The 72,089-nt window shown below is 40.2% G+C and overlaps 1 protein-coding gene across 1 annotated transcript; it reads left to right on the top strand.

The window, feature by feature from the left end:
- Window positions 1-3,692: 3,692 nt before the first annotated feature.
- LOC124790660 (single-strand selective monofunctional uracil DNA glycosylase) lies at window positions 3,693-56,668 on the top strand. Its single transcript, XM_047257800.1, has 4 exons — window positions 3,693-4,292; window positions 4,430-4,693; window positions 46,611-46,763; window positions 56,534-56,668. The coding sequence occupies exons 1-4, from the start codon at window positions 3,966-3,968 to the stop codon at window positions 56,645-56,647; spliced, it is 858 nt and encodes a 285-aa protein (XP_047113756.1). The 5' UTR covers window positions 3,693-3,965; the 3' UTR covers window positions 56,648-56,668.
- The last annotated feature ends 15,421 nt before the right edge of the window (window positions 56,669-72,089 follow it).

Below are 72,089 nucleotides of genomic sequence, written 5' to 3' on the forward strand. Positions count from 1 at the left end.
TAATGCACAAAATAAAAAAGTTTTTTTATTTATTTATAAGGTAATAAAAGTGTAATACAACTACTATAATACTTATTTACAATGAACACATTACTGCACTGAAATGGTTCAGAAGTTTGATTATACTTACACACGCACACACACACGCATATTTACTATGAACACATTACTGCACTGAAATTGTGCAGAAGTTATAATATCACACACACAAATCAGTTAGCTCTACTGAGAAATTCATCAATGGAGGGAAGGAGGTAGCCACCAATAAATCCTTTAGGCTTCTCTTAAAATGAATTTCATCGGTTGTTAAGCGTTTTATGGCTGCTGGCAAGTTATTGAAAATGTGTGTTCCTGAATAATGCACACATCTTTGTACAAGACTAAGTAACTTTAAATCCTTGTGAAGATTATTCTTATTTCTAGTATTGATTCCATGAATTTAGCTGTTGGTTTGAAAAAGTGATATATTTTTAATGACAAATTTCATTAAGGAATAAATATATTGGGAAGCAGTAGTTAGTATCCCTAGTTCCCTAAACAGGCTTCTGCAGGATGTTATCGAGTTCACACAACATACAACTCTTACTGCACGTTTTTGTGGATGGAAAACTTTAACTTGGCTTGATGAATTACCCCAAAAAATAATCCCATATGACATTATAGAATGAAAGTAAGCATAGTATGCCAGCATTTTCATTTTTATATCCCCTATGTCTGACACAATTTGCATTACTAATAGAGATTTGTTAAGATGCTTCAGCAGTTCTGTGGTGTACTCCTCCCAGTTGAGTTTATTATCAAGCTGTAATCCCAAGAATTTAGCACTGTCCTCTTCTTCTATCTGCGTATCATCATATGTTAGGCACATACTCGTGGGACACCCTTTACAAGTTCTGAACTGCATGTAGTGTGTTTTTTTTTAAAAGTTCAATGACAGAGAATTGCCTAGGAACCAGTGATTAATGTCCACAAATATTTTATTAGCTGATATTTCTAAGACTAGACTGGATTTGCTATTTATTGCAATGTTTTTATCATTGGCAAACAAAACGAACTTGTCATCTGGTAATGTTACTGATGAAAGGTCATTGATATACACAAGAAAAATGGAACCTTGTGGGACCCCACATGTAATTAGTTCCCAGTTGGATGATGCCTGATAGCTTGATACATGTCTATTTCCTAATAACACCCTTTGTTTCCTGCCAGAGATATAAGATTTGAACCATTTTGTAGCATTTCCTGTAACACCGTAATATTCTAATTTACTTAAAAGGATATTGTGAATTACACAGTAAAATGCCTTTGGCAGATCACAAAATATACCAGATGCTTGCAATTTTTTGTCTAATGAATTAAGTACATTTTCACATTAAGTGTAGATAGCCTTCTCAGTATCAGAACCCTTTAGAAATCCAAAGTGTGACTTTTACAGTATGTTATTTGAAATAAGATGGTTATAAAGCCGATTGTACATTACTTTTTCTAAAATTTTTGAGAATGCTATTTCTTTATCTCCCTTCTTAAACAGTGGCTTATATTCAGCATATTTCAACCATTCAGGAAATATTCCACTGATAAATGACTAGCTACACTGATAGCTTAATATGTTACTTAGCTCAGAATCACATTTTTAATTAACTTTGTTGATATTTCATCATACACACTAGTATTTCTGTTGGGGTAGTGAGGGTCAAATTCATATTATGGAAGTTACTTGAAATGTCTGGTCTGAGGTATTCCATAGCAGCATCTACCGAACCTGACAACCCCATCTTTTCAGTAACAATTATAAAATGTTTGTTAAAAAGTTGTGCAACACTATACACATCTGTCACCAATGTATCATTTACTCTTAATGCTATTTGTTCCTCTTCATGTCTGGTTCTACCGTCTCCTCCTTCACTATATCCTATATTGTCTTTATTTTGTTATCTGATATGACTATCTTTTCCTTGTAATATATTTGCTTTGATGTCTGTATTACAGTCTTTAATATTTTGCAGTCTTTCTTGTAATGTGCTGTAGCATCAACATTGGAACTGTTTCAGATTGACAGATACAGTTTTCTTTTTGTTTTACAAGATACCCCTATTCCTTAAGTAATCCATGACTTCTTTGTAGGCTTTGCTCTAACCTTGGTAAGTTTTGGGGGAAAACAGCGTTCGAATATGGTAAGCACTTTATTAGCAAAAGTGTTATATTTTTCATTCATGCCATGAGCACTGTAAACATCAGTCCAGTGAATGTCTCTGAGGAGTGTCCTAAAATAATCAATTTTTGGCTTATTGATTACGCTCTTGAGCTCAGATTTAACAGATTTAATATCCTGTTCAGTATTAACATTTAACAGAAGGAACTGCATGTCATGGTGTGAGAGGCCATTGACTATTGGTTTTGTAATATAATTTTGTTCATTGAACTTTTCTATAAAGATATTATCAATGGCTGTTTGTGAGCAATTTGCTACCCTAGTGGGGAACTTCCTCATAATCCAGACTGTATATAATTTAAATGAATTTCTAGGGCAATAAGATTTGCATAAGATCTTTTTTATTATAAATGTTTTAATTTGTATGACAGTGTGTGTAATAATGTATAACTTGTATATGTACTGTCTGCAGTACTGTTGTTTTTCTTGAAACCTTGAATTTAATATTGTTTATCTTGTATTTATATTGTTTACAATACTGTTTTTCTTCTTTTTGCCTGTATACTATTGTATTCATCTGAGTTGTTCTACGTTAAGTACAGATTTGTATAGAATGTGATTTAAGAGGACCAAATAAAAATCACATCAAATAAAATAAAATAAAATACTTTACAGTAATATTTAAAAGATTTTTCCAGATGTTCCAAATATTTTTGCTGTTTCTTAATTGTTTTTTGTTAAGAGATGTTATAGAATCAGTCGTGTAAGCAAGATTTGTTGAATGTATTAAGCATTCTTTTAGAGCTCCCACTTGTCTTTAGTCTGTCAGTATCGGTAGATGAAGTATTTGGGAATCTTAGTGCGCTCTGAAAGAGACTCCTGTAGCTGCTGGATAAGTGAAAAATAGTATCATGCTCTCGACAGACTTTTAATTCACATTAATACAATAATAACAAGGAGATTACCAATTTTCATAATATTACTTAGCAGTAATTTTAAAGTGGAGAAAGACTAATGGACTAATAAGATCTACAAAACAGTCAACGCTGTATGATCAGCAACTTCCATAAGATTTAGTGATCTGTGACTTTAACGTAGTTCCTAAATTACATTATAAATTATCTTAAAAATAAAAACTAATGTTGATTGGCGGTATTTCTCAAACACACGTTCGCTCACAATAAGTACTGCCCATTCACAATATGTACTGCATCACTGATTCAGGGCATTTTTCCAGACAAATTAAAGTATGTTTTGCTAAAGCTTTTTGGAACATATGAAGAGATGTGAACAATGACCGACGTGTTTCATTGTTGACACCCTTTTCTAAATCCTTTGAGGAAGTAATATCCGATCTGTGTACTAACAAAAATAATATTGAATGCAAATCATATTTTATAATTTCAAAAAGGCGACGAGTAATGTTATTTATATATTCACTAACCAATTTCAAACACTTTACCGGTAGTAAAAGTCGGTAATCTTTATGGTTGTGGGAAACGACAACCAAAGATTACTTGCTGTCAGCAATATCTTTGTATTTTCCCGATTAGCGCTGTCAATTGCAGTGTTTGTTTTCGAGGTGGTGCAGATGGTTTCACCGAAGTGGATTCAATGTTAAACAGTAGTGACGGTGCTTTCGTGGTTTTAAGAGAAAGTTTGAGGACGTAAATGTTTCCGCGGTACTTTCGTGAGCTAGACATTGAACGGTTGGCTGAATAAGTCTAACAAGAATTGGGCTTTATACAGATTCCTATACTCTGTTAATTCGCAAAAGATTTTCTGCCGCTCGCTGCCTCTACGTATCCTTGACATGCACGACTGCGGCAGGTCAAGAGCGGAGACCGAAAATTTGTTTTTATCAGTAATTCACGAAAAACTCGAGTTTCAACAAACGGCGAAGAATAATGAACTTATCCATTCATACAGCACAGTACCAGAGAAGTTACTGAGTATACACCAGGAATTAGCTAATAGGCTATCAGAATTACCATTCTCGGCACCAATCGAATACATTTATAATCCTGTGGACTACGCTTTTGATGTCCATGCTGAATTTGTAAATAAATTCTGCCAATCAGAAAAGCAAATTTTATTTCTTGGTATGAATCCTGGACCATGGGGTATGTCGCAAACTGGGGTGAGTCGTTCGACCCACCCCCTTTCCCCATCGCTCCTCTTAATGGGAGAGATGACACTTTTCAAGTACTGGAGACGTTCTATTTATAAAGTGTTACATTGAACATTAAGATTAGTTCATTTCGTTTAACTTTTCAGGTACCATTTGGTGAAGTGACGATAGTGAGAGACTGGTTAGGTATTAGTGGGGAAGTTAGATGCCCGTCTAAACAATGCCCTAAAAGACCTGTGCTGGGTTTCAGCTGTAAGAGAAGAGAACTTAGTGGTTGGAAGTTCTGGAACTTCTTCAAAAGCATATGTTTGAATCCACACAGGTTCTTCAGACATGCTTTTGTTTGTAATTACTGTCCATTGGCATTTATGACAGCAACAGGAAAGAATGTAACGCCAGCAGAAATGAAGGTTTGTTCTACCATTTCTATCTTCAACAAAGCAAGTGTTTATGTAAAAATTAAATTATTTCATAGATAATTGAAACTGACAAATGTGTATTGTTTGTCATTGAATGAGACCTCGTAGATTAGTAGAGCTCTTTGAAAAGTACATGTTTTTTCCATTTACAAGCAGATGCAGACAGCCATTCTGCAAGGTTGTAGATAAGCTAATCTAAAGTAGATTAAATTCCTACCTGTTTTGTATATAAAGCTGTCATCAATCCAAAGAATGGTTTAAGTGCTACAGTGTTTTACTCAGCTTGGTCCTATTACAAATGGCATTCCCCTGCTTTCTTTCATACCGACTGAGGTGGCACACTGCTTACTGCAGCGGACTCACATTTTGGAGGATGACAGTTCAAATCCACCTCTGGCCATTAAGCTTTAGGTTTTCCGTGATTTCCCTAAATCCTCCAGGTAAATTTTGGAATGGTTCTTTCAAAGGGCACAGCTGATTTCCTTCACCATCCTTAACACAATCCGATCTTGTGCTCAGTCTCTAATGGCCCTGATGTTGGTGGAACATTAAAAATCAATCTTCCTTTGCTTTCTTTCAGTCTTTGAATTTCCTGGGAAGTACTGGAGTCCCTGTAACACGGTGTCAGAATGGTCCCTTTCTGGTATTTAGTAAGGGCTGTATGAGGAAACATCAGGGGAAATAGCAAATATTTGGGGGGGAGGGGGGGACTGTTTTTCCAGTGGCCTGCAAAGATTTTCTTCTTCCTTTTCTGTCCACACCAAAAACAAACCCATGTTACATAGCAGTTACTAAAGCCAAAGTACTCCTCTCATGTTTAGCAACATTAAGCATGTAACTTGGCTGAATCACAATCGCTTCTATGAATGCAGAATAATTCTATGACGAATAAAATGTCTCTACTCCAGATATCAGCAGAAGGCAAAGGCTCACTCTTAGAGGTGCATGTACTTGAAAATTATCAGAATTGTCAAAAGATACTTAGCAGATTAGAACAGTGTTCATATTATAATCAAATCACATTAGCATTATGTTAAACATTTAGGAGTACTGCCATTGCTACAAATGAAACTTTGAAGTTCTCTACTTCTACTTTTATTCTGCTATATCCTATAATATCAAATTCCAGGACAGCTTTGTGTGTTTCCAAAATGTATTCTGAACTAAATAATGAGCCATCACAAAGATCTATTGTGTCAATTCATGAAAGTGACATAAGATGCATTTCAGGGGTAGAATTCTAATACTGTCTACATAACAAATCTACCTGCAGATTTGTAGTTAACAGCATTTCCCTGTTCAAAAGAAGTTGTGGCCTTAACTCATTGAACACAGGGCAGTAATGTAATAAAATGTGTGTGTGGCTAGGGCCTCCAGTTGGGTTGACCAGTCACCTCGTGCAAGTCTTTTAGAACCTGATACCAATAGCTTAAAAAAGGTGCATTTCATTTTTGAGGTTGTAATTGCGACAAGGTTTCTTGATAAATCTTTGTAATTTGTACAAGAGTTTCACACATCAGTTTCGACCATTTGCTATTATATAGTACTCAGTGTTTGAGATTTGATGTACAGTTCGTACTAAAATTCCATGACACTATGTTACGACGACATGTACATGTGGTTGGCACTGTTTTTGTTCAGTGAAGACTAGGTACTGGTTCACTGTGGTGCCAGTGGTCCCACAGAGCTAATAAGGGGGTCATTCCATGTCAATTCAACTAATCTGAGAAAATGTTCTAGCTGTTGGTCTCAGATTTGGCTGAAATGCAGCACACCAATGCTACCAAGTGTGGAACATTCATGTACACAATTCCCCTGCCAATTAGTTCCAGAATTATGGCTTGTGAAAGAAGGTGGTGTGATCCAGAAATGGCAACCCTCATCTGGCAATCTATCTTCAGACCCACTTCAGCTCTTAGTAACTTTGGAACTATTCCGCACAGTCCAGTGAAATTTTTACAACCCAGTAACATCCACTTAGAAAACACACTCTATGAATCAGAACACCAACAACATATTTCTGAGGGAAAATAAAAAATTCCAAAAAAATGTAATACGTTAAAAGGTACATATTATAGGTGCCCTCTATGCCAAATATAATTCACTCAAAAAGGGTATAATTTTTTTGTGGTACGCTTCATGTGACCTAAACCCACACAGAACTCATCTTGCCCATATCAGTCACAAAAACTGAGTTACATGCACACAAAAATACAAAAATTTGAAAAATTACCTGAAAAACATGGATTTTCTAAGTGTGGTAGTGCAAAAGGGACAAGTGATATCCAAACCAAATTTCAAACACTGCATAAGTGACCATGATATAATATATGGCAAAATTTCAACTTGTTATTGCAAGGCATTTGTGTACAATAAAAGTTGACAGAGATGTATTTGGTTACGTTTCTTTTAACACGATTTAGCAAGTAATAGTGATGATGCAGACAGCACAGAAAGTTAAACAATGGTAGTTTTCAGGGACAGAATGAGTCATTGTTAGGAAGGAACAACAAAGGAAACGAGCAACAATTACAGGTTAGTCATGTTTTTAAGATTCTAGTTCAGACTGGTCAGTACTGTTGTGGAAGTCAGTATGGAGGCAGAAGAGTGTACTATTGGTGCTTTTGTTCAAACAAGTTGCAGTATTGGTAGAGCTCAAGTGTCTGAATGTCATAAAACAACATATGGAACCAAATGTGGCATTCGCTTTGTACTATATGATCTGGATGAATCGGACCAAGATTTGTTGCTATGGAGATCTGGGATACACCCTGCGGGCACAAGAAGTACAGTTCCAGGAAACTTTAGTGTTTGTTATCATCATATGAAAGTGTTTCTGGATAAATATTCTTTCCTACTAAGAAGTTGATTTGATCCATTTTGGAATCATAAGGAGACAGTGAAGTGTAACCTCAGAGAAATTGATGTAAAATCAGTATTGAAAGTGAATAAGTTCATGGGACTTAACATGAAACCAGGACAAAAGTTATGTTCCAAGTGTGTTATACTGCTAAAAAATGAAGAATATTCTGATAATTTACATGATAGTGACGAAGAGTATCAGCCACCTACAACCACAGCAGATGAGCAATTAAATACTTCAGTGACTGCTCATGGTTTGTCTCCCATGAAGACACAAAGTTGGGAAACGAGACAGGCCCAGCTATGGTAGAAGAAAACTACAAGAAGCTCAAATGGAATTAAAACACAAAATAGCTGACACACTAATGGTGGAAGAGGAAGAACTATCTGCTCCAAAGGAACAGAAATCATGCCAGGAATGCTCTGATTTGCACAAAATTGTGCATGATTTGAAAGAAAAATGTGCCATATCCACACGCCAGAAAAAAGTAGCTATTCTTACCCTTGCACTTTCCAGCTGGTCTATTGACTACACTGCAAAGGAATTCAATGTTTCTACATATATGGTAAAGCAAGCTAGAAAAATAAAAGCAACCCAAGGAGTGCTTCCACAACTTCAGCAGGCTCAGGGTAAGCAATTGAGTTCAGAAATAAAGGTGGTAGTGTCAGAGTTTTATGAAAATAATGGCTACAGCCGAATAATGCCTGAAAAAAAAAGACTATGTAAGCTAAAATGACTGTTGCTATGAAACATATCAGAACTATATGTAGAATTCAAGAAAAAGTATCCGAATACCAAAGTAGGTTTATCATCTTTTTTTCAATCTTCGGCCAAAATGGGTTGTGCCTGTAAGTGCAAGGGGCACCCACAATGTTTGTGTATGTGAGACCCATCAAAATGCTAAGCTGATGTTTGCTGCTATAAAGGATTCTGGTCAGGATTACAAAGGTGCAATGAAGCTGCTAGTGTGTGACATCAGTTCCTACCAGTGCATGATACACAGGTGTGAAAAGTGTCCTGGTAAGGCAAATCTTGCGAAACACATGAAAAACAAACTGTATGGTGAACTCCTTATGGATGACGATGAACTTGTTTCTTATAAATAATGGACACACATGGGTCACACAAGTCTTGAAACAAAGCAAAGTACAGTGGAAGATTTTGTTGAAATGTGTTGTCAAAAAACTGACAAATTGACCACACACAGCTTCACAGCAACAGCACTATCGGCTTATCTCCAGTTTTGTAAGGATAATTTGAAACAAGATAAAATTATAGTAATACTAGACTTTTCTGAAAATTATGCATTTATAGTTCAAGATGACATCCAAGGATATCATTGGGACAACAGTCAAGCAACTCTCCAGCCATTTGCGATTTACTATAGAGGTGAATCAGGTGATGCCTGTCATGAACCTGTGCGTTTTTAGTGACTATTTAATTCATGATGCCATTGCAGTTCATGCTCACATTCACACTGTCATGGCATATGTGAAAAACAAGCTGCCTCACATACATTTTGCGAAATACCTCAGTGATGGGGCAGCTAGTCAGCACAAAAACTGTCAAAATCTCAAAAATTTATGCATGCATTACCATGATTTTCAGATTCACGCAGAATGGAATTTTTTACAAGTCATGGAAAAATGTATGTGATGGTATTGGTGCTACCATGAAGCGCATGACATCACGAGCTAGTCTGCAGCACCCTGCAGATGGTCACATTCTAACACCTCTTCAATTATTTACCTGGGTACAGAAAAATATCTCTGGCATACAATCATTCTATGTTTCAAAAGATGAGGTGAAATCAGTTGAAGAGTTGCTAAAAAGCAGACTAGAACACGTTAAAACTGTTGCAGGCACAAGGAGCCATCATCACTTCTCTCCAGTGGACTCTGACAATGTGCAGATGAGCAGATTGTCCAGTTATAACTATAGGTTCATGCACAACATCTGTCTTCACAGTGTGTCTGATTCAGGATTCAGAAACAAAAGCAGCAACATACAACCAGGTTGCTATGTTATTGCTATTTTATTTTATGATGACAAATGGTACTTAGGATGTGTTGCAGAGTGCTGTGAAGCAGAAGGTGGTGTATTTGTGAACTTCATGGGACCAGCAAGATCATTTCATTGGCCGCGTTTGGCAGACAGGTGTTGGATTCCTTTTGAACATATTCTTATGACAGTTACAGTTCCTACCACAGTGTCAGGAAGACAGTACAATTTGCCACTCAATGTACAGAGTGCAGTAGCTTAAGTGTGGGAGAACTTCTGTTCAAAGGGCAATCAACTGGTTTTTAGCAGTTAAGGTGCAGTAAACATTAATGATAGGTTGTGTTAATCTGTCTATATGTTGTTGCTTAGTGATTAAACAGTTGTGGGAGAGGATAAGAAGAGGCAGAACAATATGTTTTTACAAAATTGTGTTGTGGAACAATGGCCACATCACCAAATACATCTGTCAACTTCGATTGTACACAAATGTCTTGCAATAACATGCTGAACTTTTGAGATATATATCAGTATGGTTACTTATACAGTGTGTGAAATTTGGCTTGGATACCACTTGTCCCTTTTGTGCTACCACACTTCAAAAATCCATGTTTTTCAGGTAATTTTTCAATTTTTTGTATTTTTGTGAGCATGTAAGTCAGTTTTTGTGACTGATGTGGGCATGATGAGTTCTGTGTGTGTTTAGGCCACATTAAGCTTACCACAAAAAATTTATACCCTTTTTTAGTGAATTATATTTGGCATAGAGGGCACCTACAATATGTACCTTTTAACATATTACATTTTTTAAACAACAATTTGGATTTTTTCTTTTCTTTTCAGAAATATGTTGGTGTTTTGATTCATGGAGTGTGTTCTCTAACTGGATGTTACTGGGTTGTAGAAATTTCACTGGACTGTGTGGAATAGTTCCAAAGTTATTAAGATCTGAAGTTGGGTCTGAAGATAGATTGCCAGATGCGGGTTGCAATTTCCGCATCACGCCACCTTCTTTCACAGGTCATAATTCTGGAACTAATTGGCAGGGGAAACTAATACTTTGTACACGAGTGTGTTCCACACACGGTAGAATTAATGTACTGGATTTCAGTCAAATCTGAGACTATGAGCTGGAGCCCCTGGTTGAACTGACATGGAATGACCAAAGGGACAGTCAACTGAAAACAAGACAGACAAAATAAAGGTGAATAAACTGTTTGTTGTTTCAAAATTAATTGCCGTAACTGGTAATAGATGTATCCTACTGTGACAGTCAATGCCTTTGTGGAAAAATGTTTGCATTTGCCAATGTAATCATGATTGTATCCAGGTGTGCACCTCTTTATCTGAAGCAAATCAACGGTCACAAATATCTCTGTTCTGGGTGCCATAAAATATGGAAACCGCTTGGGAAGAGGCAGGACTGTATGGAGGATGTGCAATGGCTTGCCAGCAAAACTTCTGCACCATTCTCAAAACAGTCTTGACAACATGCAGGCCCACCCCCTGAGGCTGTGTAAGGGCTTGCCAGTGAACCATCTGCAGCATAGACAGGCCCCATGTTGCCAAGGCTGTTCAGAGTACACTGCAGAGGTTTCGCTGAGAAGACCTTACTCATCCTCCTTACAGTCCTGATCTCTCCCCATGAAGTTTCCATATTTTTGGAGACCAGAAGAAAGACATTCATGGCTGTTGAATTGCTTAGGATGAAGACATGCACTCCTGGATATAATTATGGTTGCGTAGGCAACTGCAAACATTTTTCCATGACAGCGTTCACTCTCTTGTCTCAAAATGGAATAAGTGTATTAACAGTTACGGTGATTACTTTTGAAGTATGATTCAGTTTACTTAATTTTTCCCATCTGTCTCATTTTAATTTGACTGCCCCTTATAGAAAAGGAGGGAAATGGTATATGTCGGCAGTACTGCTTACATTATGATTATGTTCATTCCTCAATTTTTATAACATTCAAGAATCTGGGAGAGAGTATAATCATTTCTTCTTGGGCTTCTAAACATGAATACAAGCTTCAAATAGAAACTCTTTCAACCCTTGTATAACAGAATTCGTTACTCAGTCTCCAATGTGACGGAAACAGTGTCAAAAGACTGCAAGCCCTTGCCACACCTCAGTTTACTAGACTCGCTCCGATTTATGGGATTCTGCAAAACTGAACATGTATTTCTCTTAGTTCTTGTGGAACATCATAGGATTTACTTTTAAAAAAGGCTATATAGACAATGTGAACCACTGGTGAAGAGTAATGCAACTGGTTCAGAGAGAGTTTTGCAACACTCACAAATTCAAATGTAATTGAAGTTCAAAATAGGAACCAATAAGTTTTTAGAATTGTATCAGAGATAAGCAAATTTGAATGTGGACAAGTAGTTGGTGCTCATGTGGTGGATGCTTCCGTAACCAAGGTAGCCAACGTGTTTGCTGTTTCAACAGGCACCGTATTGAAGATTTTTACCATGTACAGGGAAAGCAGAAAAATATCCATTAAGTCACAAAGCAGATCAAAATTATGTACTGAATGTTCATGATGATGGTCACTGAAGAGGATTGTGATGAAAAATAAAGAGGACAGCAGCTCCAAAAGTCACTGCAGAAATGACTGTCACACGCACAAAACACGCTGCGCAGGGAATGATGGGTAAGCTGGAATTCAAAAATCCGTCATCAGTTATGCAAAGGGCCTTAACAGAAAAACATGGTGCCAAAGTCCTAAAACATAACTGTGCAGATGTTCCTGTGTGTGTATGATTAAGAGTGAATGTGTTATTACTTATTACAATAAAAACTGATCACTTATCTTCGCCTACCCCCTTGTTGTAATTAAAAATAATAAATCATGTGAAACATTGATTCAAAGTTTAGCTGTTCCACTACCTTAGATTTCCTCATGGTACTTTGTAAATATTCCCCCCAGGGGGCTCACGGTTATTTCGTGAGTACGTGGGTGGCGAGCACGGGGTCCCGAGCTATTGCAGCCTTCTGTCTTTCCAGGGCTGCATTTCCGCTCCTTTCCTCTCCTAGCTCCTTCCCCTTTGCCTCACCTCTCCCTCTCTTGGTTTCCTTGTTTATGTTGGCCCCACTATCCTCCTGGTTCTGTTGGTTTTGCAATTTGGTTTTGTTGCGTAATCACATCATTCTTTTGTCATTCCCTGGTCCCCCTCTGGGGTTTGACCTCGATTACTAAATTTCTATTCTGTAGTGTGAGCCATTTAGGGAAGAGCACCTTACCTAGTGTCTCCGACGTGTGCCCTCCTAGTTCATTCCACCGTTTCTTTCACGTCGTTGTCTGATGCTAGGGTGCATAGCCAGCACAGTAGCCAGCCAGAGTGGTGGGGTCACTATGTACTCTTTTGGTTGAGACCCCAGAACACACAGGGATCACACTTCTGATACCTGACCTGTGACCACCTCATGTAAGCCTAGGAGTGGTTGCTTGTCGTCCTGGTGTATCGGAATTCCCAGCAATGGCCGCCATGCCAGACGTTCCTTTCTGTGGCTGGGTGGCACCCATGGGGAGAGCCCCTGATCGGAGTGGGTGGTATCAGGGTGGATGTTATGCAAATGAAATGCATACGGGTCCAGAACTCTGGCCATTCTTCTGCAGCCGTCTCTATGTGTGGAACTGATGCTTTTAGTGCTGCTTCTCCTGCCGCTTCGGCCTGCCCTTCCATGGCTACTCCCTGGGAGGAGGGTCAGGCTCATCGGCTAGGGGCGAAACCTTTCCCCTACTATCTGGTTTGCACCAGGACTGATGGGGATACTTTCACCAGTACCAAACCTTTATTTTTTGTGGAACACATTGAAGAAATGTTTGGCGAAGTGGACTCTCTGAGCAAGAGGCGGTCGGGTTCATTGTTGATCAAAACTGCTTCAGCTGCCCAGTCTGCAGCCCTTCGTGCCTGTAACCATCTTGGCAAAATTCCTGTGTCCATTACCCCCCCCCCCCCCCCCCCGGCCCATCAGTCTCTAAATATGGTTCAAGGTGTAATTTTTCACAGGGACCTCATCCTTCAAACTGATGAGGAACTTCGGTACAATCTCGGACGGCGGGGTGTTCACTTTGTTCGGCATGTTCAGAAGGGTCCGAAGGACAATCACATTGATACTGGTGCCTTTATCCTGGCCTTTGAAGGGGATACCCTCACTGAGAAAGTAAAGATTATGGTTTATCGATGTGATGTGAAGCCGTACATCCCACCACCTATGCGGTGTTTTAAGTGCTTGGGTTTTGGACACGTCTTCCTGCTGTTCGCAGGCCCCTCTCCGTGGTGACTGTGGACGTCCACTCCATGAGGGGAGTTCCTGTGTTCTCCCTCCTGTGTGTGTTAATTGTCATGGCAATCAATCTCCACATTCACCAGATTGCCCAGTTTATAAGGAAGAAAGGAGGTACAGGAGTATAAGTCCCTTGATCGTTTAACCTACACTGAGGCTCGTAAGAAATATGCACATCTTCACCCTGTGTCCGTGATGTCTAGTTATGCTTTAGTTACATCTTCACCCCTTCCTGACCCCAGTCCTGAACCCCTCTCCTCCCCCCCCCCCTCCCCTGCAGCTCCCACACCCTCTCCTCCGGGCGCCGCTCCCCCTCCCCAGCTGGAGAAGTGTCCCACTTCTTCAGCGTCTGCCAGTCAACAGTCAAGGGCGCCCCTCCCAGGGTACCCCTTCCAGGCCAAAGGTCTGCTGCCAAACGATGACCGCGTGAACCACAGTCTGTGGGCCCCCAGGTCGCCCGATCTCTTCCTGTTCCTGATCTTGCTGCAGCTGGCTCCTTTATGCCACACAGCTCTCCTTGATCTCAAACAGAAAAGAAGAAGAAACATAAGTCCCGGGACAAGGAACCTCTGGTGTCACCAGAGGTCCCATCCCCGCCTTCGCAACCTGATCCTGACATATTGATCAGGGATGTTGCCCCCTACTTGTCGGTGACGGGTGGTGACCCGGCGGCATGACTGGCTTTAGTCCTGAACCCCTCTCCTGCACAGAGCATAACTTAATCATAGCTAACACTTGGTTCAAGAATCATAAAAGAAGGTTGTACACATGGAAGAATCCTGGAGATACTAAAAGGTATCAGATTGGAATTGTAATGGATATTACCGTCACCTTCTGGAGTTGAAACCCCTTGTTTCGTCATACTCTGCAGCTTGTGTGTTTCTACAAGAATCTAATTTTACTGATGATCACTCACCAAACCTCTGTGGGTTCCGTGTTTTCTGTCGAAATCGGGTCACCCCCCTGTGGGCCTCTGGTGGCGTTTGTAGATAGGTCCATACGGACGTTGCTAACATGTGGATTCCTCTTCAAACTACATTGGAAGCGGCTGCTGTTAGGGTCCACCTGGACTCTGAGGTCACGATTTGCAAACTTTATCTCCCTCCTCCCCCCCATGAACCATGGACCTTGCGATTGGTGGAGAGGCTTGCGTGCCTCAGCCATACAGATGGCCGTACTGTAGGTGCAACCACAATGGAGGGGTATCTGTTGAGAGGCCAGACAAACATGTGGTTCCTGAAGAGGGGCAGTAGCCTTTTCAGTAGTTGCAGGGGCAACAGTCTGGATGATTGACTGATCTGGCCTTGTAACATTAACCAAAACGGCCTTGCTGTGCTGGTACTGCGAACGGCTGAAAGCAAGGGGAAACTACAGCCGTAATTTTTCCCGAGGACATGCAGCTTTACTGTATGGTTAAATGATGATGGCGTCCTCTTGGGTAAAATATTCCGGAGGTATAAAAGTCCCCTATTCCGATCTCCGGGCGGGGACTACTCAAGAGGACGTCGTTATCAGGAGAAAGAAAACTGGCATTCTACGGATTGGAGCGTGGAATGTCAGATCCCTTAATCGGGCAGGTAGGTTAGAAAATTTAAAAAGGGAAATGGATAGGTTAAAGTTAGATATAGTGGGAATTACTGAAGTTCGGTGGCAGGAGGAGCAAGACTTTTGGTCAGGTGATTACAGGGTTATAAATACAAAATCAAATAGGGGTAATGCAGGAGTAGGTTTAATAATGAATAAAAAAATAGGAGTGCGGGTTAGCTACTACAAACAGCATAGTGAACGCATTATTGTGGCCAAGATAGACACAAAGCCCATGCCTACTACAGTAGTACAAGTTTATATGCCAACTAGCTCTGCAGATGATGAAGAAATTGATGAAATGTATGACGAGATAAAAGAAATTATTCAGGTAGTGAAGGGAGACGAAAATTTAATAGTCATGGGTGACTGGAATTCGTCAGTAGGAAAAGGGAGAGAAGGAAACATAGTAGGTGAATATGGATTGGGGGGAAGAAATGAAAGAGGAAGCCGTCTTGTAGGATTTTGCACAGAGCATAACTTAATCATAGCTAACACTTGGTTCAAGAATCATAAAAGAAGGTTGTACACATGGAAGAATCCTGGAGATACTAAAAGGTATCAGATAGATTACATAATGGTAAGACAGAGATTTAGGAACCAGGTTTTAAATTGTAAGACATTTCCAGGGGCAGATGTGGATTCTGACCACAATCTATTGGTTATGAACTGCAGATTGAAACTGAAGAAACTGCAAAAAGGCGGGAATTTAAGGAGATGGGACCTGGATAAACTGAAAGAACCAGAGGTGGTACAGAGTTTCAGGGAGAGCATAAGGGAACAATTGACAGGAATTGGGGAAAGAAATACAGTAGAAGAAGAATGGGTAGCTCTGAGGGATGAAGTAGTGAAGGCAGCAGAGGATCAAGTAGGTAAAAAGACGAGGGCTAATAGAAATCCTTGGGTAACAGAAGAAATATTGAATTTAATTGATGAAAGGAGAAAATATAAAAATGCAGTAAATGAAGCAGGCAAAAAGGAATACAAACGTCTCAAAAATGAGATCGACAGGAAGTGCAAAATGGCTAAGCAGGGATGGCTAGAGGACAAATGTAAGGATGTAGAGGCTTGTCTCACTAGGGGTAAGATAGATACTGCCTACAGGAAAATTAAAGAGACCTTTGGAGAGAATAGAACCACTCGTATGAATATCAAGAGCTCAGATGGCAACCCAGTTCTAAGCAAAGAAGGGAAGGCAGAAAGGTGGAAGGAGTATATAGAGGGTTTATACAAGGGCGATGTACTTGAGGACAATATTCTGGAAATGGAAGAGGATGTAGATGAAGATGAAATGGGAGATAAGATACTGTGTGAAGAGTTTGACAGAGCACTGAAAGACCTGAGTCGAAACAAGGCCCCGGGAGTAGACAACATTCCATTAGAACTACTGATGGCCTTGGGAGAGCCAGTCATGACAAAACTCTACCATCTGGTGAGCAAGATGTATGAGACAGGTGAAATACCCACAGACTTCAAGAAGAATATAATAATTCCAATCCCAAAGAAAGCAGGTGTTGACAGATGTGAAAATTACCGAACTATCAGTTTAATAAGTCACAGCTGCAAAATACTAACGCAAATTCTTTACAGACGAATGAAAAAACTGGTGGAAGCGGACCTCGGGGAAGATCAGTTTGGATTCCGTAGAAATGTTGGAACACATGAGGCAATACTAACCTTACGACTTATCTTAGGAGAAAGATTAAGAAAAGGCAAACCTACGTTTTTAGCATTTGTAGACTTAGAGAAAGCTTTTGACAACGTTAACTGGAATACTCTTTCAAATTCTGAAGGTGGCAGGGGTAAACTACAGGGAGCGAAAGGCTATTTACAATTTGTACAGAAACCAGATGGCAGTTATAAGAGTCGAGGGGCATGAAAGGGAAGCAGTGGTTGGGAAAGGAGTGAGACAGGGTTGTAGCCTCTCCCTGATGTTATTCAATCTGTATATTGAGCAAGCAGTAAAGGAAACAGAAGAAAAATTCAGAGTAGGTATTAAAATCCATGGAGAAGAAATAAAAACTTTGAGGTTCGCCGATGACATTGTAATTCTGTCAGAGACAGCAAAGGACTTGGAAGAGCAGTTGAATGGAATGGACAGTGTCTTGAAGGGAGGATATAAGATGAACATCAACAAAAGCAAAACGAGGATAATGGAATGTAGTCGAATTAAGTCAGGTGATGCTGAGGGAATTAGATTAGGAAATGAGACACTTAAAGTAGTAAAGGAGTTTTGCTATTTAGGGAGTAAAATAACTGATGATGGTCGAAGTAGAGAGGATATAAAATGTAGACTGGCAATGGCAAGAAAAGCGTTTCTGAAGAAGAGAAATTTGTTAACATCGAGTATAGATTTAAGTGTCAGGAAGTCGTTTCTGAAAGTATTTGTATGGAGTATAGCCATGTATGGAAGTGAAACATGGACGACAAGCAGTTTGGACAAGAAGAGAATAGAAGCTTTCGAAATGTGGTGCTACAGAAGAATGCTGAAGATAAGGTGGGTAGATCACGTAACTAATGAGGAGGTATTGAATAGGATTGGGGAGAAGAGAAGTTTGTGGCACAACTTGACTAGAAGAAGGGATCGGTTGGTAGGACATGTTTTGAGGCATCAAGGGATCACAAATTTAGCATTGGAGGGCAGCGTGGAGGGTAAAAATCGTAGAGGGAGACCAAGAGATCAATACACTAAGCAGATTCAGAAGGATGTAGGTTGCAGTAGGTACTGGGAGATGAAGAAGCTTGCACAGGATAGAGTAGCATGGAGAGCTGCATCAAACCAGTCTCAGGACTGAAGACCACAACAACAACAACAACAATAACAATAACAACATCTCCCTCCTGACCGGACTCTTACACTTGTTGCCTTAACTGCCCTTCTTCAGCAACTTCCTCCTCCCTTCCTCCTTCTCGGGGATTTTAATGCTCATCATCCCTTGTGGGGCAGTGCATTTCCATCTAGACAAGGTCTTCTCGTAGACCAGTTTCTTGCAGACCACGACTTGTGCCTTGTTAATGATGGCTCCTCTACTCATTTCAGTGCCGGTCATGGTACCTTTTCTGCCATTGATCTTTCTGTTTCCTCTCCCTCCCTCCTCCCTTCATTACACTGGTCGCCACATGACAACCTTTGTGACAGTGACCATTTCCCATTGATTCTTGTGCTCCCTTCCCACTCCCCGATGGACAGGTTACCATGTTGGTTTTTCCAATGCGTCGATATACACTGCACAGGCCGTGTTTTCTCCCTCTTTGTCGGTTTGTATTGATGACATCCTAAGTGACGTGTCTGACGCAATTGTTCGCATTGCTAGCCTTGCTGTACCGTGCTCATCTGGACCATTTCACCGCCGGCCATTGCCATTGCCATCCGTGATTGCCATAGAGCTTTGCAACACCTTAAGAGGCACCCATCCGTTGCCAACCTTATTACCTTTAAACGCCTTCACACTAAAGCCCGTTGCTTAATCAAACAGAGCAAATGGATGTGTTGGGAAAGTTTTGTTTTTTCCCTTGGTTCTACTGTCCCTATGTCAAGGGTATGGGCTACACTTTGTTCTCTCCAAGGTTGCCATCCGCAGTCTACCCTCCCGGGCCTTCACCTCCTGGATGGCCTTTGCACGGAGCCATTGATTCTCGCGGAACATCTTGCGACCCATTTTGCAACAGCATCAGCCTCCTGTCCAGCTACTTTCCTTCACCAGAAACAGCGGGCTGAAGCTTCCGGGTGTTTTACCCCTTGCCAGTCAGAATCTTACAACGTACCATTTACTGAATGAGAATTTCTTTCCACACTTTCTTCTTCTCATGATACAGCCCCTGGCCCAGACTCCATTCATAACCAACTGCTTCAACATCTCAGTGTTCCACAACGGCAACATCTCTGGGTGTTTAACAATATTTGGCTCTAGGGTGACTTCCCTTCTCAGTGGAAGGAGAGCATCGTGGGTCCTGTCCTTAAGCCTGGTAAGAACCCCCTGTTTGTCAAAAGCTATCGGCCAATTAGTCTTACAAATATTGTTTGCAGGTTACTTGAACAGATGGTAGCCCGTCGGCTCAATTGATACCTCGAATCTCGGGATATATTGTCCCCTTACCAGTGTGTCTTCAGAGAGGGACGCTCTCCGATCGATCATTTACTTCGCTTGGCATGCGCAGTTCGGCTGGCTTTTTCCCAGCACCACCATTTGGTTGCAGTATTTTTTGAGCTTCGCAAGGCCTACGATACGGCTTGGCGCCATCACAACTTTCTTACAGTTCATGAGTGGGGTCTTCGGGTCTCACTCCAGATTTTTATCCGCCAGTTCCTGTTCCACCGGTCATTCAGGGTTCGGGTTGGTGCTGTTTTTAGTTCTCCACGGACCCAGGAGAATGGCATCCCAATAGTTCCTCTTCAATGGCCTCAGCAGAGCGGCAGCTCCAGGGAGCTATACGGCCTGCTTCTGCATGTACCCTCTCACAGGGGTTTCAATTCTCTCCTTTAAAATCGCGGGTGGTCCACTTCTGTCTCTGTACTATGATCCACCCCGATCTGGAGCTCTATCTCGATGGACAATGATTACCTGTGGTCCCACAGTTTCGTTTCCTGGGTCTTCTTTTTGACAACAAGCTCACTTGGCTGTCTCATACCAGACTTCTGAAGGTAGGATGTTTCCGTAATCTCAATGTCCTTCACTTCCTTGCCCAAACCTCTTGGTGTGCGGACTGCTCCATCCTTCTCCGCCTTTATCCGGGTTTAGTGCTGTCTCACTTAGACTATGGTTGTCAAGTTTATGGTTCGGCTGCTCCTTCTACACTGCACCTCCTGGATCTGGTCCCCCATCGTGGTGCCTTCCCTACTAGCCCTGTTGATAGTCTCCTGGTTGAAGCTGGGATCCCCCCCCCCCCTTTCTGTTCGGCAGTCCCAGCTTCTGGTTTCTTACGCAATTGCTGTCCGTTCCTCCCTCACTCATCCTTCCTATTCTATTCTGTTCACAGACCATGGACGTAACCCACCTGATTCCTGCCCTTGGGCGAGTTTACCGGTTGGACTCCGCCTTGCGTCTCTTCGCCGTGATTTTCAGCTTCCTTCTTTGTCCTGTCTCCCACGCTCCCTCCCCAATACCCCACCTTGGTTAGTTCCTCGGCCCCAAATTCGGATGGATCTCCGCCGAGGTCCAAAAGATACCATTTCCCCAATGGTGTTCCGTTGTTCCTTCCGCCGAATGTTATGGGAGTTTCGGGATGCTGTTGTTTTTTACACCGATGACTCTAAATCTGCCAATCATGTGGGATATGCCTTCACGTCCTCTGTTGGCACAGAAAATCATCTCCTGCCACCTACATGTGGGGTGTTTACTGCAGAATTGATGGCAATTTCCCAGGCCCTTACCTTTATTAAACAGTCCCAACACAACCGCATTTTGTTATGTACAGACTCAATGAGTGGCCTTCTGGCTGTTGACTGGTGTTTTTCTCGCCATCCCTTGGTCTTGGCCATCCATGACCATCTCGCTGATCTTCCCCGTGCTGCTTGTTCTGTTGACTTCCTTTGGGTCCCTGGCCATGTGGGTATCCTAGGTAATGAGCTTGCTGATCATTTGGCTGGGGGAGCAGTCACTTACCCCCCTTCTCTGTAACCCCTCCTTCAGCAGATTTACAGCTTCACATCAAATCCCACTTCGCACAATCATGGGCCAACTCTTGGGAGGCTACCTCCCTGTCTAATAAAATTCATGTGGTTAAGGTGACACCAGTCCCCTGGTGTTCTTCCTTCCGCCTCTCCCGAAAGGCCTCAACCACCGTGTGTCGTCTCCGCATCAGCCATACCAGGCTGACCCATGGTTTTCTTTTGCGCCACTCCCACTTTGTGGTTGTGGAGCCTTCCAGTCAGTAGCCCACATTTTGGTGGAATGCCCCCTTCTTTCGGCTCTGCATACTAAGTACAGACTTCCCCGCACTTTACCTTTAACGTTAGCTGACGATTCTCGGATGGTCGAACTGGTTCTCTGTTTCCTCCGTGAAAGTGGTTTTTATTCTCAGTTTTAAGGTTTTTAATCTCACTCTGGTGTTGGTGCAGGGCAGTGAGGTTTGAGGTGTCTCCCACTGTAAGCTGTGTTTGGAGGTTCCCGACTCCCCTCCTTGGCCGAGATCCTCTTTTCTTTCTCTTTTACTCTGTTTTTACCACTTTTTAGAATTCATTAGTCTCTCTTTCCCATATGCACATCTACGTTCTAGCAGTTGAACGCATTTACATAGCAAGTGGTCTTGCCTCTACTGCTTCAGAGGTGGGATATGTCCTGTCTCTAGCATAGTCTTGAGGTTGCTCTCTTGCTGACTTCTCTCATTCTGTTTTTACCATTGATGACACGACTGCACTTTTACGATTTTTAACCTTTTCCCTTTTATCGTACTGACTTTTCTGAGATGTCAAATTTTCTGATTGGGCCACATTTGAAACAAGAGACTGCTGACCTTGCTGTTTGGTACCTTCAACACCAATCAACCAACCAACTCATAATACTGTCAAGGATTATGTGACCATTTTGGGTGATTGGATACATCCCATGGTACAATGTTGGTTCCCAGTGATGATGCTGTGTTCCAAGATGTCAGGGCCACTGTTCACACAGCTTGCAGTGTCCAGCACTGGTTTTGTGAGCACAGGGATGACTTGTGGCATCTCCGCTGACTACCACAGTCACGAGATCTCTATATTATTGAGCCTTTGTGGTCTACTTTGGAGAGAGGGCTACACAATAGTTATCCACCTGCATCGTCTTCACCTGATCTTACCACTGTTTTGCAGAAAGAATGGTGTACGATTCCCTCAAAAACCATACAGGACCTGTATTTCTCCATTCAGAGGCAACTGGGTGCCGTTTTGAATGCCAGTGGTTTTCCTACCCTGTGTTGGGCATGGTAGTGTGTTCTGTTTGTGTTGTTTCCATACTTTTGTCCACTTGAAGCTTTTCTGTGGTTTTGCTAAATCACTTTAGGCAAATGCTGGAATTGTTCCTTCATCAAAGCCAATGCCAACCACCTGTCCTATGCTCATAAAAGGATACTTATGTTTTCTGTGTGTATGCATATTTTTGTGCTATTTATTTTCATTGTATTGTAATGACAAATCTTAAATCATTATAAAATGGTGCCCGGATGAATAAATAGAAAAATATTTTTGCTTAGAAAGGCATATAATTGGTTATCTGAAACAGTTTTTATATTCAGAATTGTTCAGAGGGCCTTTCTGGGAATTAAAAAATACAAAATGGAACCCTTTTATTTGGATCAACCACATCTCAAAATACTACTACTGTCCTCAGAAAGATGTGTGATGGGAAGAACTGTGCAATACTTTCAAATTTAGGAGAAGTATTTCGATGTGCAGAGATCTTGTGGATGTGAGAACATAAGAAGGATAATTATTGTGGTGCACAGTACCTTAATACAGGTAAACAGAAACCTGGAATAAAATGATATCTTTCATTCTTACCATTGACAGTCGAACTGTGGTATATCAGTTTCATAATATGAGCCTATATCCTGAATTCCATGGGCTGCTACAATTTTCAAAAGTTCAGATGCATAATAATTGTATATGGATACAAAGCAATCTATGAAAAATGTGAATCAGCAGCACAACCTGGGAATATCATGCACCATCTAGAGCAGATTGCTCATGCAACCATCCAGTGTAAAATAACTCACTCCTGTTTGCAGAGGAAAAAATAATCGTGAACCAAAGTATATTTAATGCTGAAACAACAAACACATTTAAAGCAATATGATTCCCAGTGTTTGTTACGCATTTGTCTCTATCTTCAAGTATACTACCACAGGTGCTTCACATGTAAGATAAGAAATGGGAAGATCCACTGCAGTATTGTCAGGAAAAGGGGTTTGTGAAGAACAGTGAGTAGGAGGAGGGCCATGATAATAGCACATGTGTTAAGACATCAGAAAAGTACTCCCATGGTACTACAGCGAGCTCTAGGAAAGGCTGTGGAATTGATTACAATATATCCAACAAATAAGGGTGTTTAATGTAAGTGCACCTCTGAGGTCGATACTGGAAAGAAAGTACTGTAAAAAATGATGCAAAGTCTTCAGTGAGAAATTTTGGAGACCACACCCTATGACACCAAAGGCAATACTAAGTAAGAAAGAATCTGATGCAGAGACTCCAATAAATGGCAGCAGTGAGTCTGCAAGTGTTAACATACCTTCCTCAAACATCTACACTGTAAAGACTGAATCATAAAAACAAACCTCACTGCTAACACAATTCTCATATTTCAATGGAAAATAATCAATTCTGGATGTGTGTATAATTACTCATGCTCCTTGCAATTTAAATACCATTACATTTTATAGATACTGAAACACCTGTGCAAAGGTGGGATGGCTGCATTTGACAATGAGTGAGTTGGTGCAGTGGTAATCCACTGAAGTCATATTCAGTACGATGTTGGAACAATTCCCATCTGACCATCCCAATTTGTTTTTCGTGGTTTTCCATGTGACATTGTAAGAGTAATGTTATTAATGAGGGAAAGTTGTTGATTTCATATGCCTGCGCAATATTGCAAGGGCACTGATGACCATGCTGTAGAGCAACAAATACCATCATATAACAATGGAAACTCCAGGTAGGAATAACAATAATGTAGGAAAAGATAGATTTGTATTTACCATAGAGATAACACACAGGTACAATTAAGATGCTTACACATAAGCTTTCGGCCTCACCCTTCGTCAGACAAAGAGAAACCCACACTATTCATTCACAAAAGCAAGCAGACGACTGCCGACTCTGTGGCATTCTTGCCTGAGCTACCATAGTTGGCGGTCGTGTGTGTGAGGCGTGCTTGCTTTTGTTAGTGAAAACTGTGCATTTCTCTTTTTCCAGCAAAGGTTGAAGCCGAAAGCTTTATGGAAGTGTCATTTAATTGTACCTGTCTGCAACTTTATTTTTGTGGTAAGTAGCCATCTATCTTTTCCCACATTGTTGAAATAACATCATCTGTTGGTGTGATGGCTACATGGAGAAGTGTTAGAATGCATATCTGAAGACTGAAGTTTTAAACCTTTCTAGGCTGTTAGACTGTTTCCCCCTACCTCCTCCATCACTGGTAATTTTTCATGTATGTGGAATAGTCAGTTTACATTGTGGTTTGGGCTGGACTGCATGGTAAACTTTAAATTCCTGTGAAGTGGGTTGGATTAGATGGTTCACAAATCAGAGGTAGGCAAGAGAGGGCAATCCCCAACAGAACTGTATTTACATATTTATAATAAAACAATCTTTATTGCCTGTTTAAAATGCAAATGGAGATAAAATAAGGGGAATATACTGTCTGTCTGTTTAGTTGATCCTGTACTTACACTAGTTCCAGCAGCAAAGCAATTTCAGTACGTTCTGTAGTAAGAAACTAGGACAGTATTCCTGTAAGCGGCATATGTTCTTATGGAAAAGCAAAAGGATAGATTAAAGGCAGAGAAAAATGCAGTTGCTCTATTGAAGCATGTCATTTGCTTGTAACCATCAGTGTAAACTTGCATGTAATCCAAGTATTGGCAAAAGATGTTATAAAAGGATAATTTTAAAATATTCTCTGTAGTACTCTAGTTTTTGACTTCTCAAGAGTCCACTCCTGGTCAAGGAAAGGAATTTGCTTGACAGTTTCACCTTATGTGACTCCCAAATTGGACTGTTAAGAGTTAATGATTTACAAAGCCATTCACATGAGTGTAATGTGCATACATAAATATTCTTTTTTCCATTAAAAAAAAACAGTCTATTAAAGAGGTGCATATACTTTGATGGTATGTCTTTCTTCCTTCTAATAGGATTTTTTGCTTGGCCTGTTGCGTTATCAATGTATTGAAGTTGGACAGCAGTATAGGATCCATGTATATATTATGAGTTTTCTTTCCTTTGGGGGTGAAAAAGCTAATGATAAATCAGAATACTCCTCTCAGGCATGCTTGATGTAAGGGATATGAAATGCTTTAAGGATGGTAAACAATAGACTGCTGTCTGAGTTTCTGTAAATGCAGTCAGAACATAGTTATTTCTTGTGCCAGTACTTTTTAAGGGAAAAACGGAGTCCGATACTTCCTTGTGAGTCATAGTTTGTTCTATCTTCAGGTTCCTGTTGTTCTGCGTACTTAGAGGATTAGGGTGTCATGAGCTTTGCAGCATGCAATTAGTCTGTGTGTATGTACATTTTGAGCTATTTATTGTCATTGTTTTATAGTGAGAAATCCTGTATCATTATGGGATGATCCCTGGATGAATAAATAAATCAAAATTCATGAAGCACAGATGGAATATAAGAGATCTGTTAAAAAAATTCTGAAACTTTGTCCAAATAATTTTTGTATCCTTACCTTCTACTTATTGTGTGTGGTATCCTTCGAAATACTCTCCTCCACAATTGATACCCTGCTCCCAATGCCATTCCACTTCTGGAAGCAGTCTTGGTATGCCTCTTGCTGGATTACGCAAAGTGCTGCATACGAACTTCCTTTTGTCTTATCTTTTGTTTTAAATCTTCATCCTTTCAGCATCTTTTAAACTCTGGAAATAAAAGATAAAAGTCCACAGGGGGCCAGGCCTGGAGAGTACAGAGAATGTGCAATAGTCACACACCAACAGGGATGAATGTGTTGGTGTGTTATCGTGATGCAAGAGCCATGAATTGTCTCTCCACATTTCAGGGTATTTCCCTCTCACATTTTCTTGCAGGTATTGCAACACACTCCGATAGTACCATCGATTAACAGTTCATCTCTGTGGCTCAAATTCATCATGAACTAATCCTTCAAAGTCAAAGAAAACTATTAACATGGCTTTGATATTTGACCTGACCTGAAAAGCTTTTTTTGTTCTTGGAGAACCTTTCCTTACCAGATGTGAAGATTGAACCTTGGTCTCGACATCATAACTGTAGACCCACATCTTATCGTCAATTACGATTTTCTTAAGGAACATCTCATTCTCAGTTGTGCGATCCAAAAGCTGTAAACAGATTGTGAGGTGCAGGTCTTTCTGGTCCTGACTCATGGGCAGTGGGATGAGCTTGGCGGCAACACAATGCATTCCAAGACACTGTGTCAGGTATTCAGGACATGATCCAGCTGAAATGTTACATTCTTCTGCAAAGCACAATTTTGTTGACTTGCTGACATTAGCATCATTGGTAGACGTTGATAGGTATCTTGAACGAGGGTCATCTTTAACTTCGTTCCAGCCATTTTCAAACCACATGAACCATTCATAACATCAAGTATGGCTTATGCGCTCATCACTTTTAACAGACCCTCTTTCTTCTGTAACTAACTTCAAAATTGTGGGACTGATGACCTCACTGTTTGGTCCCATAACCCCTCTCAGTTAATCAATCAGATGTTTCTGTTACATTGACCTTTCAACCACCCAAAAATCCAAGCTTGAGATGAAAACACAACAGGCCAAAATGATCTGCACTGAAGTCATTGGACCATGCGACCTTGATCCTGTCTGATGAATCTGGTGATGACCATTTCATCGCTGGTATGGCGTCAACGTTTACCTGAGGAACCAACGAGGCCCTCCCCACTCACCCCCCCCCCCCCCCCTCCCTCCCCACTGCTGCAGTCTCCCCAACAAGGTGGCACGACAAGGGGTAAGACAGAGGTAAACTTCACCTTTAAGATGGCTTCCATACTTGTAGGGGCTCAGGACACATGTGGAAGAACTATATCTGCTGGCCCAGGGCAAACCACTGTGAATGTGTCTTCAGGAGTTTAATTTCAAACCATCTGAAGCACCTGAGCTAAGTAACCTTGTCCTCCACAAAAAGGAAGACCTTAGCCGAGAGAGAGCTAAAGGAATAGTGGCTATCTTTGTCAACACTACCTATCAATCCTCGCCTCTCTCCCTCGTGACCAGCCTGCAAGCAATCGCAGTGTTCAAGCTCGTGCATCGTCGGTTGGTTGTATGTACCTCACGTGATAGGCTCAAGGAAGTGGCTCTCCATGACCTCTTCACTCAGCTCCCTCACCTCTTCATCCTCTGTGTGATTTTAATGCACACACTGGGCTTTGGGGTTCTGCAACTCCTTGCCCCAGGGGTAGAGCAGTTGAGAGGCTTTCTCTTGTCCTCATGCTCGTATTTGCTAAATACAGGACATAGCACGCACTTGTGCACTTCAACAGGGCTGTTCTCTGTTATTGATCCCTCACTTCGCTCTCCAGTCCTTCCCCACACTGCTCAATGGGAAGTGGTCGATGACTTGTACAGCAGTTATCACTTCCCGATCTGGATTCACCTTCCAGATGGAGCAGTGCCAGACAGAAAACGGTTACAATGGGTGCTCAGGAAAATGGAGTGGATACTTTACAGGTGCATTGGGAAGTTTGAACTCCATAACAGTGTCCAGGAATGTGTGGATCATGTTACCCTAATGATCCACCACTCTACTGGATCATCCATTCCACAGTTTTCTGGACAACTGAAAATGCCACCTGTCCCATGATGGAGTGATGACTGCTGCTCTGTAATAAGGACCAGGCAGGTGGTGTGCGTACGTTCAAGTGCCAGCCAACTGCAGAGAACGCAGAGAACCTCGCAGTTTTTCGGATGGCTAGGGCTGATGTCACCAGATTATTCGAGAGCAAGAAGAGATCATGGCAAAAGTTTATGACTACTGTTAACTGTTCCACAAGGAGTACCATTGTATGAGAGAACACCAAGACGATTTTTGGGAGAGGAGGGAAGTGCCCAGTGGCTGTTGTACTGGGAAATGGCACTCTCCAAACTAGCCCATGAGTCATTGCCCAGACTATGGCAACCTATTTTGACACTGTTTACTGCCACCACCAGTCAAGTTCCAGCTTTCCAGTGCCTCAGAGCAGCTGTGGAGAGTGGCAGTTGGTACTTCCATTTCGCCACTGATAAAAGTACAACCACCCCTTTCCCATGTGGGAGTTGGATTCTACACTGTCTGCAGCTTGTGACACGTTCCCTGGTCATGATAGGCCATTATAGTATGCTAAGGCACCTCACAGGGTAAAGCACAGAAATCCTCCTCACCCTTCGTAACTTCATTAGGGCAACAGGTCACTTTCCAGACTCATAGTGAGAGGCAATTTTAATTCCTCTTTTAAAACCTGGAAAAGACCACACATGCCCTATTGGTTATTGTAGTGTTGCCCTCACTATCTGCTGCCTCATCTAAATCAGAACCCATGCCACTCCATAGTCACTTTCAGTGTGGGTTCAGAATGTATCACGCCACCTTTGATGACCAGGCCTTCCTGAAGGCAGCTATACAACTGACTTTCCTGTGCCACCATCACCTTCTGGCTATATTTTTTGACATAGAGAAGGCCTACGACACTACGTGGAGGCAGCTTATCCTCAGGCAGCATCACGATTGGGGTCTTCACGGATGGGAGGCATGTTTATAGCGATAAGAAGTGCAGTAGTATCTAAGGAAATTGATGGAGACCCGAAATGTGAAATAATTTGGGTGAAGGTCACGGTTAAAGCAGGCTCAGACATGGTAATTGGATGTCTCTATAGGCCCCCTGGCTCAGCAGCTGTTGTGGCTGAGCACCTGAAGGATAATTTGGAAAATATTTAGAGTAGATTTCTCCACCATGTTATAGTTCTGGGTGGAGATTTTAATTTGCCGGATATAGACTGGGAGACTCAAACGTTCATAACAGGTGGCAGGGACAAAGAATCCAGTGAAATTTTTTTAAGTGCTTTATCTGAAAACTACCTTGAGCAGTTAAACAGAGAACCGACTCGTGGCGACAACATATTAGACCTTCTGGTGACAAACAGACCCGAACTATTAGAAACAGTTAATGCAGAACAGGGAATCAGTGATCATAAAGCAGTTACTGCATCGATGATTTCAGCCATAAATAGAAATATTAAAAAAGGTAAGAAGATTTTTTTGTTTAGCAAAAGTGACAAAAGTCAGATTTCAGAATACCTGACTGCTCAACACAAAAGTTTTGTCTCAAGTACAGATAGTGTTGAGGATCAGTGGACAAAGTTCAAAACCATAGTACAATACACGTTAGATGAGTATGTGCCAAGCAAGATCGTAAGAGATGGAAAAGAGCCACCGTGGTACAACAACTGAGTTAGAAAACTGCTGCGGAAGCAAAGGGAACTTCACAGCAAACATAAACATAGCCAAAACCTTGCAGACAAACAAAAATTACGCGAAGCGAAATGTAGTATGAGGAGGAGGGCTATGCGAGAGGCATTCAATGAATTCAAAAGGAAAGCTCTATGTACTGACTTGGCAGAAAATCCTAAGAAATTTTGATCTTATGTCAAAGCAGTAGGGGGATCAAAACAAAATGTCCAGTCACTCTGTGACCAAAATGTTACTGAAACAGAGGATCACAGACTAAAGGCCGAAATACTAAATGTCTTTTTCCAAAGCTGTTTCACAGAGGAAGACTGTACTGTAGTTCCTTCTCTAGATTGTCGCACAGATGACAAAATGGTAGATATCGAAATAGACGACAGAGGGATAGAGAAACGATTAAAATCACTCAAAAGAGGAAAGGCCGCTGGACCTGGTGGGATACCAGTTCGATTTTACACAGAGTACGCGAAGGAACTTGCCCCCCTTCTTGCAGCGGTGTATTGTAGGTCTCTAGAAGAGCATAGCGCTCCAAAGGATTGGAAAAGGGCACAGGTCATCCTCGTTTTCAAGAAGGGACATCGAACAGATGTGCAGAACTATATCTCTAACGTCTATCAGTTGTAGAATTTTGGAACATGTATTATGTTAGAGTATAATGACTTTTCTGGAGACTAGAAATCTACTCTGGGAATCAGCATGGGTTTTGGAAATGACGATCGTGTGAAACCCAGCTCGTGCTATTCGTCCACGAGACTCAGAGGGCCATAGACACGGGTTCCCAGGTAGATGCCGTGTTTCTCGACTTCCGCAAGGCGTTCGATACAGTTCCCCACAGTCGTTTAATGAACAAAGAAATAGCATATGGACTATCAGACCAATTGTGTGATTGGATTGAAGAGTTCCTAGATAACATAATACAGCATGTCATTCTCAACGGAGAGAAGTCTTCCAAAGTAAGAGTGATTTCAGGTGTACCGCAGGGGAGTGTCGTAGGACCGTTGCTATTCACAATATACGTAAATGACCTTGTGGATGACATCAGAAGATCACTGAGGCGTTTTGCGGATGATGCTGTGGTATATCGAGAGGTTGTAACAATGGAAAATTGTACTGAAATGCAGGATGATCTGCAGCAAATTGATGCATGGTGCAGGGAATGGCAATTGAATCTCAATGTAGACAAGTGTAATGTGCTGCGAATTCATAGAAAGAAAGATCCCTTATCATTTAGCTACAATATAGCAGGTCAGCAACTGGAAGCAGTTAATTCCATATTATCTGGGAGTACACATTAGGAGTGATTTAAAATGGCATGATCATATAAAGTTGATCGTCGGTAGAGCAGATGCCAGACTGAGAGTCATTGGAAGAATCCTAAGGAAATGCAATCCAAAAGCAAAGGAAGTAGGTTACAGTATGCTTGTTCACCCAGTGCTTGAATACTGCTCAGCAGTGTGGGATCCATACCAGATAGGGTTGATAGAAGAGACAGAAAAGATCCAATGGAGAGCAGCGCGCTTCATTACAGGATCATTTAGTAATCGCGAAAGCGTTACGGAGATGATAGATAAACTCCAGTGGAAGACTCTGCAGGAGAGACACTCAGTAGCTTGGTACGGGCTTTTGTTGAAGTTTTGAGAACATACCTCACCGAGGAGTCAAGCAGTATATTGCTCCCTCCTACTTATTTCTCGCGAAGAGACCATGAGGATAAAATCAGAGAGATTATCTCGCGACGAGACCATGAAGATAAAATCAGAGAGATTAGAGCCCACACAGAAGCATACTGACAATCCTTCTTTCCACAAACAATACAAGACCGGAGTAGAAGAGAGAACCGATAGAGGTACTCAAGGTACCCTCTACCACACACCGTCAGGTGGCTTGCAGAGTATGGATGTAGATGTAGATGTCTTCACATTTTAATTGAGTCCTTCATCTCGCCTTGCTACTTTCAATACCAAGTTGGTAATGTCTCTGATTGCCTAGAGCAGGAGAACAGTGTCCCTTAAGGTGATGTTTTAAATGTGTTAATGCCACAGCCATTAATAGTATTGTGTTAATAGTGAAATGTCCTGACCAGTATTCCTTGTTTGTTGATGACTTCTGTCTTTTGTCCCTCTTCAAGCCTTACAGTGGCAACAAACCAGTTGCAGGTAACTATTTGACAGTTAGGTGAGTAGGCAGAGAAGAGCGGTTCTGTTTCTAACTGAGAAGTCTGTGTGTGTGTGTGTGTGTGTGTGTGTGTGTGTGTGTGTGTGTGTGTGTGTTCTTTTTAATCATTCCAGTTCTGTTTCATACTTTCCTTAGTTGAGAATGAGGGTCACTGTGCATAATTTTAAAGCTTTGCATTTGACTTTAAATTACATGGTTGCCACACCTTAAGGATCTTAATTGATGATCGCTAAAACCACTGAGTATTGTAAAATGTCTTAGCCACAATTCAGGGGGACAGGCCAGACTTGTCTGCTCCAGTTTTACTGAGCCTTCGTGCAAACTCAGCTTGATTATGGATGCATGGTTTATGGGTCTGCAAGACCCTCTTATTTAAAGATGATGGACGTGGGGCACCAGAAAGTGATTCAGCTGGCCACTGAGGCATTCCAAGCGAGCCCCATACTGATCCTCTGGGCCGAGACTGCTGAGCTACTGCTTCACATCAAGTGATGGATGCTCATGGCATGGCAGGAGTATGAAATGCTGTCCACGCCTACATGCCTGCGTACCACACTGTTGCTCGGCCTCCAGTTGAAAGACTTTTTCATAATCGGCTATTAGCCATAAGGCCCTATGGAATTCATATGAAGAACTGTCTTTTAGAGGTGAGTTGTGCTAGTTGTAATGTTTCACATCATGGTTTGAGCAGATTTGCACCTCAGTCCTCCAGACTTATTATAGATTTGAAAAATTTTAAGAAAGATTGCAATCCAGGTTTTACGTTTCAGTCTCCATTTTTTACCATTTTAGATAGGCATTGCGGTTTTGCAGTAGTGTACATTGATGGCTCCAGGTGTGGAGTTGGCACAGCTGATATCTAACCAACGGTACTTCCTCCAACAGCAGGGGAAGCAAGTGTCATTTTGCTGGGTGGCAGGTCATGACGGGATTTGGGGAAATGAACAAGCTTATCAGGGTGCGAACAAAGCCTGCAGCGGACATGGTGTGATACATTGCACTATTCCCCTGCAAGGTGTCATTTGTGTGTTACATCAGAGGTCCATGAAGTTGTGGTAGGAGGAATGGTTGTCAGTGACAAACAATGAGCTTCAGTTGATGGAGTCAAATATCCGGCTGTGACATTCCTCCTTCCAGTCCTCAGGTGGGATGAAATGGTCCTCACAAACCTCCAAATTGGGCACCGTCCCCTTACACATGGCTTCTTACTCTGGAAAGAGGATCTCCCATTCTGTGATGCCTCTGGTGTGCAAATCACTGTATGTCATATTTTAACTGAGTGCATTTTATATCATGATGCGAAGGCAGAAGCGAATTTCAGTGGGGATTTGCCATCTATTTTAGCTGATAACAAGGTGAATGGGGTCAAAGTTTTAAGGTTTTGTGATATGGATGGACTGTGGCCTAAGCTTTTAGTGTGTTGCAGACTAGTAGGCTCATTCTCTTTCTTTCTGTAATTTGCCAGCCACAGAATAGTCATCTGCTATATTGTTTTAAACTACTCCTACCATTTTCTCCTTTTTTGTCACAGTTTTAGTCTTTACATGATAACTTCTTCTCATGTTTCATTGTGGGGGGTCCACATGGTCTGTTACAATTGTGTTGCTTTTAATTCCCATTTCTGTTTTATACTCCTGTTTAGTGTATTGTGCTACCATTTGTCTCTTACTATTTTCATCCAGGTGCTAAAGACCTTGCTGTTGTGCATCCCAGTCCATCCACAATAAAATGTATCACACCATGTTGAACTGCCTGACAGGGGCAGCTAAGGATGTCCTCCTACCAGATGAGGCAGAAGACACTTCTGGAAATATATGATCCTAACACCCTCCTGAAACCACTGAAGTATGGTTACATAGTGTTGGGTGCTCTAACATCATAGAAAAGACCTTAGATTGAATGATTGATCACACACTTTCCTGGGATGTTGAACGCAGACAATTTTTTAATTGCTTCCAATGTGGACTTAGATGCTGTTATTGCATCATTGATAACACAGCTCTGCTACCAAATGCAGGCACCACCTAATAAGTACAAGCTTTGATCTCAAGCAAGCCTTTTATATGACATGGAAGAATAATATTCTCAAATAGGTCGATCATTGGGACTCCCAGGGACGTGTCCCCTCTGTTCACTGTCTGTCATAATGCTGCTTTATTTAAAGATTTGCAGAAGTTATGTTCAGACAGGTTCGAGCAGAAGAATTAAGTTCATCAGGACAACATTCTGAGTGTTATCACATTTATTATAGAGATTAGCAACATAATGTCTGTGGTTAGTGCAGTACACTTTGGGTCAATTTCGTTCTTTTTCCAACCTTACAGGCAACATGACAACTGCAGATCACCCTCAAGAGAATGAAGGAGATTGTGTGCATCAGTTCCATGTTACCCTCTGCCAGGCACTTGTTAATAGCAGAGTAATCACGTAGATGTAGATGTTTTCACTGGCAGAAATAGTCTTATGTTTTCTCAATTCAGTTATTTTTCACAGCCCATCAACACTAGTCATGATTCAGTGAGATTTCAGGGTCTTGTTATTGCTAAATTGTTCTCTAGGCTGCCTCACATAAGGAATCCAAAACTACAAGCCCCCCCCCAAGGCACTTGACATCCGTTAGCCTCCAAGGCACTTAGCATCCTTTAACCACAGGTCTTTGGGATCACTCATGACCCAAACAGTAATGTTTGCTGAGCATGTAAGTACAGTAAAACCCCGCTTTTGCACTTTTCAAGGGACTGGAAAAAATGGTGTAAACTGTAGGAAAATGCAGAATGTGCGAAACGACTGTTTTTAAGAATAAGATTTTCACTCTGCAGCGGATTGTGCGCTGATATGAAATTTCCTGGCAGATTAAAACTGTGTGCCGGACCGAGACTCGAACTCGGGACCTTTGCCTTTCGCGGGTAAGTGCTCTACCAACTGAGCGACCCAAGCACGACTCACGCCCCATCCTCACAGCTTTACTTCTGCCAGTACCTTGCCTCCTACCTTCCAAACTTTACAGAAGCTTTCCTGCGAAGCTTGCAGAGCTAGCACTCCTGAAAGAAAGCCTCGGTCTAGCACACAGTTTTAATCAACGACTTTTTTAAGTTTTTACTGGTTGTGTATGGGGCCCCCTTTCCACTTTCGTAATTTTGTATGATATATATATATAAATAATAGGCAACAAAATACTCATCAGGGAATGTTTATTTTTAATAAAGGTTATCTAAATTTAGTGCTATGTTTAGCAAGTGACATGACATTCACCGACACTTTAAAACAACAAATCGCATTAAAAACAGTGCAAACCTCGTGGCCGCCATGTTGATTTACATGTTTGAAAACCTAAAATGATGCAGTTGGCAGTTTTGATATTTATACTTGATGCCCATGAAAAGTGCATGTCAAATGTGTACTGCATTTAAAATCTCTCTAAACTGCATCATTTTTAGTGTAATTTTCCTGTGAAAGTGATGTCAGCATCTGTATACAGTACCAGCCATTTGTCTGCTGTTATGATGTGACTTACCAAACGAAAGTGCTGGCAGGTCGATACACACACAAACATATACACAAAATTCAAGCTTTCACAACCAACCGTTGCTTCGTCAGGAAAGAGGGAAAGAGAGGGAAAGACGAAAGGATGTGGGTTTTAAGGGAGAGGGTAAGGAGTCATTCCAATCCCGGGAGTGGAAAGACTTACCTTAGGGGGAAAAAAAGGACAGGTATACACTCGCACACACACACATATCCATCCGCACATACACAGACACAAGCAGACATTTGTCTGTTTGTGTCTGTGTATGTGCGGATGGATATGTGTGTGTGTGTGTGTGTGTGTGTGTGTGTGTGTGTGTGTGTGTGCGTGTGTGCGCGAGTTGCGAAAGCTTGAATTTCATGTGTAATTTTGTGTTCGTTTGTGTGTCTATCGACCTGCCAGCACTTTCGTTCGGTAAGTCACATCATCTGTGTTTTTAGATATATTTTTCCCACCTGGAATGTTTCCCTCTATTATATATATATATATATATATATATATATATATATATATACACCTAAAAACAAAGATGATGTGACTTACCAAACGAAAGCGCTGGCACGTCGATACACACACAAACATACACACAAAATTCAAGCTTTCGCAACAAACTGTTGCCTCATCAGGAAAGATGGAAGGACAGGGAAAGACGAAAGGAAGTGGGTTTTAAGAGAGAGGGTAAGGAGTCATTCCAATCCCAGGAGCGGAAAGACTTACCTTATGGGGAAAAAACGACGGGTATACATTCGTGCGTGCGTGCGCGAGCGCGCGCGCGCACCCACGCACACACACACACACACACACACACAGGTGTCTCTCTGTGTGTGTGTGTGTGTGTGTGTGTGTGTGTGTGTGTGTGTGTGGGCGCGCGAGTGTATACCCGTCATTTTTTCCCCATAAGGTAAGTCTTTGCACTCCCGGGATTGAAATGCCTCCCTCCTTACCCTCTCCCTTAAAACCCACATCCTTTCGTCTTTCCCTCTCCTTCCCTCTTTCCTGACGAAGCAACCGTTGGTTGCGAAAGCTAGAATTTTGTGTGTATGTTTGTGTTTGTTTGTGTGTCTATCGACCTGCCAGCGCTTTTGTTTGGTAAGTCTCATCATCTTTGTTTTTAGATATAGAGGGAACATTCCACGTGGGAAAAATATATCTAAAAACAAAGATGATGATGATGACACACACACACACACACACACACACACACACACACACACACACACACACACAGGGTGGTCCATTGACAGTGACAGGGCCAAATATCTCACAGAATAAGCATCAAGCGAAAAATCTACAAAAAACGAAACTCGTCTAGCTTGAAGGGGGAAACCAGATGGCGCTATGGTTGGCCCGCTTGCTGCCATAGTTCAAACGGATTTCAACTGCATTTTTTTAAAATAGGAACCCCCATTTTTTATTACATCTTCGTGTAATACGTAAAGAAATATGAATGTTTTAGTTGGATCACTTTTTTCGCTTTGTGATAGATGGTGCTGTAATACTCACAGACATATGGCTCACAATTTTAGATAGGTGGATCACATCACACTTGTGATCCATCATGCTGCTGACCTGTCCATACCACAGTCTTCTGGTCCTCTTAAGCGGCGCCTTGTGCCTTGGTGGACAGAAGAGTGCCGTTCAGCCATCCGGGACAGGCGTGCGGCTCTTCGCCAATTTAAATGCCGCCCAACAGCGGTCAATCTTACCGCCTTTCGACTCGCGAGAGCCAGGGCACCCCGTGTCATTAAAGAGAGCAAGAAAAGGTCATGGCAGGAGTTCCTGGACTCCATCAACCGTTCCACTTGTTCCACAAAAGTATGGGAAGCCATCCAGAGGATTTCCGGCAAACGCAGCCGTTTACCAATAGCTGCAGTCCTGAACCAGGGATGCCTCCAAACAACACCCAGAGCCATTGCTCAGACGCTGGCAGAGCATTTTGCACAAAGTACTGCCACTGCAACCCAGGATCCAGCATTTCGTCGCTACCGTGCGACTGTCGAAAGAGCGAACTTGGATTTTCGGTCGAACAGTTCTGAGGCCTACAACTCCCCTTTCTCCATGTGGGAACTTGAATCGGCACTTACTGCGACTTCTGACACTTCACCAAGTTACGACCGCATCCGGTACTCCATGCTTCGACATCTGCCAGCAGCGTCAAAGGAAATCCTCCTCGAATGTTTTAATCTGATATGGCAGACAGGAGTGTTCCCCACCTCGTGGAGGGAGGCAATCCTCATACCTCTCCTCAAACCAGGAAAGGACCGCACATGTCCCAGTAGTTATCGTAGTATCGCCTTGACAAGCTGTGTCGGAAAGACCCTGGAACGGATGGTTAACCGTCGTCTGGTCTGGCTGTTAGAGACTAGACAGCTCCTTAGCCGCTTTCAGTGTGGATTCCGAAAATTTCAGTCCACGGTCGACAACCTGACCCTCCTAGAGGCGGCTATTCAGCAGGCTTTCCTCCGTCAGAATCACTGTATTGGTATCTTCTTTGATATCAGTAAGGCATATGATACTACTTGGAGACACTGTATTCTTGGACAACTGCATCAATGGGGCTTTCGTGGCCGCCTCCCCATTTTCATTCGGTCTTTCCTGTCTCAGCGGTTTTTTCGGACCCGCATTGGTAACACACTGTCTGATCGCTTTGAGCAAGAGAACGGTGTCCCCCAGGGCAGTGTTTTAAGCGTTACCCTCTTTGCCATAGCCATCAACAGTATAACGTCTACAGTGAGGAGTCCAGTACAGTGCTCCTTGTTTGTGGACGACTTTGCTGTTTTCTGTTCCTCCTCCAGTGTTGCAACCGTGAGCCGTCAGTTGCAGCTAACAGTGCGGCGGTTAGAGGAGTGGGCTGCAAAGACAGGTTTTCGGTTTTCTGCCGATAAGTGTGTTTGTGTTCATTTTAATCGTTCTCGTCGTCTTTTTACTTTGCCTGCCTTGCATATGGGGGATACTGCCGTACATTTTAGAGACACAGTGCGGTTTCTGGGCCTAATTTTTGAGTCCAGGTTGTCATGGCTGCCACACCTACGTGACTTGAAAGCCAGAACCCTGAAGGCACTGAACATCAAGTGCCTCAACCACAGGTCTTGGGGAGCGGACAGGGTGCGTCTCCTTCAGTTTTATCAAGCTTTTGTGCGTTCACGGCTGGACTGTGGGTGCACAGTATATGGGTCAGCAAGGCCGTCTTGTTTGCAGATCCTTGACGTTGTCCACCATGCTGGGATTCGACTGGCCACGGGTGCTTATCGGACCAGTCCCAAACCCAGCCTCTGTGCTGAGGCTGGCAAACCGCCACTTACCATCCGGCGGCAGCTCCTGCTGGTGCGCCAGGCTTGTAAGTTTCTTGCAGCTCCCAACTCGCCTGCTCACCACCTTGTTGCTCATCCACCTCTGGACCGCCTTTTTTCCCACTGTCCCCGGGCTACGTTGCCGTTTGGGATCCGTGTGCAACGTGTGCTAGAGTCGCTCGGTGTGGAGTCTATACAACCCCAAATCCAGGGTTTTAACCGCCTGCCACCCTGGTTACTGAAGAGGCCCGGAGTGATTTTAGATTTATTGCAGTACAAGAGAGATTGCACTCCTGCCATCGTTTTTAATGCAGCATTTACTGCTATTTTATCTGAGCACCACGACTATGTAGCTGTTTTTACGGATGGGTCGAAACAAGAGGATTCCGTTGGTTGCTCAGTTGTTTTTCCGGATCATGTCCTCAAGGTCCGACTGCCTCAGACTTTTACTGTCTTTGATGCAGAATTGTCTGCGATCTTGCGTGCGCTGGAGCAGATGAGACATTCTTCCTCTCCTAAATTTCTTGTCTGTTCTGATTCACTCAGCGCCCTTCACTCATTGCACCATTTGTATCCGGCAGATAAAATAGTCCAGACCATCCAGGATGCCCTCCTCCGACTACAGCGACTGGGGAAGTTTGTAGCTTTCTGCTGGGTTCCGGGGCATGTCGGCATTGCTGGGAATGAAAGGGCAGATCCTGCAGCCAAGGAGGCGTGTCTCGATCCACACGTATCTCAGTGTGCTATCCCCTTGCACGCACTCACCTCGCTGTTGAGCTCACGAGTCATGTGTCGGTGGGAGGATGAGTGGCTAGAAGTGACTGACAATAAGCTCCATATAGTCAAGCCCACAACGCGTGTGTGGTGTACTTCCTTTCAGCCCCATCGACGGGACGAGGTTCTCCTCACTCGGCTTCGAATAGGCCACAGCCCTATGACGCATGGCTTCCTGCTCCGGCGAGAAGACCCTCCAATGTGTGGTGCTTGCGGCGTCCAGGTCACTGTGCGCCACATTTTATTGGATTGCGTTTTATTTTCTGACCAGCGGGCCACGGCTGACTTGCCAGTGGACATGCCAACTCTTTTAGGCAACACTCGGATGAATGTGGTTAAAGTTTTAAAGTTTTGTGCCATGTCAAATGTTTTTACAAAGATTTTAGGGAGAGGATTTTAATTTGCGCACTGTGTGACAAGCTTGCCCATATTTTATGTAAGTAGCCAGCCAGTGACAATTTCAGTGGCATTCTTGTTGCTATGTTTTCCCTTTCCTTCGGTTTTACTTTATTATGTAGCATTTTATTTCTTTTCCTGCTTTCTTTGGTCTGTCCACATTCGTTCCTTTTAATGTGTGTCAGGGTGCTGATGACATCGATGTTGAGTGCCCACAAACCCCAACACACACACACACACACACACACACACACAATTTTAGATAAACAGTTGGTAACAGGTAGGTTTTTTAAATCAAAATACAGAATGTAGGTACGTTTGAACATTTTATTTCGGTTGTTCCAATGTGATACATGTACCTTTATGAACTTATCAATTCTGAGAACGCATGCTGTTACAGCGTGATTACCCCCAATACCTCATTAATGCAATAAATGCTCAAAATGATGTCCCTCAACCTCAATGCATTTGGCAGTACGTGTAACAACATTCCTCTCAACAGCGAATACTTCGCCTTCCATAATGTTCGCACATACATTGACAATGCGCTGACGCATGTTGTCAGGCGTTGTCGCTGGATCACGATAGCAAATATCCTTCAACTTTCCCCACAGAAAGAAATCCAGGGATGTCAGATCCGGTGAATGTGTGGGCCGTGGTATGGTGCTTCAACGACCAATCCACCTCTCAAGAAATATGCTATTCAATACCACTTCAACCGCACATGAGCTATGTGCTGGACATCCCTGATGTTGGAAGTGCATCGCTATTCTGTCATGCAGTGAAACATCTTGTAGTAACATCAGTAGAACATCATATAGGAAATCAGCATACATTGCACCTATAATGCCGCACCATACATTAACCCGCCATGGTCGCTGATGTTCCACTTGTCGCAGCCATGATGGATTTTCCGTTGCCCAATAGTGCATATTATGCCTGTTTACGTTACCACTGTTGGTGAATGACACTTCATCGCTAAATAGAACGCGTGCAAAAAATCTGTTATTGTCCCGTAATTTCTCTTGTGCCCAGTAGCAGAACTGTACACGACATTCAAAGTTGTCGCCATGCAATTCCTGGTGCATAGAAATATGGTACGGGTGCAATCGATGTTGATGTAGCATTCTCAACACCCACATTTTTGAGATTCCTGATTCTCGTGCAATTTGTCTGCTACTGATGTGAGGATTAGCTGCGACAGCAGCTAAAACACCTACTTGGGCATCGTCATTTGTTGCAGGTTGTGGTTGACGTTTTACATGTGGCTGAACACTTCCTGTTTCCTTAAATAACGTAACTATCCGGTGAACGGTCCGGACACTTGGATGAATGTCATCCAGAATACCGAGCAGCATACATAGCACATGCCTGTTGGGCATTTTGATCACAATAGCCATCGCAATTGGTAAACGGTCCATTTTAACACGGGCAATGTATCACGAAGCAACTACTGTCCGCACTGGTAGAATGTTACGTGATACCACATACTTATACGTTTGTGACTATTACAGTGCCATCTATCACAAAGCGAAAAAAGTGGTCCAACTAAAACATTCATATTTCTTTACATACTACACGAATATGTAATAAAAAATAGGAGTTCCTATTTAAAAAAAAAAAAAAAACAGTTGATATCCATTTGACCTATGGCAGCACCATCTAGCAGGCCAACTCTAGAGCCATCTGGTTTCCCCCTTCAAGCTAGATGAGTTTCGTTCTTTGTAGATTTTTCGTTTGATGCTTATTTCGTGAGATATTTGGCCCAGTCATTATCAATGGACCACCCTGTGTGTGTGTGTGTGTGTGTGTGTGTGTGTGTGTGTGTGTGTGTGTGTGTGTGTGCGTGTGGGTGTGGGTGTGCGCGCGCGCGAAATATCGTTAAGTGCGTTAAATATGACACTACACTACAGATCAATCTGTCACTGCAGCCTTTATTCCACGCTCACTGGCTTAGTCAGCTCCCAGCCAAACTGACATTTCAAATCATCATAGACATCAGGGTTACGATAGAGATCGGTCTATATCCACAGCCAAAATTACAGTGAAGGAAACCATACTACACTTAAGCTTTTTAAGCAGACATTTACAAAATATTAATATGCCATTTACATTTATTATACTGACCTCTAATTTGATTGGTCTATAAACGCGACGTGAACAAAAGGATACAGTAGTTACTACGTTTTTGGCAAAAAAATCCAAAAGTGTGGGTTGTTTTAATTTTGTCTGATAAATTTTTTCGGTGTGGTTTTCGAGTTTGTAAACACAAAGGAAAAATGTCATTAACGTCTGCAGCTGAAATATATTTTTTAATTGTTTCCACTGCTGCATTAACAACTGCAAATGAGAGAACCTCATTGTTTTCATCACTGTCCCTGTCACTTTGTGCATTTTCTTGTGTGTGAAAGTCAGTAACGTCATCAACAGAAACACTTTCCACAGTGACATCATCATTGTCAATGTGTAAGAAATCGTTAACCGGATACTGAAGCTGCAGCTTTTCCCATGGTGAATGAAGCAGTTTTTCACCGTTGTCACTAACACCCATGTCTGGTGCATTAGATCCATTTCTGTTGTCGGCTTCAATGAGTTCCGATTTTCGGAAGCAATTGGAGATAGTGGCTGCTGTAACTTCTGTCCATGCCTTCGCAGTATAAAGCAAAGCATCTAAAATTGACACTTTAAAGGAGGCTGGGTCTTCCATCAAAGTTAATGCCTTCTGCACAATCACCTTCCTATAGTTTGTTTTGAAGGCATGGACAATACCCAAATCCAAAGGCTGTAATTTGCTTGTGGAGTTTGGTGGTAAAAACTCTTAATTGCACATTACATAGCCTTATGTTTCTGGGATGCACAGGGCAACAATCCGCTAACAGGAGAATTTTTCTGTTGTGAGTACCCTTCTTGCATCAAGACAATGTAAGTGCTTCTCGAATAATGCAGACTTTTTAAAACAGATTTATAAAAGATTTGCCAATCACAAACAGTTTTATTTTTTCAGAACCATGCGCATTCGTGCCTAACATTACTGTCAGGCGAACTTTCCTTTGTTTACCTCCATGCCAATTTTTACCTTTACAGGCAAGCGTTTTATTTGTCAATACGCTGTAAAAGAGACCTGTTTCGTTAATATTGAAGATATCCTTTGGTTTATACTGTTTCAAAAGCTCTTGTAACCTGCCACTCTGCCATTCCATAACAGATTTTATGTCCACACTGTTTTCTTCACCACTTACAGTTTTATACACTACATTTTACCATTTCTTGAATCTATCTGTCCACCCGTTTGATGCTGCGAAGTCCTCAATCCCAAGTATATTGGCAACTTTCAGCGCCTTTTTGCACAACATCACACCGTTTATTGTAATATTCTATGCACATGCTGCCTGAAATGTTCTTTGTAATTTCTACCAGTTGTGTGTATTTCAAATAGTTAGCATATTTCATGTTTTTGGAATTTGGCCCACTGTTGACTACACTTTCCAAAATAGTCTCCATTTTTCACGATAGTGTTCAATGTAGATATGGATATTCCTAAACTCTGCGCTAATGCAACATGTGTTCCACAGTGAGCTTCAACTCTCCAGAATTGTGACTGTTTCTTCCATAGAAAGGATTTTCCTATCTCTTTTGGCAGTATTGGCGTTTTCCATCTTAAAACTGCGACAGAAAATGACAACGTGAAAGAAACAACTAACCACAGACTTCGATCACATCACATAAGGCTATGAACGTGCTATGCGGTACACACAAATTCTACGCACTGCAGTTGTCGAGAGTAGCTGTTTCGACTGAAATCAACTCACTTTGGTTGTAGGAACAGGCTTGTCGCGTTGCCAACATTAGACACCCAACAACACTGGACAATGCGTATACAATCCATAAAGGAAACTACTGTATATTAACAAGTTACAAATACTGGAAAATGGGTATCCTCTGCATGTGATCATTATCACTGGGTGAAGTTAACGCTGAAATGATGTGGATACAATAAAATAAGGGTACTACTTATTGTAGCACACAGTACTGACAGATAAAGTTGGTGTCGACTCTAAACAAATTAATGTTCCTCAGAAATTGCTCATTCTTCCGGTTTCTATTGAAACAGTTACTCCCATTATTGACCACACCAAGTTGTAGTTGGCAGCGGCAGGATACAAATCACGGTTTGTTCCGGCTTAAGATTTGCTGAGTGAAACACCCGGGTGTCAAGAAAGTTAAACGTGTAACATATGTAAACATTACGTGAAGGCAAATAAAGTGCCTGTGTCATTTTATGTCAATCACGCCAGTCTTTTTTTTCCTCCTCAAACATTGTTTCATAAAATGTAAATCGCGGGAAAATTACTGTTATGTTAACGTAAAAACGGGTGTGAATTAACATTGTGAGCATAGGAAATTTGAAGGGAACGATAAAAAAATGTTGTAAATGGTGGGAAAACGTTAATTCCGGGAGCGTAAAAGCGGGGTTGTACTGTATATAGATAACAGGCCAAAATAAATCTGCACCTCACTGCTATGAGAATAATGGAACAGGATCACAGCCAACAGTTTAATTCTAGTACATAAACTCATGTTATGCAGCTCCAAACAAATAAAAATAAAGAAAACAAGAATGACTTGTAAGTACAAGAAGGATATGTCAATGGGGGTACATTGATTGATGCTTCTTATATGAAGTTCCTGGGCATGCAGATTGATAATAAACTGAGGTGGCTTCAGCATGTGTATAAGTTAGCCAAAGAGCTCAGTTTTACTTGCTTTGCACTCGGAAATCTCTCTCACTGTCTTGGCTTGTTGATGGCATTGCTAACACACTGTGCATACTTCCACGGAGTCTGTCCTGTGTCAGAATCTCTCTGCACATTGTAGCTAAGGCGAAAGAAGTGTTTAGTCTGCAGAAGTGTACAGGGACTGCAGATTCTGATACTTACATATACTCCCTAATGGATTTTTGGTTGGTAACAAGAGTCAATTTATAACCTCAGTAATACACAACCACAACAGAAGGAGTAAAAATAATTTCCAATTGACTATGCGTCTGCCTAGGACTCAGAATGGAGTTTTATATTCTGGTGCGAAAGACTACCCATGTTGCCAGTAGACATAATGCAGAAAATTGAAAATCCCCAAAAACTTTTAAACAAAGTAAAAGAATACCTCATTAATCACTTAGGAATGTAAAATCACCACCACCTTAATATTTCTATTAGATAGGTCCCATCTTTGTCAGTATAGTATATAGACAGCTGATAGTGGTCTATGTAAAGTTACACTTTGTTTAAAGTGATGGGTGAAAAAAGTGCCTATAGTTGAGATGGCAAGAGACGATTCCTGACAGCTCACAGTGCAGTCTTTCAACTGCAAAGTGCTAATGGTTGCAGGCAAAAACAGTAGCTGTCTGTAGAGTTGTGACAACAGTGAGGTGTTGCCATAGAGACATTTGCAAAATTGTGTTATGTTATTGGTTGACATAGATCTGTAAAGTTGTTGTGCCCAGCCCACTGAAACTGTCAAGAATCAACTTATGCTGACTCGGCTATAGTTAGTATAGGCAGAAGTCTGGCGGCTTCTTTCAAACTAGCTGTGTTTCTCTTAATATACATATTTAAAATTATTATATAAGTAATTTCCATAATTATCAGTTTGGGTAAATTAGCACTAGTTGCAATTTATTAGTAATTTACTTTACATAATTAACTGGTAGTGGTTGCTTGTCCCTACTAAGGTACAACTTGACCCGATCCACATCCCTGAAGGCATCTCCTCCATGTTGTGACTTTCAGAACATTTTGGGATTTTCTTCAAAGATGTACAGCCTCAGTGTCAAAACATGTTTGCAAAATTGTTTTTGGTATACTGTTGTGTAGTTGTTTGCATTAAGATTCTTCCTTTCCTTAGTACACATTTCTTTGTATGTCATTGGTGGGGAAACTGCTGCCAGTATTGAAAATTAGAGAAAAACAAGTTTTGAGGTTACTTCCACTGCATGGACAGATGAAAGTAAGGCTATGTAATTATATCTAATTAACATTCAGTCAAGAAACCAAATAAATTCTGCTGGGCTTACTCTGTAAGCTGCTTGTGTTTGGTATCTATCTGTCAGCTGATGGAGATGTTGGTTTCAATATAAATATGTTAGGTGTTGTCTATACCACCACTGATCTAAGAACAGCAATCTAGTAGAGGAGGAAATGACACTCTGCTGAAATCCAAGCGTATGGGAACATAGGTTGCTTGTACAGTATCTGCAGTGGCAAAATGTTAAGGTCCTCTGCAAGCTGTAACCTCAAATTTGAGGAACTGAATCATATGTATTGCATGTGGTACCATGAAACACAAACATCAGCATACAAAAAAATTTTAAGTGCACCCAGTTTTACAATAAGGGAGCAGCCCATGATTTACAAGGCATTTACTCTCTATTTTCAGTGGTGACTTCAAGACTGCAAAACAGTTATAGGATGTTTATTTCTTTGTAGCTGCTCCTCTAGGGTTTTGAAAGGAGCACCTTATGTGTTGATCAGGATCACTGTACCTCCCAAGTATTGTAATTATTTTAATTCTTCGTTGTATATTTTACAGCAGTTTTTATGCACCTACTGTTTTAATCACCTTGCTGTTTTATTAGTAACATTCACTATAAGCTATTATTGGTTTGTTCTTATATATCTTAATTATCTGGGAATGTAAACATTAATGTGCGGACACTAAGGACCATGCTGAGTGCTGTCATGCGAGAACAGACAGGAATTGTAAGTGCTTCGGAATTGTATACTCGTACTATAGCCACAGTGAAAAATGGATACAGAGTAGTTATTGTTACTCTGCACTCTTTAAGAATATGTTCTAATTTATTTTCAGAGTAGTGATCGCAAGATGATAGCTTCCCTTTGTGAGAGAGCATTCTGCAAAGTACTGGATCTGTTACATGTGGATACAATAATTGCTGTTGGGAAGTATGCTGAGAAGAGTGCTGCTTCTGTGACAAAAGCAAATGGATTGAACCACATAAAGGTGCATTACTAGCTAAGTAATGTATAGATAAATTAGGAAACCAAATCAGTTTAAGAATTCATTTTATCTTGATCTTGTAGCAAATTAAAACACTACAAAAACAGTTAGATGTATAAGAAAATATTAACTTTTCACTGCTGACACTATCTATCAACAATTTAAAGTATAATATGGATGTCACGCATCCCCCACAATCTTTTGAGCTAAATGTTTTGCATTAACACCATTTCATGAATTGGAACTAACCAGGGAAACTCCCCTTTCCCCTGATTTGATAGTCAAATGATCCAGTGGGTCAAAAACTGAACACAGGTCAAGCATGAAAACAGGAAAAAAGTGTACTGAACTCTCAAAAAAGATGCAAAATTGAAACAGTGAACGGTCCAAGCTTGGTTGTGTGGTCAAGGTGTTAGACTGTCAAGTGGGAGATCCATGTTCAACTCTTCCTCGTATCCCATATTTATTATTATTATTATTGTTGTTGTTGTTGTTGTTGTTGTTGTTGTTGTTGTTGTTCACAAGTTTATGATCCGTCTGTCCGGTCATTAACATGTCTGTTCTCCTTCCGTAGTCTTGGCAATTGTCGTACCACACATTGGTTGTAGAATGTCAGTCATATGGTAAGAATATATTACCATTGCAGGTAAATGTGATTAAGTGAGAACAGGTGAGATGCTTCATAGATCTCTCACAGAAATGAAAGCAACAAACAAACGGGTGTGAACTATGTTACAACAAAGGAATTCAAGAGTCAAAGCTACCGAAACAGAATGCAAGAATCATAACAAGTGGTGCTTGTGTAGAACAAATAGAAGGTACGTATGTCTGGAGGTCCCTTCGTTAAACTTAGCTGTTGTAAATGGACTGTACGCCGTTGTACAGACACAAATTTGGATACAGTGAATGGACACATTAATGATGTGTGTGTGCGTGTGGGGGGGGGGGGGGGGGGGTGGAAGAAAATGGGGCATGAGGGAGATCTGAACATGGATCTCCCCCTTTGCAGTCAAACATCGTAACCACATAATCACAACACCATGGCAATTGAAAATGGCCGATGTTCCACATCTTGATGTTGGACTCTTCACTGTTTCTATTTTTCTTCTTTTTCCGTAGTTCAGTACACCTTCTTCCTGTTTTCACATCTGATCTGTGTTTAGTTTTTGACTGGTTGCCTATTAGGCCATCTTGCCACTAAATCTGAAGGAGGTGCGATGGGGAGTTTCCCTTGTAAGTAATCTGGCAATACATGTTGTAAAAGGAGATTTAAGACTGTTTCCATTCAGTGGTGAATTCACCTGTCACTAATGTTTATCCTGCAGAATTCTTGTGGTGTGCCGAACTCTTGAGTTATTTGTGTAATAAACTTTGTCTCCTTACTATCATCATTTCTATCATTTCTAGATGTGGCATTCAGACAGTGGCATACTGGCATTGCTGAAAGGTTATGGTTTAATAACAGTTATTTGCTTGACTGAAGGAGTGGGGATCAACAAGATACAGTATAACCCCACTTTTACGTTCTCAGTATTAACGTTTTCCCACCGTTGACAACATTTTTTATTGCTCTTGTCAAGTTTCTTATGTCCACAATGTTAATTCACACCCAATTTTGTGTCACCATATTTATAATTTTACCATGATTTATGCTTTATGAAAAAATGGTCATTGAAAAAATGACATTGGCATGATATTGGCCATGAAGTAGTGTTTACAAACATTACGTGGTTAAGTTGCTTGACACCAAGTTGCTTTACTTACCGGATTTAAACTGATAAATGTGTAAAAGTTGGAACAATTCGTGCTGTATCTCTTTTAGTATTTGTTCGTTAGATTTTCCTTCGGTCTAGGATGTATTTATGCCTCATCTCCATATCTAAATTTCTGTTGCTTCTAATTTTTTACTTTTCTTGTTTTTTCCCAAAATCCACCCTTCATAGCGTAGCTAAAAATGCTCTAATTATAGGTCCTGAATAATTTATTTCTTGCCTCTACATGAAAGTGAATGTTTGTTAATAAATTGCTCTTATTTCTTGTTTAAGAATCTAATTGAGGCGGCCCCATGGATTCTTGACTGGGTTTAAATTTGAGGAGTTTGGTTACCAGGGGAGTACAGTAAACACATCCTGGTGCTCTTTGAACCATGCACATACACTGCGAACTGTGTGACATGTTGCAGTGTCCTGCTGGTAGTTGCTATCATGCCAAGGAAAAACAATCTGCATAAAGAGGTGAACACAGCCCCCAAGGATAGCTGCATACATGTTTTGAGCCATTGTGCCTTCCAGAATTAAGAGATCATCCAGGGAATCCTATTAAAATATTTCCCAGACCATAATACTTCCTCCTCCAACCTGGACCCTTCTGATGATTGTTGCAGGTTGTTTGCTTTTAGAAGTTTCATGCTTAACATGCATAATTCATCTGAAAAGGCCATCTATCACCACTCGGTGGATATCCATCTGTGGTATTAGTGTGCAAATTCCAGCCTTTGTCGCCGATGAACAGCAGTCGGCATGGGTGCATGAACCAGGCCCTTACTGCAGAGGCCCATACACAGTATTTTTTGCTGAACAGTCAGTGAGGAGACACTGTTTGACAATGCCTTGGTTCATCTGGGTGGTCAGTTGCTCAGTGGTTGCCCTTCTGGTCACTCATACGTATCTCTGCAGCCGTCTTTCACCTATCTCATATATGGCCCATGGTGTGCCATAGTTGCCTCGGCACCAGTTTTGGATAGTGCCATTTTGCTGTGCCCAGTATATTTTAACCAAAGCAGCACACGAACAATTTACAAACTTAGCCATTCCAGAAATGCTTCCACCTTTGGCCAGGAATCAAATGATCCTGCCCTTTTGGATACCGGAGCAGTCACTCCATTTCTGCATTGCGACAATGACTGCACTGTTTTTTGCATCCCAGGATGTGCTTTATATACCCTCCACTGCTAATGCTGCCACCTGTGAGTGGTTGTTGCACATTGACACTGAAGATAGGCAGTGGTCATAGTAATGTGAGTGGACAGTGTATTTCGTATGTTAATGTTTGTTCATCCTGATTTGTGCAATTTATCCATCATGATTATTCTAGTCTTGTTTGTGTTTATTTTCAGATTTTAGTCGTCCAAGGCACATGACGAAATTTTGAACAAGTAGTTAAAGTCCTTTTCAGAATCTGCTAAGACTGGAAATTAAACACAATGTATTTTTTTACTAATAATTGTGATCATTTATGTGCCATTATTATCATTTGTATTGCTGTTTTTATAAATGAATATGGAGAGAGAAGACAACCTTGTTGGATACCTCATTTTATGCTAGCCTCTCATTCAATGCTGTTGTTATCTGTGCTCTAATTTTTATATAGAATGAGAATCAATCTTTTATCACTCCAGTCTATTCCAGTTTTATTCGTTTTTCCTAACAGTTTCTTCCAGTATACTGTGCGGCACTTGTTTTCCTCTTTGTCTTAATTCTTCTTTCTAAAATCATTTCGATGCCATCCCTGGTTCATTTTCCTTTCCAAATTCGTTGTTTCCTAAATATTGGTTAATCTTCCAGTGTTTCTTAACAATATTGAGAATAATTTTTGAAGCATAGTGTAGAAATGCTAAGGTTCTACAATTTAGGCAGTCATTGGCTTTTTAAATTAATTCCATTGGTAGTATCCCATCTTTGACAGCACATGCCCACAAATCTGTACAGTTGTTCTGTTGCCTTATCTCCAACGTTATTTAACAACTCGGCAGGTCTGTTATCTGTTTGTCACTTTGTTGCTGTTCAAGTTGTTTAAAGCATTGTTGAATTTTGCCCTGATTGTTGTCCTATGAATTCATTTTTCACTTCTTCCATTGTGCTTACTTAATCTAATCATCTCTGAAATCTTATCCATCATATACGTTGGGACATCAAAAGGTAAGTTACACATGCCTTACCATGATGAGAGCATTAGGCAACAAGAGTGGCATATTGTCAGAAAAGAGTACATATTTCAGGTTTCCTGCAGACAGTTTTCCTGTAGTACAGATAACAGCTGCATTGCAATGTGGGAGTGAAATGGCGTGGCAACTGGAGACACAACCCAAAGCTAAAGTATGTGGGACAGTACAAATCTTGTGAGCAAAATGCCTAAATGAAGCCTAAATTCTACATCTCCATCTACATATGTACTCCACAAGTCACCACATGGTGCATGGCAGAGGGTACCTTGTACCACGACTTGTAATTGCTTTTCCTGTTTCACTCACAAATATAGGGGGAAAAACAGTGGTCTATATGCCTCTATATAATCCATAATTTTTATTATCTTATCTTTGTGGTCCTTATGCAGAATGTACATTGGCAATGATAGAATTGTTCCGCAGTCAACTTCAAATGCTGGTTCGCTAAATGTTCTCTATAGCGTTTTGTGAAAAGAATATCATCTTCCCTCCAGGATTCTCATTTTAGTTCCCAAAGCATCTCTGCAATACATGCATTCTAATGTTCTGATGACTTAAAGTGTGAGTGTGGGTGTGGGTTATACTGATTTATTTCCCCAATCACATTCCACTTCTTTACGAGATGACTTACTTGGAATTTTGCAGCCCCTCTTCTTTACAGGAAGTCGGCTGCTGGAAAATCTCTTGACTTCTTCTCCATCGAATAGAGCTAGGTACAGGAACTTTTAAGCCTCTTTCTACTTATAAAATGAGTCATAATTCACACTTTCAACATACATGTGCAACTTTCTGTAAGTACCTCGTACCGGCAAACATTAGAAACAAAATGATTTACCAGATTATTCTATTAACTTTTAAAAACTGTTGCTTTTAATTGTATTATTATATACTGCATAAACTGTGTAGAACTAATATTTACTGCTACACATTGTACTACTTTGCATTGTATATCCTTTATCTTGTATCAAATTGACAAAACTAAGTCCAAAGTGTTGGGAGTTGTGTGACGTTCCAGCTGAATTCTTTCACAGCTAATCTGCAAGTTTCTTGTGGCTGCCTTGTTTTTTAAATACTACGCGTATGTCTGTTTTTTGACTGGTTGTTGTTTCAACTGATTTTTCTTTTAACAGTCAGGAAGAGAATCAAGGCTTTCCACAGCTTCCACTCACTGCTTTCAAAATTGCTTCACTGATCTATTACAGCACATCATCCACATACATGAAATTTTAAGTTTCTTCAAAATCTGACACTTATGGTGAATACACTTTGGAGATTTAATTATGTGTGTTCCTCATCTGCTCCTCTGTCCATTGCACTGTATGAGTAATCTCAAATTGTTAAGGTGATTCTTAACAATTTACAGGAAATTAAAGTCCTTTGTGAACTTGCAGACCTTCCTGCAAAAAAGATGGTGATATGTGGTATCATAAAAGGGTAGTTTGTTAATTATTGCATGTTCTGTATATTGTAATAGCACTTCTCATTATAATGGGAAAAAGTCAGTAATGAATCAGTCTTCATCAGGCTTCCTCATCAGCCTCATTAGTGGTCTCTCTCCAGCATTTTGTAAAGAAGGTGAAACACAGAGATTAGCCTGTAGTTCTTCAGATCATTTGTGTCTTTGCCTGGGTTTGCACAGGTGTGACCTTAATTTTCTTTGGCAGGTTAAGCATTCTTCAGAACTGGCACAGTTGTTCAACTGTAGAAATCAATTCACAGCAACAGGGCTGAAATTCGAATGTACTACATTCTTAGATAATTGAGGTCAGCTGGTTTGCTCGCCTTAAACTTACTCAAAGAAAGCTCCATTTCTACAGTGAAATAGTGACACAAGTAATTCTTTCTTTAGATACTTTAAACACCAAATGCCGACCAGCTTCCTTTGCCATATGGCATCATTTGTGTGCATATGAGGTTACACTGCTGCTCTTCTAGTTATTGTCAGCTTTCTATACATTGGAGCTGCTACTTCTCTTTCAAGCAGCTCTTCAGTTAGCTTTACAAGGCTGATTGAGGGCACCCCATACCGGATTTCCCACTGAGGAAACAGACCTGGCAGTGCCAGGAATTGAATACGGGTTCTTTACATGGCTGTCAGACGTGACTGCTCAGTACAGAGGCCAGAGGCAGACATCTTGGGTACATTGCCTGAAAAAATGTGCTCTTCTGTCATGATGGCCACAGTTGGCTTTCCACTTGACAGGAATTGGAGCAGCTTGTTTGCCTTTGTGACTTTTTGTTCACATAGTATGTGCATTTGTTGTATTTGCTTAAGGAATAAATTAAACCACAGGAAACTTTGTTGCAGACTAGTAGGCTGAGCTGCATTAGCACAGATAAACAGGTTTTTTTTACACAAGCAGTCTCCAGGAGCTAAGCCATATCATCTGTCACTTGAGGTGTGGTGGGTGAGGAAGGAACCAGGTATCAATTCTACAGTAAAATCAGTTACATATTTGTAATAAGCTTTTCTGGACAAACAGTTATAGTAAATTATGAGGACTGACAGAAAGACATAATTTAAGATTAATAAACGTAAACATGGTCCGTAGTAGGCTGTAATGCGATGTCTATTTAATAGTGTGATTAGCTAATTTTTACTAATCGTCATTGTCAAACACATTTCTAACATGTGTATTCCATGTCATTTTCAAATGACTCTTAATTACACGTAAACATCAGCCATATTCCATCATTTTACAAAAAGATCCACACTAAGTTGCACCTTTTAAGATCAAATTCTGAACTTTGCTCTTTGTACAACAACATGGAGTTACCGTTCATAAAATGATGGAATATGGCTACTTTTTACTTGTAATTAACAGTGATTTGAAAATGACATGAAATACAGATGTTACAAATGTTCTTGACAATGATGCTTAGTCAAAATTAGATAGTCGCATGATTAAAGAAACATCGCATTACAGCCTATTATGGAGCATGTTTACATTAGTTAAGCATCTGGAAGCTGTTGATTCCCCAAAATTTTAATTCAAAATTGTTACAGTACATTAAAAATGCAGTAGCTTGCTGATTTATACAACAGCTGACTATCGAATTTTTGTTTGGAAGCCAAATACTTCCAGAAGTATATGAGATTGCAGTTGCCTATCTGCAGATTATTAGAGCATATTTTGAGTTAAGTCAGCACTCAGATCGAGTTCAGGACATATTCCCATGCCATACCTCAAGATTTTGCTGCAACTGATTTATTGATAATATGTATAGCAGCACAGGAAACATACAGTGTTCTTTGTGCTTTTCCTTAATTCATTAGTGAGTGATACTCCCTGCACAAGGGCAAGCCATCTGTTTCTGTCATGATTTACAATTAACACATCCATATGCAGGAGTGAAGAGAGAAGGTGATAAGCAGGAAAAAGGCTGTCGAATGCTGGCTCAGAGGTGACATGTGATATCGACATGGAGCACCCTGTCTGTCATACAGGTACTGTGGTGCCAGAAGCATAACACCTACTACTTCTTAGCATAGGAAATGGAAGAAAGATTATTTTGTGCAACATGGAGTTTTTAGCACTCTTCCAGTGAGGTTGCTGTTTCGGCGATACAAGTGATTTCTGCAGCATATGGGAATGGATAACCAAGAGCGCTAACTTATTGAAGCCTTCATATTCTTAATGAACTGCTGCAACTACTGTTCTTGTTAAACACAGTAGAAAACTTAACCCAGTTTGCCTTCTTAAAATTGTATCAGTTTGAAAGGTCCCATCAGTGGTTTTACTGTCAGTTAGAACATACACACAACAGGTCAATGCCATTGTTCATTACTGGATGAATACTGATTTTGTGCACTGTTTCACTTTACAGTCACTCACAAACAGCAGATGTAGGTTATAAGGATATTGCTATCCTTTAATGGCATTGCAAGCTAGATTTTACTGGCATGGGTAAGTTCATGAGTTTCGGTTTAAGTTGTTTTTGAAAGCCCTTGACCTCACACAATGAATAACTAAAATAACCAAAAGCAACTGACTCTAATTCCACACAGAGTGTAGATAAGCAAGAAATTGCTTGTCCTGTCACATTCCATTGGTAGTACGTCTTTATGGATATTTCTATTTAATTGCAAAATATGCCATCTTTTATCTGTCTGTTCCCTAGTAAGCACACTTTTTCTTATCTTCATTTGGTAGTAGTTTCATTTTTGAGATATAATATATGCCATGGAGAAAAGAACAGCCATTGATCACAAAATCTGTCATTTTATTACAGCAGATGCAGACTTCAACTATTACATAGTCATCTTCAGTGCATATAACAACAGGTGACATTAGTTCAAAGTGTCACATAGTTCATGTTAGACCCCTGTAAACTCTGCACCACCAGTGTTGTTTACTAAGTGACACTTTGAACTAATGCTGCCTGTTATATGCACTGAAGATGATTATGTAATAGTTGAAATCTAGATCTGCTGTTACAAAAACAATGTATTTCACGATCGATTGCTGTTCATTTCTCCATTATCTATTTTAAGTGATTGCTACATACAACAGGCTCACATGGATTTCAATCTGATGTAATATGTGTTATTAGGTTGTGAATTTCATAGTGACTGTTTTGGTTGTGTTTCATGTTTTTCATAAGAAAAACCTAACTGTTGCTGCCGTCCTAGAAACATAAAGGCCTCTTGTGAGCATTTTGTTGTCTAACAAGCTATTATACCCTTCTGTCTCGCAAAAATGGAAATCCACTGCAGAGGAAACACGAATTGGGCTATTGAATGGAAGGTCAAAGTCATTAGTCACCTATGATTGTGTACCTAAATTTGGCACAGTAGTGAAATTGATTTAAATTGGTAACTTAGATACATCTAAAAGAAAAATTCACTTGTATCAGCTTCTCGTGCAACAAGAGTATTGTTGTTGTTGTGGTCTTCAGTCCTGAGACTGGTTTGATGCAGCTCTCCATGCTACTCTATCCTGTGCAAGCTTTTTCATCTCCCAGTACCTACTGCAACCTACATCCTTCTGAATCTGCTTAGTGTATTCATCTCTTGGTCTCCCCCTACGATTTTTACCCTCCACGCTGCCCTCCAATACTAAATTGGTGAACCCTTGATGCCTCAGAACATGTCCTACCAACCGATCCCTTCTTCTGGTCAAGTTGTGCCACAAACTTCTCTTCTCCCCGATCCTATTCAATACAAGAGTATACATAAAGAAAATTTTGCATCCCCAACACCTTCAATTTCTTAAAGGAAATATCTCCAGCCATAATCTAGTACTACAGAATACTTTCCTTAGTGGAATTATTCTAATGTTCTCTTATTGAGAAAACTAGGACACTGTTGGCCTGAAATAATGTTATCGGCATTAATTAAATGACAACCTGTTAGTTATGAAATCGCAAGTAATGTTTGTGTCTAAATTTTTCTCTCATCTTAGTCCAGTAAAAAAAAAAAAGAAAAAAAAAACTGCTACTTAATTAATATTTGGATCTCAGTTGGACAAAATTTATCATAAGACCATAAATGGAACTTACTAGTTAGCATGCATTCATACACTTTCATTAAATATTGATGTTGCATTTTAACCTCATTATCATCATCTGTCATTTACATACTTATTTTTAATGAGTGTCTCATACAGAATTGAAACTACAGTACATTTGCCTTTGCATTTGTGTTTAACTTTTAGTTTTGGAGGGTGGGGTATGCTATTAGTGTAGTTAAATATGAAACAATTACTGCCAGGTGATGTGTACTAATATACACTATACCAATACTTACTGCAAATTAACACATGCTGTATTTAACCATCCACACAAACTGAATGATGGTTTCCTTCATGATCATCTATTTGTGTTCCAGATTGTTACTATTCTACATCCCAGCCCACGGAATTCCAATTCAAAAAACTGGGAAGAAGAAACTAAAGCACTATTACAGAAAAATGATTTAATGAAATTTTTTTGTGATGCTTGAAATATATTATACAGAACAGCATTGTTAATGACATTTCAGTTGAGAGCAAATGTTCTATAATGCAAATACTGAATATTCCAAGACTGTGCATCATTGCTCAATTGATATAGGGTGTGCCATGAAAGTGAGCCCCTTATGTCAATGATAATGTTTCAGTAGTGTAGCTGACAGCGATTGCTGTTTGTCACTCATAGATAAACCACTTGAAAAGGCAGTTTACAGACATGGAGCTCAGTGTGGTACAATTGTGAGTATATTTTACAGAGTTAACTATACCACAACACTTGTATTAGAATAATCAGTATTTCAGTTTTTGTGAAGCATAATCTTGTACCATTGTAACATGTAGTAAGAATGTTGGTGACACTGTTTGAAGAACAGAAAATTACTTGGAGCAAAAACTAGCAAGTAAGACATAATGTAGTGCACAGGAAGCAATAAAAGATTCAGACCATTCTATTAAATTATTATCCTCAGCTATGTTGATCAAGACTTTTGGTCAGGTGAATACAGGGTTATAAATACAAAGTCAAATAAGGGTAATGCAGGAGTAGGTTTAATAATGAATAAAAAATAGGAATGCGGGTAAGCTACTACAAACAGCATAGTGAACGCATTATTGTGGCCAAGATAGACACGAAGCTCACACCTACTACAGTAGTACAAGTTTATATGCCAACTAGCTCTGCAGATGATGAAGAAATTGATGAAATGTATGATGAGATAAAAGAAATTTAGGTAGTGAAGGGAGACGAAAATTTAATAATCATGGGTGACTGGAATTCAAACGTAGGAAAAGGGAGAGAAGGAAACATAGTAGGTGAATATGGATTGGGGCTAAGAAATGAAAGAGGAAGCCGTCTGGTAGAATTATGCGCAGAGCATAACTTAATCATAGCTAACACTTGGTTTAAAAATCATGAAAGAAGGTTGTATACATGGAAGAACCCTGGAGATACTAAAAGGTATCAGATAGATTATATAATGGTAAGACAGAGATTTAGGAACCAGGTTTTAAATTGTAAGATATTTCCAGGGGAAGATGTGGACTCTGACCACAATCTATTGGTTATGAACTGTAGATAAAAACTGAAGAAACTGCAAAAAGGTGGGAATTTAAGGAGATGGGACCTGGATAAACAGACTAAACCAGAGGTTGTACAGAGTTTCAGGGAGAGCATGAGGGAACAATAGACAGGAATGAGGGAAAGAAATACAGAAGAAGAAGGATGGGTAGCTTTGAGGGATGAAGCAGTGAAGGCAGCAGAGGAACAAGTAGGTAAAAAGACGAGGGCTAGTAGAAATCCCTGGGTAACAGAAGATATATTGAATTTAATTGATGAAAGGAGAAAAATTTAAAAATGCAGTAAATGAAGCAGGCAAAAAGGAATACAAACGTCTCAAAAATGAGATCGACAGGAAGTGCAAAATGGCTAAGCAGGGATGGCTAGAGGACAAATGTAAGGATGTAGAGGCTTATCTCACTAGGCGTAAGATAGATACTGCGTATAGGAAAATTAAAGAGACCTTTGGAGAAAAGAGAACCACTTGTATGAATATCAAGAGCTCAGATGGAAACCCAGTTCTAAGCGAAGAAGGGAAAGCAGAAAGGTGGAAGGAGTATATAGAGGGTCTATACAAGGGCGATGTACTTGAGGACAATATTCTGGAAATGGAAGAGGATGTAGATGAAGATGAAATGGGAGATACATTATTGCGTGAAGAGTTTGACAGAGCACTGAAAGACCTGAGTCGAAACAAGGCCCCCGGAGTAGACAACATTCCATTAGAACTACTGACAGACTCGGGAGAGCCAGTCCTGGCAAAACTCTACCATCTGGTGAGCAAGATGTATGAGACAGGCGAAATACCCTCAGACTTCAAGAAGAATATAATAATTCCAATCCCAAAGAAAGCAGGTGTTGACAGATGTGAAAATTACCAAACTATCAGTTTAATATGTCACAGCTGCAAAATACTAACGCGAATTCTTTACAGACGAATGGAAAAATTGATAGAAGCCGACCTCGAGGATGTTCAGTTTGGATTCCGTAGAAATGTTGGAACACATGAGGCAATACTGACACTACGACTTATCTTACAAGAAAGATTAAAGAAAGGCAAACCTACGTTTCTAGCATTTGTAGACTTAGAGAAAGCTTTTGACAATGTTGATTAGAATACTCTCTTTCAAAATCTGAAGGTGGCAGGGGTAAAATACAGGGAGCGAAAGGCTATTTACTATTTGTACAGAAACCAGATGGCAGTTATAAGAGTCGAGGGGTATGAAAGGGAAGCAGTGGTTGGGAAGGGAGTGAGACAGGGTTGTAGCCTATCCCCGATGTTATTCAATCTGTATATTGAGCAAGCAGTAAAGGAAACAAAAGAAAAGTTCGGAGTAGGTATTAAAATCCATGGAGAAGAAATGAAAACTTTGAGGTTCGCCGATGACATTGTAATTCTGTCAGAAACAGCAAAAGACTTTGAAGAGCAGTTGAATGGAATGGACAGTGTCTTGAAAGGAGGGTATAAGATGAACATCAACAAAAAGCAAAACGAGGATAATGGAATGTAGTCGAATTAAGTCGGGTGATGCTGAGGGAATTAGATTAGGAAATGAGACACTTAAAGTAGTAAAGGAGTTTTGCTATTTGGGGAGCAAAATAACTGATGATGGTCGAAGTAGAGAGGATATAAAATGTAGACTGGCAATGGCAAGGAAAGCATTTCTGAAGAAGAAAAATTTGTTAACATCGAGTATTGATTTAAGTGTCAGGAAGTCGTTTCTGAAAGTATTTGTATGGAGTGTAGCCATGTATGGAAGTGAAATGTGGACGATAAATAGTTTAGACAAGAAGAGAATAGAAGCTTTCAAAATGTGGTGCTACAGAAGAATGCTGAAGATTAGATGGGTAGATCACATAACTAATGAGGAGGTATTGAATAGAATTGGGGAGAAGAGGAGCTTGTGGCATAACTTGACTAGAAGAAGGGATCGGTTGGTAGGACATGTTGTGAGACATCAAGGGATCACCAATTTAGTATTGGAGGGCAGTGTGGAGGGTAAAAATCATAGAGGGAGACCAAGAGATGAATACACTAAGCAGATTCAGAAGGATGTAGGCTGCAGTAGGTACTGGGAGATGAAGAAGCTTGCACAGGATAGAGAAGCATGGAGAGCTGCATCAAACCAGTCTCAGGACTGAAGACCACAACAACACAACGTGTTGATTACCAGGCATACTACACATTGGATCTTATGGTTTAATTTAAGGTTACTACCATAGTGTGTGCAGCAGTAAATTGGATCGGACAGTGAATTTACATGCAGAATTAATGGCTAAAATGAAAGGCAACATAGCATTTATATATGTACAGTGAATGAATGATGACATTCACTTTCAGCAGTGGTCATTTGCTGCATGACTGTGTCTTTTCCAATGGAAGGAAAATTTCTGTGACCTGAATGAAAGTTCATTGTACAGCCAGTGGCAGTGTAGTTTGCAGCAGTCGCTTTTGGAGATGAGTAATGATGAAGCAATAAATCAAAATACACCCACATAAAACACATTCATCACACTTTAACTCATTCTTACAGGATGGTGATCCATAAACAATAGGCCAGTTTCACTGCAAGCCATGCATGATACTGCACCATACCAAGATATTGCAGTAGTTTGTGGCTTACAATGCTTTGTGGCCTCCCAGTTTAACAGATTTGGCAACATGTGATTTGTTCCTCTGCAGGTATCTTTAACCAAATGTGCACATAAATTGCCCCCACATTGTTGTTGTACTGGGGACCATCATTTATATTTTAATTATCAAAACACCTGGCAGTGTGCAGGTATTTATTTATAACTATGCATTCATACGGTGTCTGGTTTGTGTTTAATGTTTATGACATATCTCATGAACTATGTTCTATACAATGATAAATAATTTTCTGGGTACATTTAGCAGCATATGTGGATACTGCCTGCAAAATGTGTTGTGAATGGAGTTTGTGGAAACAAAGTAATAAATTTAAATGTCATGCATCTCACTGTTTATGATGTCCTGTCTCCTGAACTATGAGTCATACAATGATATATTATTGTACATACATCTTGCGGCATATGTGAATACAGGCTGTGAAATGTTTTGCAAATAGAGTTAGTAGAAATGAAGTAACAGAATTAAATGTCATGCATGATGTGGCAGTATTTCACACATCTCATTGTTTATGATGTCATATCTCCTGAGCTGTGTGTTGTACAATTATATAATTTTGCAGTTACATAAAGTATAATACATTCATACTTTCTGCAAAATGTGTTGTGAATACAGTTTGTAGTAAACAAGTAATAAATTATGCCATGTCTCATGCGGTACTTTTACTGCATGAATTACAGAAAAGTAGTAAGTGATAAATTTTTTTTTTTTTTTTTTTTCCTTTCTTCATTTTGTAGGGGTTGTCAGCAAGAACAAATTCTGTGAAGGTTTGAAATTGTGTGTAAAGTTTGTTGCAAGCCACTTGATGTTCTAGTTCTCAAATACTGGATGAATAAAGCCTGCGAATGGCTCCGTTTCTTTCTCAATCCCACCCCACCCCACCCCACCCCAGCCCTTTGATGGGTAAGTGATTCTTACCCCCACAGCGATTGTTGTCAGACAGTAAGCTATTTGAGATTCATTTAAATCGGTCCATTGGCTTAGGAGGAGATATGAAACACACACACACACACACACACACACACACACACACACACACACACACACACACACACACACACACACACACACTCTCTCTCTGCTTGATTTGTGTTAAAAAAAATACTTCGACCTTCCAGGGAGTATTTTTGAAATTTAGACTTCTTAACATGTTATTTTAACACTTTTCTGAGCATTCTAAAAGTTTGAATACAAAATTTGTTGTACATTACTTCAACTGTAGCAAAATCTCTATTTTACCACATCTCTGCGTTCAGATTTTTTTTTCATCAGAGGTACCAGTACAGTGTCCTACCATCACAAATCAAGCACTGGAAAAAAAAAAAACACACACACACACACACACACACACACACACACACACACACACGTATATTTGTTATGTGTAAGGATGTCTGGATTAGAAAAACAACATTAACAAAACATAAAAAAGCAATGCTATCGGCTGGTTGAGATTTGATAGAGGACCATTTCCACCAAATGTTGAGACATTTTGTGTTGAAGTGGTGGTCATTTGAAGAAAATCATTTTTGAAATTTAAAGAAAGACGTGGTAGATAAATGTTTTTTCAATGGTTATGTGTAGTAAGGTGAAATAAATCTTATTTGCCTTTAAAAATTGATTAATTACATTTGTTACTTTTTAAGGTTCTTCTTCTTCTGTAGTGGTCAATCCAAGGATTGGTTTGCAACAGCTACAATGGCAGCTTGTCTCCATTCTGTGCATCTTTCAGCTTTTCTCTTCATTTCTTTATAGGTGTTACATCCCACATCTTTCACGATTTGATCCATGTACCTCAGTCGTGGTCTTCCTCTTGGTCTTTTTCACTCGACATATCCCTCTATGTTTGTGTTCAGGAGTCCTTTATGTCTTAATAGATCGCCTGTAAATTGCATTCTTCTTTTAACAATGAAACTCCAGAAGCTTCTCTTCTCACCTGCTCTTTCCAGAACCACTTCGTTTGTGACCTTGTTGGTGCATTTTATTTTGAGCACGCGTCTATAGCACCACATTTCAAAATAATTTAGCTTCTGGTCTTCCTCTGTCCCAAGGGTCCATGTTTCACACCCATAGCATGCCACACTCCACACACATGATTTCAAAAATCTTTTCCTGATTTCAAGGCTGATGCTCTTAGATGTTAAGATGTTTTTCTTCTTGTTAAAAGCAGCCATTGCTTGAGCAATTCTACTTCTCACCTCTGCCTTGCTCCCTCCTGGTAATATTACTGCCCTGATAAGTAAATTTATCAACTTGTTCAAGCAGTTAATTGCCTACATGAACTTGGACTTTGACTTGATCTTTTTTGTCGCATGCCATTACTTTTGTTTTTGCTTTATTAATTCTCATATTATATTCTTCCCCCATAACTTTATCCATTCTATTCAGTAGGACTACAAAGTATCTAGGGAAAAAGGTGGTAGTCCACACAGGGCTTATTTCTAACTCGTCTAGCATTTCCTTCTATATAGAGGATGCCCCCAAACTGTAAGAGCAAATTTCTACACACATTACAGGACACAAAAATGACAATTTTGAAAATAAGAACCAGTGATCAGAAATTAATACGAGCGATTCAAGTGAGGCACAGGTTGTAAATGGCTTATGATTTGTTTTGTAGCAGAGAACTTCCTGTCACATCATAGTTGCTGGTGCTATGATGAAATGCAATACAAAATTATCTATGGCATGCCCATCATAAAGTTTACCACTGTTTCCAGTTCATGACTGACTGGCAGAGATGGAGTGTTACTCATTACATGAACATGCAGATAGTCATTTAATGTATACTGCAGTGAGTTACAGGCAAGAAGTATAAACATGGTTGGAACAGATTCTATCCACAGCAATACAACTTAAGAGAAACTTGGCCATTCAAGCCACAGAGAGCTGATCAGGGTTCTCAACAAATGATTGTTTGCACATTAGACTTTGAGGAGATAGTTTTGGGTTGAGTTGAGTAGAGTAAGTCATCATGAAATGTCCGCTTTCAGAAATACAGCGTGGGAAGGTACTATTAGAGCAACAGTCACACATTTATCATAAACAACCCATATGGGCAATGAGGACAGATAATTTGGACCAGAGTTCAGGTGTGTCAGTGGACTATTCAGTGCAGTACTGTAGTGCTGAACTTCCTACATATATGAAGCCTTCTCAACCATAATAGTGCTTCCAATTGTCACAGTAGCCATATCTGGAGCAAAGAAAGTCCATATGCCATTCTAAGTGCATGTAATAATTTTCTGTGCTGAAATTGTAAAAGATCGACTAATAGCACCTTGGGTGTGGCTATCCCTTAAGTGGCGCACATTATGTGGTGCTCATTTGAGATGTGCTGCCACAGCTGTTGGAGGCAGAACCTCCTTTTGCCTACATGATGATGTGCTTCAACATGAGAATACAATATCCCAAACTGATATTAATGCCTATGACCCAAATTGATATTAATGCATGTGAGCATCTAATCACCACATAGGTTCATCATAGCTAGCACAATTACTTAATTTTTTCCCATATATTTTTCCCAAGTCATTGGTGTATGAATCCTCAGTATAAAGGAGAGAGGAAATTGTTGGTATGATCCTAGCTGCCTACCTGATCATGAAATGTAAGCAACAGGGACATTTAAGAGAGTACAGAAAATGTTATTCACCACTGTAACGCGTGCGTTAAAACTGGTGGTAGTCACTTTGAACAGTTGCTATGAGCTTAAACTGTAGCTATAAAATGTGAGTTGTTAGCTTGTGAACATGAGCTATGGTTTATAGCTGGCTGCAGCCATTGTGATCACAGTAGCCAGCAACAGCCCTGTCTCCACATCTTGGACAACGTTCCCCAGTTAAGTTTACCCTGGTATTCCTTCCTGACCTTTCAGCTATTATCCTGAAGAGTTCCTTTGCCCAAATAAAGAACTCCACAGGCCGTCATAACCATCCTTTATATTTGCCATGACCTCTCGGTAAGATTGGCCACAGCTGCAGCAGTATAACACAAGCAAAAATACTAACTGAAGTATTTTGAAACTAATTAAAAACTGCTTCTGTGATGACATCAGACTGCAAGACTGAAATGCAGGTGGTGCGAAGTTACTCTATTAAACTTATTAATCGCACAGAATGAAATAAAGTCCTGGTGTCTTTTAGATGAAATTATTCCATGAAAGCAAGAGCACAAGATACTAGGCAAGCACTTAGCACCACCATATGCACACAGGCTGACAATAGTGAGTTTTCTTCCAAACAGAAGAAAATATTTTCTGATGCAGGGGAATAGTTGTTGAAAATGGAAATGCCGTGTGGATAAGGCCTCCCATTCGCCTGGTACAAGTCTTTCGAGGTGACACCACTTCAGCCACTTACGTGTCAATGGGTATGAAATGATGATAAGGACAACACAACACCCAGTCCCTGACCAGAGAAAATCTCCGACCCAGCTGGGAATTGAACCCAGGCCATTAGGTATGACTTTCCGTTGTACTGACCACTCAGCTACCAGGGGCAGATGGAATAGTTGTTGATTAGTTTGAAGTAGATCAGAAATAAATCCTTGTCGTACTGGCTTTACCACATCAGGAGATGTAGCACAGTGATTAACACTACCTGTATTCTGGAACAGTGACCCAAATACTTGTCTGACCATTGTTGTTTAGGTTATATAAGGTTTCCCAAGTCACTTTAAGGAAATATCAATATGTTGTATTTAATAAGATTGGGACTTATTCCTTCTGCCATGCTTGCCTGAATGAGTCACTGCTGCATCCATATCCTCTCTTTACTGTTAGAGCCTAGTTATCGTGAAGATGATTTGATGAGGCAAAATGAAAATTATGTTAGACTTGTAAAGCATTTTCAGTGAATAAAAAATTATTGCTTTGTGCAGAAATTTTGGTTTCTTTTGCACTACGAATAAATATAATTGAATTTGTAATAGAAATAAATTGGAGCAGTTCACATGTTGCAATGAACCTGTCATCACGATACATCTGGTTTCCAAGTTGGCTACATTCACTGCTGTAGATGATAGAATTTCATCAGATTTTTTCATCCAGAAACAGTTTAAGTGTATGCACTTTGACATTATCAGCAGCTTTGGGCATTAAACAAATCTACACTTCTGTCCAAAGGATGTGTGAGTAAAATTATTTACTGTTGTTTATGAATTGTCTAAAGGGAAATCAACAACTGTACTTGTTAACAACCCTGTGTATAAGTTCTCAATGCAGGTTAAGACAGTGTACTATGAAGCAGAACTCTAGTTCATCTCCCTTGCTACTGTTCTCAGTTTCATTATTGAATAGTGTGTCCACCTCTCTCTTAATAGTTCCACATTTGCAGTGGTGTCATAAAAGTAATAACTGATTATTGAATCAAAGCTTTGAAGATAAGTTGATCTATAAAACATGCAATTAAATTGAATTGATTTATTTGCCTGTAAACAGCTGTTGTTTTTTACAAGGAATCGTCAGTGCATACATAATTATAAAAATGGCCATACAAATGATTATACAAATAGTTAAAACACATAAATATTATTAACTTTGTTACACATGTTACCTAGATGACAAATTAGGTTGTATACCATAGGTTACGATTTTGTTACAATCATATTCATATAAAAGATCATATTTTTTTCTCATTATACATAAATTAATTTGTGTTATAAAATGCTTTTTATTTCAACCATGTCTCTACCACTATTTTAAATTTATTTTCATGTAATGCCCTTGAGTTGTGCAGTATATTGATGACAAATATTCTGCCAGCATGTAAAAAATTATTTTGGACCTTGTGATATTACAGTGCCATTGTTATTAAAAAAGAAAAAAATAGCAATGTTTCTACGGAACATGCATGTCCAAAGAACAGGCACTGTAGCACCTACAACTGATATGGAATACATTAAATGTATTTGCTGTTGTGAATACAAACAACCATCTGCTGCATAAGGAAATGGTTACAATGAAAGTTTGTACCGGACCGGAACTTGAACCCGAATTTCCCACTTTATGCAAGCAGTCGCCTTAACTGCTTTAGCTATCTGTGTACGAGTCATGGCCAGACCCAAACTTCCAAATGTTGTTATTTCTGCATTACAGCCTGTACTCATAAACACATTATGTAATGCCTGTACATGGGAGGAAATGTAAACTGAAAGTCGCTGCCTGATACCAGCAGATAAATACAATATTGCAGTGCCTGTGTTGCTAAGGAGAATGATGTAATGTTCCTTCCTGTGTGGGAATTACATGATGTGTGTAAGAGTACAGGATGTGACATAGGGACAACAACGTACGGAAATTTGGTCTGGCAGTGGGCTATGCCACGTTAGCCAAAATGGTTAAGGTGATAGCTCATGTAAAGTGGGAAATCCAATTTCGACTCCTGGTGTAGCACAAATTTTCATTGTCATCGTTTCCTTATACAGCTGATGGTTGTTCACATTCACAACTGTGAATACATTTCATGTATTTAGGACTTTACTTAAATGAGTCTGAGGAATGTCCAGTAAGTTCCTGTTTCTGGTTTGATGTGCACATCTGATCTACCTTCATACATGTGGTCATTCTGTTTGACATGCATAAATGCTTGGAGTATGTGCATACTGGAGACTGTAAGTATTTTATGATCAATAAAGAACTGTCTGCAAGAAGTTGCTCAAACCAAACATGCATCTAATGGCTTTCTTCTGCCAGAGGAAAACCTCTTTTGCTCCAGCAGAGTTTTCCAAAAGAAGTAATCCATAATGCAAGTGTGTGTGAAAAAAGCCTGCCTTAAGCATAAGCTCTTTATTCAAACACTCTTTCAGTTTCCTAAGGAGATATAAAACTTACTGCAGAGCTTTTCTGTGTGGACATTCCAGCATAACTTACTATCAAGGTATACACCTAACAATTTTACAGAATGCTAAAGATCATTTCGTCATTTATTAATATCTCTAACAGAAAGGATGGTGTGTTCAGTTTTATTTTCATTTAATGTCAACCTATTTTCAAGGCATACATCAAGGGTACCTTGCAGGTTCGCGGGAGAGCTTCTGTAAAGTTTGGATGGTAGGAGACGAGGTACTGGCAGAAGTAAAGCTGTGAGCACCGGGCGTGAGTCGTGCTTCGGTAGCTCAGTTGGTAGAGCACTTGCCTGCGAAAGGCAAAGGTCCCGAGTTCGAGTCTCGGTCGGGCACACAGTTTTAATCTGCCAGGAAGTTTCAACGATAATGTTATTATTGAAATAGAACGAAATGTTAATAGTGTTCAAGTTGTAGATGAGAATGATGGTGCTGAAGACTTTGGCCTGGTCATAACTGATGACTGCATAAATTTGACTCTTTTGATGCTGACAGAGACCATGCTCTCATTTCAGAGTTTTTAAAAACAGGTTGTGGGTGTAAAGAAGAATGTTGCAATTACTATTCAGTTGATGAATGTTTGTAAATGCGTTGTGAATGTGCTGAGATTGATTATTATGAGAACAATGACAACACATTAGATCAAGTAATTTTAGGCCAATTGCGGTGTGTAACTTCAGATTCTTCTTTGACAGCTCGTAAACATAAAGTACAAACTGAGAGGAAACAACCACAAAGTAAATACTTAGTAAAAGGTCGGCATGTTTGTAAAAACACTTACATGTTTTCCAACAATATTAAAATTAAAAGACTAAAGTGCCTAACAAAAATGTATAATGATACAGGATTGATTGTCAAAGCTCATGGTAATGCAAGAAAACTTCCTAAGAATGTGACTTCTTTTTCTGATTCAGAGTTTGTTGTAAGGTTTTTACACAATTACGCAGAACAACATGCCATAATTTTACCAGGCAGAAGTAGCTCTCAGTATAATGCAATCAAACTGCTACCTTCAAGTGATAATAAAGCCAAAATTTTTGAAACTTACATGGCTCCTTTACAAATGATATGCCCGTAAAACCAATATCAAGCAGAGTGTTTTGTAATATTTGAAAGGGGATATGCCCAGAAATAGTTGTCATGAAGCCCAAATCAGGTCTTTGTGCATTTTGCCAAAGGAATTTCACTTCAGGAACTGCAGTGGGTTCAGTGCCTAAAGAAACTAAAATGGAAACTATTGAAAAAAATGAGGCCCCATCTACAACTTGTTGCAAAAGAAAGAGTTTTATAAGGGAACTATCAAAAAGACTAAGGAAAATTTTGAAGATGGTGATAGAAGTTGTGTGCACTACAGTTTTGACATGGCCCAGCAGGTTCACATACCCAGTAACCCGTTGCAGCCTGGACCTATTTATTTCTTGGTACTATTCAGAATAGGTATATTTGGGGTTATGTGTGAAAGTGTGAACAAACAAGTAAACTATCCACTCCCAGAAAGCGCAGGAACAACAAAGGGATCCAACGTTCTTGTCAGTCTTTTCCACAACTACTTGGAAAACTACAGTCATGGAGAAGACACAATGTTCATTCATGCTGACAATTGTGTAGGTCAGAACAAGAACAATATCCTGTTAGAATATCTTGCTTGGATAATCAGTAATAACAAAAATAAGAGAATTGTTTTGTCATTCATTCCAGTAGGTCACACGAAATTTGCATGTGACTGGGCATTTGGACTTTTAAAGAAAAGATTTAGGATCACCTATATCTCTTCCATACAAGAATTTGCCGACTGCATTGAGAAATCTACACCTACAACACATGTTAACTCAGCTGTTGCTGTTGGAAATGAAATAGGTGAAGTTGCTGTGAATACATATGACTGGCTAAATTTCTTGAAGGATAGTAATGCTTACAAAGTATGTAACATAACTAAATACAACCACTTTGAGTTCAAGATTAGCTACAAAGGTAGAGTACATTGCAAACTGGACATTGATGGAAATGAATTTGTGTACCGCATCTTCCCCAATGACAATGGCCCCACTGGGTTTCCTGCTGCAGTAATTCCTCCAGGGATGACAAGACAACGAAAAGAGTACCTTTTTAAAAACATCAGGACCTATTGCAAAGAGAACTACAAAGACATTCTGTGTCCCGAAGTAGGTCAGAATGTGAACCAGAAACTCAAGTCGGCAACAGTGAAGATCCTGAAGAAGAACATGACCAAACAAATATTCCAGAACCAAAGAAGAGGCAAAAATGCTCATGTTAAAGTGCCTTTAACCCCATTCAGACTTTTTTAAACGAACAGAAAATCAAGTTCTTTGGCAACTACAAAATATGGGATCTCGGTAATCTATTTTGGAGGATTTGTGAATTCCAATTTCTTGCAGTTCTAGTCCCATTAATATGCTCCAGAATAAAAATTTGATCCAAAAGATGCCATAACATAGTGTAAAAATATAAATATTATGCCAAAAAAATAAGCACAGGGCTTGCTATATTTTTCTCAACAAAGGGCCAATTTATTTGGTTTCAAATGTATTTACATTCTGATGTGGTATAGGTCTGAGGGAGTAATCCACTTATTGTGAAGTGTTAATTTAAAAAACTCCAAACCACTTGACAAAGGACATTCTAAGTGTAATATATATGCAGAATTTGTTTCTTAAATATGTAAAGTTAAGCAATGATAATAAAGTGAAACTTTAAAAGCCCATATCTGAAAACACCTCTTTTATGTCATAAATATTCAACCTGCCATAACTTCCTCAAATTTAGTGTTAGAAATAAATTTTTTTACACGTTGTTAAGAATTTAATGCTTAATGTAAAAACTACAAAAACTCAAATTCCTAAATTTTAAACAAGAGGTCCCTTTTGATTTCTGCCTCACATATTTTACCTTGAGGTGGTCAGATCTTTTATTCAAATTAACAACAACCATTTGGTTTATGTTTTCCAAACCTGATTTCAGTAGTGCTAGTTCTGTTTGTTATTCCATATCTCTTCAAGTTTTTTAATTAAACAATGGAAAATACAGGACAGACCAATAAAATTGCTGCTCACCATGTAGTAGAGATGTTGAGTAGCTTATAGGTGCAACAAAAAAACTGTGAAACAAGTAAGCTTTAGGCGAAAAAAGCCTTCATTGTAATTCAACAAATGTGTGTGTATGTTGTCTAATTCTGATGAAGGCCTTTTTCACTAAAAGCTTACTTGTTTGACAGTCTTTTTATTGTGCCTATTTGTGACACAGCATCTCTACTGTATGGTGAGTAGCAATCTATCCTTTTTGTAATATTGTCAAGTTTTTTAATTAAAATGCTTTATGACACAGTGTCAAATCCCTTAGTCAGATCTACTAGAGTGGGTATACACTGATGAGCTAAAACATTATGACCACCTGCTTAGTAGCATGTTTGTCCATCTTTGGAATGAAATACATCACTAATCCAACAGTTTGTTGGTAGGTTTGTGAAGATATGTGGCATTAAATGTCTACACACAGGTCATTTAATTTGCGTAAATAAAGGGCACTGAATTGTGTACGCAGTAATACCACCTGATAGCGACCCAGATGGGTTCCACAGGATTTACATCAGGCAATCTGGTCACTGAGTCATCAGTGTGAGTTCACTACAATGCTCCTCAAACCACTGTAGCACTGTTCTGGCTTCAACTCATGAACAATTATACTGCTGAAAGATGACATCGCTGTCGGGGAAGACATTAAGCTTGAGGGCATGCAGGTGGTTCAAAGCTGTCAGTGTGTCTTTTGATCACTACCATAGTTTCTTGCAAGTGCAAGAGACTGTCTCCCATTGCATAATACTGCTCCCACCATCCTGCGTCCATGGTGAGCTCCACATTTTGAGCTGCCATTCATTTCGATGATGGCATTTGTGGAGACGACTATTGACCTAGTGTAGCAAAAATGTGATTCATCAAAAGAACTGACACACTTCCATTGATCAACAGTTGAATCCCGATCATCCTTTGTCAGTTACAATCATAATTGATGATGTCATTGAATCAAAATATGAACATGTATGGGTGATCTGCTGCAGAACTCCATGTTCAACGATGTATGATGAAAGTTGTGCAGTGAAAGACTTGTGGGTGCACCAGCATTGTGCTCTTTCAGCAGAGATGCCACAGATCACCATCTATCCTACTTCATAGAGCAGAGAAGCCTCTGCACCCCACATTCCATGAAGAGTCATGGATGTCCAACCATTTAGGGCCTAATGATAGTTTCACTGTCCTCTTACCTCTTTCTGTAGATGCTCACGACAGTAGCATGTGAACATTTGACCAGCTTCGCCGTCTTTGAGATACTCATTCACAGGCTCTGCATAACAATAATAGTAATCTGCCCTTTGTCAAATAGATTTCCTATTTGCAGCCCGTATCTTCACTAGGGAGTTCCTCTGTCCATGTACCCCCACTTACATGCTTTCGTTACCGCATCACGAGCCCACACCACCATAGGCAGCATCCAACATCACAGTGGGCAGTGGTCATAATGTGTTGGCTTATCAGTGTAGGTGTGTCTCTATCGTCAAAACCATGTGTTACTGATAATACAGCTTCTTGGCCAGCCTTAATTGTGGATAGCCCACTTCAGAATCCATATTGGAACTTGTACACTAAAAAAAAATCATTTAATTGGTATTTCATTAAAGTTTCAATAATTTTCAGTAATATTGGTACTACTGCAATATGTTCGTAATTTTGGAATGATTTCTGTCCCCTTTCTTGTATATGGGGAAGACAATTGTCAGTTTCAGGCACTCCAGCAATGTTTCTCCCTAAACATCCGGTTGATGAGGTAAAACAGTGGAATCCATATAGTATCTATTATTTTATTTAGGATAAAA

Source organism: Schistocerca piceifrons, chromosome 1 (genome assembly GCF_021461385.2).
Source record: "Schistocerca piceifrons isolate TAMUIC-IGC-003096 chromosome 1, iqSchPice1.1, whole genome shotgun sequence".
Lineage (NCBI taxonomy): Eukaryota > Metazoa > Arthropoda > Insecta > Orthoptera > Acrididae > Schistocerca > Schistocerca piceifrons.

Bases quoted from the DNA above. Each gene is read 5' to 3' on its own strand.
- LOC124790660 (XM_047257800.1), top strand. From the start codon at position 3,966: ATGCACGACTGCGGCAGGTCAAGAGCGGAGACCGAAAATTTGTTTTTA. The intron at 4,293-4,429 runs GTGAGTCGTTCG...TTAACTTTTCAG, and splicing joins GGGGTATGTCGCAAACTGGG to GTACCATTTGGTGAAGTGAC. The intron at 46,764-56,533 runs GTGCATTACTAG...TTTGTGTTCCAG, and splicing joins ATGGATTGAACCACATAAAG to ATTGTTACTATTCTACATCC.